Consider the following 72,089-nt stretch of genomic DNA (forward strand, 5'->3'; position numbering starts at 1 on the left):
CACTGTGAGTGTTGCTTTACCACTCTCCATCACACCGTGTGTGTTGCTTTACCACTCTCCATCACACCGTGAGTGTTGCTTTACCACTCTCCATCACACCGTGAGTGTTGCTTTACCACTCTCCATCACACCGTGAGTGTTGCTTTACCACTCTCCATCACACCGTGAGTGTTGCTTTACCAGCAGCTTCTGCCTTTGTTTGTTCACTGTTCTGAGCAGGATAGTCTTCTTTACTTTCTGTTTCAGCTCAGCCGTCTCCCCACCCTGATAAAAGTGTTTTATTGGTATCTTCCACTAGATAGCAGTAAACACCTGCTGTAACTAGACTACGACTATGTGTTCGGTTTCATACATGCAGTTTCCCAGAGGAGGAGTGCTGATCTAGGATCAGGTCCCCCCTGTCCATCTAATCTGTTTCATTATGATCTAAAAGGAAAAACTGATCCCAGATCAGTACTCCTACTCTTTATGAATACTGTCACAGGTGACTCCTCAAGACATTTAAATATTTATCCTTAAACCACTCAAATGTTGTTTTAGCAGTATGCTTAGGGTCATTGTCCTGCTGGAAGGTGAACCTCCATCCCAGTCTCAAATCTCTGGAGGACTGAAACAGGTTTCCCTCAAGAATTTCCCTGTATTTAGCGCCATCCATCATTCCTTCAATTCTGACCAGTTTCCTAGTCCCTGCCGACGAAAAACATCCCCACAGCATGATGCTGCCGCCACCATGCTTCACTGTGGGGATGGTGTTCTCGGGGTGATGAGAGGAGTTGGGTTTTCCCCAGACATAGCATTTTCCTTGATGGCAAAAAAGCTACATTTTAGTCTCATCTGATCAGAGTACCTTCTTCCATATGTTTTGGGAGTCTCCCACATGGCTTTTGGCGAACACCAAACGTGTTTGCTTATTTTTTTTCTTTAAGCAATGGTTATTTTCTGGCCACTCTTCCGTAAAGCCCAGCTATTATTACCCATAGCTGTAGTTACATTCCCAAGACATTTACATTACATTTTCCTCATTTAGCAGACGCTCTTATCCAGAGCGACTTACGGTAGGTATGTACAAGTATCTCCTCCAACAATCGCACACACACCTCCTTGAGCAGCCGTAATAGCATCCAATGCTATGCGATTATCAATAGCATACTGTCTAATGAGAGCCAACTCAGAACCAATAGCTTGAAAACCCATGACAGTAGCATTATCCACTCTAGCAACATCGTGACATGTCAATGCTATGAGATAATGATTAGATTATTGCAATTCTGTATTTCCAAAAATAGTCTTAAAAACTAACTGAGTACGTGTAAATATCTTAAAATCTTGAGGTGTTTCTTTGTATCTAGTAGCCAAATCAATTGGATTTGTATTCTTTAAATGTACATATCCCATAAGTTCCGAAGTGTCCCTCCTAAAACGTCCCGTAAGATTCTTATCAACCAATTCAACAGGCTGAACAACATAGAGAAGGTTGTTTAAAGTACAGACTCCACAGATTCCCCTGAACAATGGAGGAAGAGTAGTCCATATATTATTTCCACAACACCAAAAAAAAAACTGGAATCGGTAATGTTCCCACTTTTGAAATGCGATACTTTTCCCCCATATCCTTAAACATCATGAGACATTGTGAAGCTCTCAGAAAACCAACATCTATTACAGACAACTCTCCTCCCTGTCTTCCCTTTATCTATTACTGATAACTCTCCTCTCTGTCTTCCCTTTATCTATTACTGATAACTCTCCTCTCTCTCTTCCCTTTATCTATTACTGATAACTCTCCTCTCTGTCTTCCCTTTATCTATTACTGATAACTCTCCTCTCTGCCTTCCCTTTATCTATTACTGATAACTCTCCTCTCTGCCTTCCCTTTATCTATTACTGATAACTCTCCTCTCTGTCTTCCCTTTATCTATTACTGATAACTCTCCTCTCTCTTCCCTTTATCTATTACTGATAACTCTCCTCTCTGTCTTCCCTTTATCTATTACTGATAACTCTCCTCTCTGCCTTCCCTTTATCTATTACTGATAACTCTCCTCTCTGTCTTCCCTTTATCTATTACTGATAACTCTCCTCTCTGTCTTCCCTTTATCTATTACTGATAACTCTCCTCTCTGCCTTCCCTTTATCTATTACTGATAACTCTCCTCTCTCTTCCCTTTATCTATTACTGATAACTCTCCTCTCTGTCTTCCCTTTATCTATTACTGATAACTCTCCTCTCTCTTCCCTTTATCTATTACTGATAACTCTCCTCTCTCTCTTCCCTTTATCTATTACTGATAACTCTCCTCTCTGTCTTCCCTTTATCTATTACTGATAACTGTCCTCTCTGTCTTCCCTTTATCTATTACTGATAACTGTCCTCTCTGTCTTCCCTTTATCTATTACTGATAACTCTCCTCTCTGTCTTCCCTTTATCTATTACTGATAACTCTCCTCTCTGTCTTCCCTTTATCTATTACTGATAACTCTCCTCTCTCTCTTCCCTTTATCTATTACTGATAACTCTCCTCTCTGTCTTCCCTTTATCTATTACTGATAACTCTCCTCTCTCTTCCCTTTATCTATTACTGATAACTCTCCTCTCTGTCTTCCCTTTATCTATTACTGATAACTCTCCTCTCTCTTCCCTTTATATATTACTGATAACTCTCCTCTCTGTCTTCCCTTTATCTATTACTGATAACTCTCCTCTCTGTCTTCCCTTTATCTATTACTGATAACTCTCCTCTCTGTCTTCCCTTTATATATTACTGATAACTCTCCTCTCTGCCTTCCCTTTATCTATTACTGATAACTCTCCTCTCTGCCTTCCCTTTATCTATTACTGATAACTCTCCTCTGTCTTCCCTTTATGTATTACTGATAACTCTCCTCTCTGCCTTCCCTTTATCTATTACTGATAACTCTCCTCTCTGTCTTCCCTTTATCTATTACTGATAACTCTCCTCTCTGTCTTCCCTTTATCTATTACTGATAACTCTCCTCTCTGTCTTCCCTTTATCTATTACTGATAACTCTCCTCTCTGTCTTCCCTTTATCTATTACTGATAACTCTCCTATCTGTCTTCCCTTTATCTATTACTGATAACTCTCCTCTCTCTTCCCTTTATCTATTACTGATAACTCTCCTCTCTGTCTTCCCTTTATCTATTACTGATAACTCTCCTCTCTGTCTTCCCTTTATCTATTACTGATAACTCTCCTCTCTCTTCCCTTTATCTATTACTGATAACTCTCCTCTCTGTCTTCCCTTTATCTATTACTGATAACTCTCCTCTCTGCCTTCCCTTTATCTATTACTGATAACTCTCCTCTCTGTCTTCCCTTTATCTATTACTGATAACTCTCCTCTCTGCCTTCCCTATATATATTACTGATAACTCTCCTCTCTGCCTTCCCTTTATCTATTACTGAATACTCTCCTCTCTGCCTTCCCTTTATCTATTACTGATAACTCTCCTCTCTGTCTTCCCTTTATCTATTACTGATAACTCTCCTCTCTGCCTTCCCTATATATATTACTGATAACTCTCCTCTCTGCCTTCCCTTTATCTATTACTGAATACTCTCCTCTCTGCCTTCCCTTTATCTATTACTGATAACTCTCCTCTCTGTCTTCCCTTTACACACACATCAAATACAGAAGACGCATTTACCATAGCTGAGACGTTAGTGGGTACAATTGTCATTAATGCATTCTTTCTAAGCTAGGCATCACATCTAGTTATAAGAAAATAGATCCCCACAGACTTCCTCTCCTTCAACCGATTCATATTCAACGTTAACCCTTGTCAATTCCTCACTTAAAACCACAAAAGTAACATTATTAACATAAAAAGGCTTTTACTCCCTGTAGCTCTGAGAGGATAATACAAACAATGCAAGTCATGCTCAGATACAGGAACGTGTTCCATCGCCTCCATTTCTATGTAGACGTCCGTCTGACTAACCTGTCTCTGTGTACGCTCAGGGTGCTGGTCCGTCTGACTAACCTGTCTCTGTGTACGCTCAGGGTGCTGGTCCGTCTGACTAACCTGTCTCTGTGTACGCTCAGGGTGCTGGTCCGTCTGACTAACCTGTCTCTGTGTACTCTCAGGGTGCTGGTCCGTCTGACTAACCTGTCTCTGTGTCCGCTCAGGGTGCTGGTCCGTCTGACTAACCTGTCTCTGTGTACGCTCAGGGTGCTGGTCCGTCTGACTAACCTGTCTCTGTGTACGCTCAGGGTGCTGGTCCGTCTGACTAACCTGTCTCTGTGTACGCTCAGGGTGCTGGTCCGTCTGACTAACCTGTCTCTGTGTACGCTCAGGGTGCTGGTCCGTCTGACTAACCTGTCTCTGTGTCCGCTCAGGGTGCTGGTCCGTCTGACTAACCTGTCTCTGTGTACGCTCAGGGTGCTGTTCCGTCTGACTAACCTGTCTCTGTGTACGCTCAGGGTGCTGGTCCGTCTGACTAACCTGTCTCTGTGTACGCTCAGGGTGCTGGTCCGTCTGACTAACCTGTCTCTGTGTACGCTCAGGGTGCTGGTCCGTCTGACTAACCTGTCTCTGTGTACGCTCAGGGTGCTGGTCCGTCTGACTAACCTGTCTCTGTGTACGCTCAGGGTGCTGGTCCGTCTGACTAACCTGTCTCTGTGTACGCTCAGGGTGCTGGTCCGTCTGACTAACCTGTCTCTGTGTACGCTCAGGGTGCTGGTCCGTCTGACTAACCTGTCTCTGTGTACGCTCAGGGTGCTGGTCCGTCTGACTAACCTGTCTCTGTGTACGCTCAGGGTGCTGGTCCGTCTGACTAACCTGTCTCTGTGTACGCTCAGGGTGCTGGTCCGTCTGACTAACCTGTCTCTGTGTACGCTCAGGGTGCTGGTCCGTCTGACTAACCTGTCTCTGTGTACGCTCAGGGTGCTGGTCCGTCTGACTAACCTGTCTCTGTGTACGCTCAGGGTGCTGGTCCGTCTGACTAACCTGTCTCTGTGTACGCTCAGGGTGCTGGTCCGTCTGACTAACCTGTCTCTGTGTACGCTCAGGGTGCTGGTCCGTCTGACTAACCTGTCTCTGTGTACGCTCAGGGTGCTGGTCCGTCTGACTAACCTGTCTCTGTGTACGCTCAGGGTGCTGGTCCGTCTGACTAACCTGTCTCTGTGTACGCTCAGGGTGCTGGTCCGTCTGACTAACCTGTCTCTGTGTACGCTCAGGGTGCTGGTCCGTCTGACTAACCTGTCTCTGTGTACGCTCAGGGTGCTGGTCCGTCTGACTAACCTGTCTCTGTGTACGCTCAGGGTGCTGGTCCGTCTGACTAACCTGTCTCTGTGTACGCTCAGGGTGCTGGTCCGTCTGACTAACCTGTCTCTGTGTACGCTCAGGGTGCTGGTCCGTCTGACTAACCTGTTTGTAAACCAATTTGTAGTTGCTCAAATGGACCCTCAGGTTTTGGTAAATGTTCCCTTTTAGGTGGATTGATGCATGGATTACATCTAGCACAAATTAAACATCTTTGTATGAATTGTCTAACTTGTTTCTCCAAACCTATCGTAAAAAACACCTTATTTATATAAGCTGTCACGCCCTTGTACCCTACATGTGTTACTCCATGAACATAGGCAATAACAGAATCATAAGCTAACTTCGGTAACGCAACTCTATCATCGATACATTTCCATAAACCGTTTTCATCCTTCGTACAACCCTTCATGCCCCATCATCTCACTTCATAATCAGTTGCTTGGTTCTGAAAAGACCTTGAAATTATCACATGTGAACGGAGGATTCTCTTGACTGCAATTAGTTCCTTTTCCATCCATGGTGGAAAAGATCCAAACATAGTTGCATCATGAGCACATTTATCTGCTAAATGATTCCCTCTTGCTATCTCTGAATCTTCCTTTGAATGACCTTTACATTTGACAATAGCAATGTTATCAGGTAACATCATAGCCTTAATAAAACTTTTAACTAAATCGGCTGAATATGTTTCCCTGCATTAGTCACAAAACCTCTATTTTCCCATATTTTGCTAAAATCATGTGCTACTGAACACGCTGAGCTGAGGAAACTGGTATTTTATATGCTTCAATGCACTGTCCTTCATTATCCACAACAGAAAATCCTGACAATACCGTTTTATCATCTGGTCTCGTTGCTGAACCATCACAATACAAAACCATATCACTATTATCTAATGTAGTCTGTTTCAAATCAGCCCTCACGATAGATGCCTTTGGATTCAAAGCTGGGTTCGTATGTGTTGCAGTAGAAATAGTCACATTTTGAGTTCCCGTCAAAATATGTTCGTAATTGCTACGCCTTTGGCTAGTCATGTGTTGCGTTGTTATATTTAGCAAAATTATATTCACTTTGTGGGAAGTGTGCAATATCAATGGATGTGCTAACACAATAGTTTGGGATTTTTCTACCATTAATGCAGCAGCAGCCACGGCTCTCAAACAGGGGGCCATACCTTGCACAATCATTGGCAGCATCTTACTATAATAAGCAACAGGTCGCATGTCCTCTCCATGCATTTGAGATAAAACAGCTGACACAACACTGTCATCCTCTGACACATATAGATGGAAGGTCAGATTGTAATCCGGTAACCCCAGTGCTGGAGAATTGCATAAAAGATACTTGATGTGACGAAAAGAGTGTTTCATTTCATCAGTCCACACAATATCCTCAGGAGCATCCTTCTTCGTTGCACAGCGCAGTATCGAATCATACACTGCGTATTCAGCCAACCAAGGTCTGCAATAATTCACAAGTCCCAAAAATGACAACATTCCAGTCTTATTCATTGGCCTTTCAATGTCTTTGATCGCTTGCACCCTCTCTGGTGACAAAAATCTACATCCATTGCGTAGTATATATCCCAGATAATTGACAGCCTCCTTACAAAACTGTAGCTTGGCGAGAGACGCCCTGTGACCCCCATTAGCCAGATGCGTTAGTAGTGCAATTGAATCCTTTGCACACTCTTCCTCACATGAAGAAGCAATTAATATGTCATCAACATACTGTAAAAGCGTCGAATTGCATGGGAGAGACAATTGAGCCAAGTGCCTATTAACCGCTGAACTATATACTGCTGCTGAATCAATAAATCCCATTGGTAGACGGCGCCAAATATATTGTTCCCCTTTAAATGTAAAAGCAAACAAAGGCTGTGTGTTTTCGTGTACAGGAATGGAGAAGTATGCCGAGCATAAATCAACAACAGTATACCACTTAGAATTAGCAGGTAATGCGGTTAATATTGAATTAACATCAGGCACATTCGGAGATACCGGTATTATTGCCTCGTTAATTTTCCTGAAATCCTGCGTAAATCGATATTTCTTACTGCCTGGTTTTAAAATCGGGTTTATAGGTGTATTATTCGGGGACATGCCTTTGTAAAACACCTCTTGTTGTAACAAACTGTCAATTATAGGACTAATACCCTCTTCTTTTGCCTTAGATAAAGGATATTGTTTAATAAAGACTGGATATTTATTTGGATCAATATTTGCCTCATAAGGCGGCACATCAATTAACCCCACATGATTAGCATGCAAAGCCCATAACGAAGATGGTACCCCACTTAACATGCATGGAGGACATAAAGTTATGACATTTTCCTCATCTATACTAATCAATGGTTTAACATCTATCTGTAAATCTTTAACAAAAAAATGCTTTGGCTCCAAACCATAAGACCAAATAATACAACCCTTGTTTCTCTCCTCCCCTGTCGGAGACCAAGTTATATATTTATTAAACGAATTAAACAATGCACTAACATCGCTAAAATCATTTATTACTGCACATACAAAATTTAACAATATCATTAGAAGTATCTTTCCATAATAATAACAGGCCGTGTGGTGATATGAAAAAACGTTGTGGAATTTCCTGCATTGCATCCACTTCAATTACTTGATCCGAAAAAGGCATATTTACAATCTTCATTGAAATTATCTTTGCAGCCGCTGCTGCATGGCCAGAAGCTAATCTTTTTATCCCTTCCATAGTAAATAATTTGAACACAAACTCTGCCTTAATCAATGTGGTTTTCGCGAAGTATGTACATTGAGTGCTGTTAGAGAATAATTGATATGCAGAACATGGCGGAATGTGTACCTCCATGCCCTCTTGTGAGCAAAAAATGGTGGCATTAAGTTTACTAAGAAGGTCTCTTCCCATTAACGCCATAGGAGTTGTAGAGCTGACTATAAATGAATGTTGGAAATTACTATCATCCAAATCAATTTGCAATGATAAAGATATAGGATCAATTTGCAATGGTAAAGATATAAGATTTGTGTAGTTCCACTCATTCCGATAGACTGGACCTTCTGAGTACTTAAAGGACACTTTAAATCTGGTTGCCGTAAACATGACATAGTTGCCCCTGTATTAATTAGAAATGGGATTATTTTACCAGATACACATAAACTTAACTGTGGTATTTGTAATGGGTTGTCCGAAATATGCGATTGTGGTGCATTTATCATGTATTTAACTTCTTTCCTGTCTATCGGAGTTCTATGTCATTGTCCCCACAATTAATTCCCCGGATTTTCAACTCTAGGGTTATTTTGGGAATTAGGTTGCGGTTTATCCGGATTCCAATTCCCCCTCTCTCTATCACCATATTCCCGTCTATTCTCATCCATCAATCGGACGGTACAATCTTTCCGCCAATGTCCCCATTGTTTGTAATAATTACAAGTATCTTTATCTCTATTAAACTTCCTTCTTCCTCCTCTGGAATTACCATTAGACCTGCCTCTACCTTGATTAGTATTATAGGACACGAATCGCTGATATTGTACCTGTTTATCCTGCGGTTTGTATTGGGGAAATTGCATTGCCTGAATTGTAGGTTTATGCTCATTGAATAATCCTACCGCCTCTAATTGCCTAATCTGTTTAAATAGCTGTAAAGGTCTTGCTGTGTATATTTCAGGTGTTGCTAGTTTAAGTGTATATGCAGACCCTTGGTCCAAGCCATTCAAAAACATGCTCACGAAAAAAGTGTCCTCCGCATCATTTATTTCCAATTTAGCGTCCTGTCTCCATGTTTTTTGAAAACCATTAGACCTGCCAGTACCGGGGGGATCCGTGACAGTAACATTAGATTTATGATGGGGATAACTCAGTAAAAACAACAATATATCTAATATAATGATCTGCAAAATGTTGATTGGTTGACACCCCACTACAGATGGGGTGTCAACCAATCAACATTTCGCAGATCATTACAGGCATCAGTAAACACAGAATGTGGCGCATAACTTTATTGACTTTAAGACCAACAAAGTCCCCTGTCCCCGAGGTGAAGAGGACACCTCCAGTCTATGGGTCTGGGCCCCTTGCCAGGGCCAGATATTACCTGGATTGCCATCAATACCTCCATGCTTTGTTTATGAGGTCACACGTGAAGAAGTACAAAGAGGACATCATCAAGAGGGAAGGTAGTAGAAGTATGTGATAAGAGTGATTGTTTTTTTTTTACTTGAGATTATAATTCAGTTGATATGCCATACCATATATCTACAATGTAGGATCATAGGTTTGTGTGATTTCTATGTACTTTCAGAGAAAAGGAGTTAGTGCAGGAAAAAGATGGTCCCTTGTCCCAACCGGTGGAGACAGAGGTCTTTCAGACCTTTTCCTGGAGTGAGACTCTGGCGTGGGCAGAGGAGAAGGCACCTTTGATGACCACCTGTTAGAGGGCAACCCTTCCCCAGGCCAGAAACCTCAAAGTAGACCTCATCAAAGGTAGAGAAATCACCACAATGTGAGGATTAACCCAATATCATCTTAACACTAGATGTCCAATATCAATCATTTCACAATTTTCATGTTGTATATAGTTGTACCGTTTCTACAAGTAAATTAGAAAAGTAAGTACGCCTCTGACATGTAAGCCTTGTCCGAGATAAAAGACAAAACTAAGAGAAGAAACCTTCTAATGTCTCCTCTTTTCAGAGACGACTTTCAACGTAAGAAGCAGGACCTCCTTGACAGAGGGACATGGATGGTGCTGTCAATGGCCTTGTTCACCAGCAGGCAAAATAAAATGAAGTTTGTACCAACATGCCTGGAGATGGAGCTGTGGAGGGGAGGATGCTGTGAGAAGATATTCTTCACTCTGAACTCCATGAAGAAGGTGAGATTGGCTGTTCTGATGCCACTAGAGGACATGTTAACAGGTTGAGGGTCGGCAATGATACCCAGATCATGAAGTGGAAGAAACAGGCTGAGGTAAGTGTGAGTCTTAAACATATGTAAACACAATTTGATTCAGCCTATTTCATAATTATATTATTTCATTGAATTTCTCTTGGCAGTTGTGGCTCCCAGGTCTACAGCCAATCAAGGACTAGCTACCCATCCCCCACTGCTGCTCTCACCCCCCACCCCCCACCCCATCCCCTGACATGCTGGACTCTCAGGTTCTGTTCAATAACGTGCAGCACAGCACAGTACAGTACAACTTTATTAGTCCATGTTACAGGGAACAAAGGGAATTTGTCTTTCTGAAAGGGGTTGGTCACAGATCTGCCAGTTCAGATCCAATCCCACGTTTTGTTGTCTGGCTCAGGGCTCAAACCAGTGACCTTTCAGTTACTGGACTAATTCTCTAACTTCCACCTCCTAACACTTCTAGCATGGGCTTCCTAGGCTAAGTTCCTTTTACACTATCCCATGTGTGGAGAAAACATGAGTCTGTCTCATGATCTGGTAATGAGGTAGTCCTGCCTTCAACTTCAAAATCAGTGTCACCCTCAGGTCAAGAGGGCATTACCTCTTGCTCTAATGGTCAAGACACTGGTTTTTCCCATGGGACACCTGGGTACAGATCCCGCCCATGAAATGTGAACACTTCTCCCAAGGCACCATTCCACTGCTTCCACCAATGTAGTGTTTTTTTTGCAAACAGCAACGGTGTAATGCTCCTTTCGTCTCAAACCCGGGTCTCCCTGCCCGTAGGCAAACAAATATATTGTAGTGAATTCAGGGGGTAGCCCCAAACGGGTTTTGAACCTGGGTCCATCAACTGTCAAGCCAACACCTTAAGCGTGTTAGGTTCTAAATGAACCTAGTAAAACTCAGGGACGTTTAGTAAAGCTCAAACCAAGTTTATTCACCCATTGGATCATACAGCTGCATAAGACAAAGAACATATTTCACACAAGCACTGGTATTTAACCCTTTCTCCTATGCTGAGCCCCTCCTTCCACATCTGAACAGCCAATACACCTCTGTTGCTATCCAGAAGATTAGTGATATATGTTCTTCCTCACTTCATCTAACCTGACCTCTGCCCAAATTGCTCACTCCTCCCCAACTCACGGCTGTCATGTTGACTTGTACCAGACTGTGTCTCTTCTCCTCCAATAGGATCCCTGATGACTAACAATAACATATCCTGACAGAATGGAAACGTTATACATTCCCCTCTCTCCCTCAGTGACATGAATAAGTCTATTTCATGTTTAGAAGTCAGAACCCAACAAGCGCTACGCCAAGAGGTCCGAACCTCTCGATGATGTGGCTAGGTGTTGGATTAAGGTCGCTACATTACCCCCTTCCTTGGGGAGAGCATGCCCCCGCACTTCTTTATAGCAAGTCTCTCACGTGTACACGCCTCTTTGATGGCCTCACAGGCACTATCCCACTTCTGACACCAATGTAACGAATTTGGGGATAGCTCCAACCGGGACTCGAACCCGGGTCTAGCGACTATCAAGCCAACACCTTATCCATTACACCAAGAGATCAGAAGGTGGTAATTGGTAGGTGTTGGGTTAAGCTTGCTACAGTATATACTTATATAGGGCAATGTGTGATCTGGGAGCGGCAGCACTACCACTAGTGCTCCTGACACAGCCTAACACAATCTTTACCTTCTGAACCTTAAAAACTGACCTAAAGTCAGATACATTTAGACAAACCACCATGTGAGCAGCAAGTGTAGGGTTAATGGAGTGAAGTGGGGGATGGGTAGGACCACCAGTATCAACTATATGTCTATGAATGCATTACTATTAATGCAGTACTAAAACGGATGGATGCTCTTCATCAACACCATCTCACCTGTGAAACTAGATATCAGCAATCAATCAACAAGACTAATGAAATGGAGCAAATGAAGACATTAGAACTCCTAAAGGTCAGATATTATATTCTGACACCAATTTCCTACTGGTAGATTTTGTACATGATCTGTCAATCCTGAGAGCAACGCTCTCTCTCCTCCTCTTCCCTCATCTCTCTTTGCTGGGGTGAAGTTTCCCCTAGATACAGATCTAGGATCAGCTTCCCCTCCCCCAAACCTAACAAGGATCATTAGTGGGAGGAATTTAAACCTGATCCAAAGCCAGTGTCTATTTGGGAAACTTGTCCCCTCCCCCACAACTCTACATGTGGATGCGGCTTCCTCCATCTCACCATGTTCACAAAGAAAACGGCAGTGTATTTCAGCTGTAAGTATTTTGAAGTTACTAGCTATATTATTTGAATTGAATCGACCTAGCATCATTATTATTCAACAATAACTGGGCCAATGTAGCCGTAGCAGCAGTGGGGGTTCTAGAACATTCCCAGTGGGAGGGGCCAGGCTGGGGCCAGTTGTACTGTTAGAGGGGCCAGTTACATCACACATTATTGTTGTCATGTCGTTTTCTTCACTGCATTGCAGGCATCAATAGACAAATGACCATGTTTATAATCATTCAACTATTTATTATTTGCATTTACATTTTGACATTTGCATTAAATATTCACTATCAGTCACATCAACTGTATTCTACGGTTTTTGTGGTTTCTTACAAAAAGATCTGCAAATTCATCTGGATTCAAGGCCTTTGCCCTCCTTGACTCAATACTTAATACACCTAAATTGCTTAATCTCTCATCTGACATTGTGGACCAAAGATACGTTTTCACCAGCTTTAGTGCAGAAAAACTCTGTTCACAAGAAGCGGTACTAACAGGGATTGAAACAGCTATTTTGCACAGTTTAAAGAGCTGAAAGAAAACTTATTTATAAGGCTGAATGAATAATGTTATCTCTACTACACTGGAGGGTCTCTGCATGCCACTCTGGATTTTCCTTTGTCAAATTCTTCTGAACTGATGTAGTTCATGCCCCAAGTCCTCAATATTTCATTCATACATTCTAGTAAATGGAAACAGGGACTTCTCTTTGAGAAATGCATCACTTTTGGGGTTTAGAGTTTGGACGCCATTCATTATGTCACAGTTTTTGCTAGAGAATCGTCTGTTGAGATCATTGAGCATCTGATCTAAGACAGGGTAGAAAAAGGTTGTACGAAAACTCTCTTGATCTATTTCTGAATCTGACCTCTGACCTACTGTACTGAGTACACAGTCTCCATTAAATTGAGAGCTTAGCTTTTTTGGTGGTTTTGCAGGGGGCTGTATTGCAGTATCACATTGCTCAGCTGTGTTCAACACTTCATTCCATAGGTCATCAGAAAATGACTCATCCCTGTAGTCATTCAAAGTTTGAACTAAGGCTTCAACTAAATCAACAGCCTTTGACAGGTCAAGTGATGAAGACTGTAGCATCTCTGATAGAAATGTTGCTTCTCCAAAAACGTTATGCAGTGTAACAAGGAACACAATGAATTGTAAATCTATCTGTGCAAGCAGACCTCGTGCCTCAACAGATCTGTCACCGTTGTGTTCTTGTACTATGTCTTGCAGGACTCGCTTAACGGCAGGCAATCTATCCATAATAGTATGTAGAGCCATATATCGACATGCCCAGCGAGTGTCACTTAGTCTCTGAAGCTCTCTAGGTGCACCTGGGTACATCTCTCTTTGTACGCTAAGCCATTTTTGATGCACATATGACCCAGATGTGAAGACATACAGTCTTTCTAGTAAGGAGAAGAACTTTCCTACCTCAGGGACAGCTTTGACTGTATCCACTAAAACTAAGTTTAGACAGTGTGCACTGCAGTGGAGGTAAAAGGCTTTGCTTGTTCTTTAATGCATTGCCTGGACGCCTGAATGCTGCCGCTCATAACTGAAGCACCGTCATATGCTTGGCCTACTAGGTTGGTTTTGTATTCAAGACCATGCCTTTCTAATATGTGTATGATTTAGTCAGTAAACCCTGCTGCATCTAGTGGATCAGCCGATTCAAAGTGGAGACAGCTCTCATGGACAGCTCCACTGAAATAGTACCTGAGTACTGGAGATATCTGATCCTTTTGTTTTTAACATATTTTGTTTTCCGTCTGCCATTATGCTGAAGACCTCACTGTCTTCCACTTCTTCTATCATCTCTGTTGGAACCATGTCTGCCAAACAACTCAGAACCTCATTCTGAATCCCTTTGCTTGTGTATTTTGCATTATGAATGGAAGTCAACCTTTTTTTCCACAGTTGTGTCATGCTTAGCTATTGTTTCTAGGATTGCCATGAAGTTCCCTTTATTATCAGACTCTGCAGACTCATCGTGTCCTCTTTGTGCAATGTTTTGTGTGGCTGTAAGTAGTAGTACTTCTCCTATTGTTTTAATATAGTCCCCATTTTCTTGAACCTGTTTGTTGTGTTCCTTGTTTAGGGTATTTACCAGTGTTGCATTACTTTTTACAGCTTTCTGATTGAGCCCTTGCATTAATTGCAAATCCCCCCTCTTTTTAAGTTGCCTTCTTCCAGTTGTTAAAACCTAATTTTGAATCCAATCCAGTCTCTGAGACAGGCGTATCAAAACACAGAGTCTGATTTTACTATTGTTGTACATCTGACTATTATTTATTACTACTTCTACTACATCAGGAGGAACTGTCTTTTGAACTTGGATACAGTGGATAGTGAACTGTTAGAACATGAGGATACAACCAAATGTCTCATTGGATCGGCTGGCTGGCTGGCTAGATGGCTAGCGCCATAATGACAGGCCAGGTAAAGGTGTATCATAGCTAATGTTGACTGCGCTATTTAGCCAGCTCGCTAAGTTTACCAGGGTGTTACTATAGCTACAGCCACACTATGCCAGGTAGTTACATTTTCTTTCTGGATACTTTTATTTTACCCATAGAGGTCCAGTCGGGTTTGGTTAAATAGTGATGTGGCTTTTGACTGGGTTTCAAGCCTAACTATGTAGTTTATATTACTTCAGGGAATTTTGAGCTACTATTACGTTTGCTGGCTTGTTTCTTGTTAGAGATGTATGCTAGCGTTAGTGATACCGAGGCAGGGAGAAGCTACTCACTGGCTGGACACCTAATTGCCAGCTAGCTGATAGCTGTACAGTTGTGTGTGTGTGTACATGTGTATATAAATATATATAATGGGGGGTTGGGAGGGTGAACTCAGGAGGATGGTGATTGTTTAACTAATTGTCTCTATTTTCAGGTTTCAGGGCGCCTTGGCGCTTTATCTTGGCCAGGTCGCACTTGTAAATGAGAACTTGTTCTCAACTGGCTTACCTGATTAAATAAAGGTGAAATAAAAATAAAATAAATAAAAATGCTGATTGGTTGACATTTGTGTGTGCGGGTAGGCGCTGTTGTTGACTATGAACACATCAGGAATCGTGGTCACAGACAGGCAATGGTCATACACAGGTAGGCAAACAGGCAGGTGAATCAAAACTAGGACTGAAGGCTATAACTGGTTCTCACAAACGAGCTAGGAAAAGTCTTAGTAACTAGTGGTTCTGGTGAAAAATGTCCTTTAAGTATCTCCACAATATCCCCATACGTCTTATTACCTGTTCTGTCTGGCTGTAGCAGGCTGCCAAGTAAATTAAATGTCTTTGGCCCCATTACACTAAAACATGGAGGCACAATGTTGTCCTCATCCATGTCAGTTACAAGAACAAAATATTCAAACCGTTCTGTATATGAGCTCCACTGCTCAATACTTTTATCAAACTGTCCAATGTTTCCAACAATTCCAAAAAATGTTTGTTTCTCAATAAGCTCCTGATTGTCACTCACTTCAGTATTGTCCTCAACCAAAGCAATATTTTCCTCAGTAACGTGATCTTCATTCACTTCACTCACTGACGTTTCCTCCTAAGTTCGCTCATTTAGCAGATTTAATTAAAAGGTTTGTCTTCACAGTTGAATAAATGTCCTTTCCTTTAATCACTGTATATTCCTCCTTTTTAATCAAGTTGTTTTCCCGCTCCGACGTCCGTCTCGAGTCCTTTTCTGCCGTCCATGACGATGTTAACTCTCTCTCTTAGCTAGCTAGACTATGCACTTGCCTCTGCTATCAATACACTGTGCTAACATTAGCCTAGACTGTACCACAGAAAATAACAGTTTTAAACAGTTGTAAAAACCCACTTCTTCCAGACAGAATAGTTCCTGTAGATTCAGACTTACTCATCACCAATCTGTTGTTATGTCTCGTGGGTTTAATAACCAAGTCTGTATAACAATTCAATAATGATGAGACGGGAGACAGGAATCAGTTCAACCATTTATCTGGAACGTGATCATCTCAACACATACAAACCCCCATGATGCTCTGCAGCACAACCCCAATATACAACAAATACATACATAAGTAAATGGACACGAAACAAAACTCATAGAGGAATTTAAATGTTCAGTTGTAGAAAGTAGGGCCATGGGATAGGTTCAGAAAGGTCAGTATGTTTGATAACTGGTTACAGAGGTGACATAACAAGCATAAGGTCCATTATAACACAGTGAAGTAGAGGTGGGAGCTAAAAGCAGACATTGGCAGTGAGACGGTGTGAGGAGGTCAGGGGTGAAACACTAGATCAGGACAGGTAGAAATGGCAGGGCTGGAAATAGACACAGAGACATATTCTGATCATGGCTCAGACCTGACCTGAGACACCCAAACAGAAGATGCCAAAGCAAAGTCCTGTCCAGTAGGCTATATGGGATTTCCTTTCATCAAAATACAACACAAGGAAATGTGTCCAGTGTGTGTGTGTGTGTGTCCAGTATGTGTGTGTGTGTCCAGTGTGTGTGTGTGTGTGTGTGTGTGTCTAGTGTGTGTGTGTGTGTGTGTGTGTTCAGTGTGTGTGTCCAGTGTGTGTGTGTGTGTGTGTGTGTGCAGTGTGTGTGTGTGTGTACAGTGTGTGTGTGTGTGTGTGTACAGTGTGTGTGTGTTTAATGTGTTTGTGTGTGTGTGATCACAGTGTGTGTGTGTGTACAGTGTGTGTGTGTGTGTCTATTGTGTGTGTGTGTGTGTGTGTGTGTGTGTGTGTGTCCAGTGTGTGTATTTGTCCAGTGTGTGTGTGTGTGTGTGTGTGTGTTTGTGTGTGAGTGTATGTGTGTTTGTGTGTGTCCAGTGAGTGTGTGTGTGTGTGTGTGTTACCATGGTTATTATTTACAGGGACACTGAGGAGTCAACATCATAAACCCAAAACCCTGGATAGAGGGGCTCAGTGAATGTGGAGTGGAATGTGTTCAGGTGGGTCAGTGTGTCAGAGGAGACTCTGTAGAAGGACAGAGTGCCGGCTGGCCAGTCCAGATACACTCCTACTCTGTGGGAGCTGGAGGAGGGGACGTCTATGGTAGTGGACTTCTTATTGTGCCTGGCTCTGTAACTGTTGTCAGAGCAGAACAGACTCCAGGACTTGTCATTGGCTCCAAGACAACAGTCATTAGCCCCTCCTCTCCTGCTGATTCCTTTATATGCCACTCCTATAACAGCCCCTCCCCCACTCCACTCTACCTCCCAGTAACAGTGCCCAGTCAGACCCTCTCTACACAGCACCTGACTCCAGACCTCAAATCTCTCTGGGTGATCAGGATACAGCTGCTCCTCTGTCCTACATGTCACCTTTCTGTTCTCCTTAGACAGAGAGAGGAGTATGTTTACTGTGTTTAGGTCCAGTGTGAGATCACAGGCATCTGATGGATGAAACCAGACACAATATTAGAAATCATCATCATTCACATTAGAATGTTAACTCACTTTTCACTAATTAATTTAATGTAGATGTTTCTAGGTATCAAAAGGAGACGTTAAGGTAACTTGAGACTTGTTGAATGATCATATGTTATACTGTATGGTAATATAAAACACACTTATTCCCATTAATTACACACACACACACACACACACATCCTGAACAAACACAAACACACACACACACTGGACACACATACACATCCTGAACACACACACACACACTTACACTGAACACACACACGCACACACACACACACACTGGACACACACACGAACACGCCACACACACACACACAGACACACACATTGTCAAAGCAACTCTTTGTAAACTTTGGTGTCCCTGATTTGTGCTTCTGTAGAACTACAGCTGATATGTAATATGACCAAGTAAGTAATGACGGTGGTCTTTGACTTTGACTTCACTTGAATTAAGACTTATTCTTAGTCATATTCTTCACAGCAGTCAACACTCACATTTTCTAAGTCCAGGTTTCATTCTGTTCTCTCCACCATGTTCCACACTGTAGCGGTAAGCAGAAGAACAGACAGTCATTGAGGGATACACCTGAACTCACACACACACATACAGTCAGCATATAACTTTGTCCAAGTGTGTGTGTGTTTCCAGTGTGTGTGTGTGTGTTTCCTTTTTGTGTGTGTGTGTGGGGCCAGTGTGTGTGTGTGTGTGTGTGTCCAATGTGTGTGTTTGTCCAGTGTGTGTGTTTCCAGTGTGTGTTCCCTTTTTGTGTGTGTGTGTGGGGCCAGTGTGTGTGTGTGTGTGTGTGTCCGGTGTCTGTCCAGTGTGTGTGTGTGTATGTCAAGTGTGTGTGTTTGTGTGTCCAGTATGTGTGTGTGTCCAGTGTGTGTGTGTGTGTGTTCAGTGTGTTTGTCCAGTGTGTGTGTCTGTCCAGTGTGTGTGTCCTGTGTGTGTGTGTGTCTGTGTGTCCAGTGTGAGTAAGTCTGTGTGTTTGTGTCCTTTGTGTGTATGTGTCCAGTGTGTGTGATTACAGTGTGTGTGTGTGTGTGTGTGTGTGTTTGTGTGTGTCCAGTGTGTTTGTGTTTGTGTGTGTCCAGTGTGTTTTTGTGTGTGTGTGTGTGTGTGTCCAGTGTGTGTGTGTGTGTGTGTGTGTGTGTGTGTGTGTGTGTGTGTGTCCAGTGTGTTTTTGTGTGTGTCCGGTGTGTGTCCAGTGTGTTTGTGTGTGTGTGTGTGGGTGGATCCAGTGTGTTAGTGTGTGTTGGTTCAGTTTGTGTGAGTATGTGTGTGTCCAGTGTGTGTGTGTCCATTTGTGAGTGTGTGTGTGTGTGTGTGTCCAGTGTGTGTGTGTGTGTGTCCAGTGTGTGTGTGTGTGTGTGTGTGTGTGTGTCCAGAGTGTGTGTGTGTCTGTGTCCTTTGTGTGTATGTGTCCAGTGTGTGTTTGTCCAGTGTGTGTGTATTTCCAGTCTGTGTGTGTCCAGTGTGTTTGTGTTCATTGTGTGCACTTGCATGTGTGTCCAGTGTATATGTGTGTCCAGTGTGTGTGTGTGTGTGTGTTTGTGTCCAGTGTGTGTGTGTGTGTGTGTGTGTGTGTGTGTGTGTGTGTGTGTGTGTGTGTGTGTGGGTCCAGTGTGTGTGTTTGTCCAGTGTGTGTGTTTGTCCAGTATGTGTACTGTACACACAAACACACACATATTGGACACATACACACACACACACTGGACCCCCACACACACTGGACACACACACACACACACACACACACTGGACACACACACAAAAACACACACACAAACACTGGACACACACACACTGGACACACACACACACACACACACACAGGACCCATGCAGTGGACACACACACACACACACAGTCTTTATATAACTTTGTCCAAGTGGTGGTCAGAATGTTTGTCTTAACTAGCCTGATAACTCCAACATGTCTGATATGAACATTGACATAAACCCTCTACATACTTGAGTTTCTCCAGTCTGCAGTGTGGATCCTCCAGTCCAGCAGAGAGCAGTCTGACTCCTGAGTCTCCTGGGTGATTGTAGCTCAGGTCCAGCTGTCTCAGGTGTGAGGGGTTTGACTTCAGAGCTGAGACCAGAGAAGCACAGCCTTCCTCTGTGACTAGACAGCCTGACAGCCTGCAAAGAGTCAAATCATATTAAAACCACACTGCTATTCTTTGGTGGTGAAAATAGTGGCAGTATATATTTTCTACATATTAAGATACATCAGTGTCCTGAAACCTGACATATCTATTCATAAATTCATGTATCATTATTAGAAATTATCATAATATTGCTTGTAGAGAGAAACATGTATAGTACAAATATTTGAGTAAACTGACCAGAGCAGTTTAAAAAGCAGTTTCAGTCAAAAGACAGACAGTGAGGTATCAGATTTAGATTGTATTGAGTATACAGTCCACACCATATATATTTTGACAGTGAAGCTAACATTTTAAATGTGGCTCTATACTCCAGCATTTTGGATTTCAGATGAAATGTTTCATATGAGGTGACAGTATATAATGTCACCTTTTATTTGAGGGTATTTTAATACATATCCGTTTCACCATTTAGAAATTAAAGCACTTTTTTTCTGTGAGTAGATAACACGTTTCTAAACACTACTAAATTAATCCTGATGATGCCTTGATTAAGAATAATCATGAATGAATCATGAATAATAATGAATGAGAAAGTTGCAGAGGCTACAACAAAACATGCTAACCTCTCACCATTACCAATAACAGAGGGGGTATGATCCTTGTTCCTCTGTAACTTTCTCATTCATCATCATTCACCATTCATTCATGATTATTCATAATCATGGTAGCATCCACATGAATGTAGAAGTGTTCAGAAACATCTTCTATTCTTACTGACAATACAAGTGAAGTGACTCCAAAATGACAGGACATTATTCACCATTCAGTTTCTACTGGGAAAAACATCATCCAAAACACAACCAAGACAAACTGCAAATGCATTCAACAAGTTTGTAGAATCACAAGCTTGATGTAATCACTGCAGGTAAGGAATATGGGACCAAATACTAAACTTATGACTACTTTAATACAATATAAGTGAATATGTCCAAATTATTAACTTTTTCAAATGGGAGAACTAGATACATAAAGTGCTTTCATTTCTAAACAGTAACACAGATATGTATGAAAATATCCTCAAATAAAAGGTGACATTATATACTGTCACCTAATATGAAACATTCTATCTCAAATCCAAAATGCTGGAGCATAGCACCAAATGTAAAACTGTAAGCTTCACTGTCCAAACACATATGGTGTGGACTATGTGTGCCTGGTAAACACATGTGGATCTGGTGAACAGTTATCACTTGTTGACCAACTACAGGAATACTGACCTCAGAGTCTCCAGTTTACAGTGGGGATTCCCCAGTCCAGCAGAGAGCAGCTTCACTCCTGAATCCTTCAGGTCATTGTTACTCAGATCCAGCTCTCTCAGGTGTGAAGGGTTTGACTTCAGAGCTGAGACCAGAGAAGCACAGCCTTTCTCTGTGACTCCACAGCCTGACAGCCTGACAAAGAGATCATCATGATTTCACAAACACACTGTTAATTTAACACCAGTAGTGTAGAAGGACAATGGCAGATGAATTTGGTTTATTCTCTTAAACAACATATAGATTCATCTTCCGTCTCCTAGAATGGTATACAAATGTGAACATCAATGCATTGATTCAATGTTTTTCAGTATATATTATATACATATTATAATACATATATTTATCTAAACTGAAAATTTCTTCCTGATCATTAGTACTTAAATGTCATTTTATATACTCACAGAGCAGCTCTGGAGGCTTTGACCACTGGCAGCAGCCTCAGAAGACCTTCCTCTGATCTAGAGTATTGCTTCAGGTCAAACACATCCAGCTCCTTTTCTGAAGTCAGCAACACAAAGACCAGAGCTGACCACTGTGCAGGTGAAAGTTTGGCTTCTGAGAGACTTCCTGAGCTCAGGTAGCTTTGGATCTCCTTCACTAGAGAATGGTCATTCAGTTCATTCAGACAGTGGAACAGATTGATGCACCTCTCTGGAGAGGGATTCTCCCTGATCTTCTCCTTGATGTACTTGACTGTTTCTTCATGGCTCTGTGAGCTGCTTCTTGTCTTTGTCAGTAGACCTCGTAAGTGCTTCTGATTGGACTCCAGTGAGAGGCCCAGAAGGAAGCGGAGGAACAGGTCCAGGTTTCCTGTCTCACTTTGTAAGGCTTTATCCACAGCACTCTTGTAGACAGTAACTTCAGTAACTTGAGGTTCAGCCATTAGATTCTCATTGTTGTTGATGAATGAGAGGAACACATATACAGCAGCCAGAAACTCCTGAATGCTCAGATGCACGAAGCAGTACACCTTGTCCTGGTACAGCACACATTCCTCTTTAAAGAGCTGTGTGCACAATCCTGAGTACACTGAGGCTTCATTGACATCAATGCCAGCCTCTTTCAGGTCTTCTTCATAGAAAATCAGATTGCCCTTCACAAGCTGTTGAAAAGCCAGTTTTCCCAGTGACAGAATGCTCTCTTTATTCCAGTGTGGACCTGTCTCTTCTTTCCCAAGATACTTTTCATTCTTCTGTTTGGTATGAAACTCCACAAGGTGTGAGTACATCTCAGTCAGAGTCTTGGGCATCTCTTCTCTCTTATGTTTCAACATGTGTTCAAGGACTATTGCAGAAATCCAACAGAAGACTGGAATGTGGCACATGATGTGGAGGCTCCTTGATGTCTTTATGTGTGAGATGATTCTGCTGGCCAGGTCTTCATCACTGAATCTCTTCCTGAAGTACTCCTCCTTCTGTGGGTCATTGAACCCTCGTACCTCTGTCACCTGGTCAACACACCCTGGAGGGATCTTATTGGCTGCTGCAGGTCGGGTAGTTATCCAGAGGAGAGCAGAGGGAAGCAGATTTCCCTTGATGAGATTTGTCAGCAGAACATCCACTGAGGTTGACTCTGTGACGTCCCAACAGATCTTGTTCTTCTGGAAGTCTAGGGGCAGTCGGCACTCATCCAGACCATCAAAGATGAACAGAACGTTGTACTTGTCGTAGTTGGAGATTCTTGATTCTTTGGTTTCCATTGAGAAGTGATTGAGAAGTTCAATCAAAGTTTGTTTTTCACCTTTCATCAAATTCAGCTCCCGAAAAGGGAATGAAAATACAAATTGGACATCCTGATTTGCTTTTCCTTCAGCCCAGTCCAGAATGAACTTCTGCACAGAGACTGTTTTTCCAATGCCAGCGACTCCCTTTGTCAGCACAGTTCTGATAAGTTTGTCTTGTCCAGTTAAAGGTTTGAAGATGTCGTTACATTTGACTGCAGTCTCTGGTCTTGCTTGTTTCCTGGTTGTTGTCTCAATCTGTCTCAGCTCATGTTCATTATTGACCTCTCCTGTTCCACCCTCTGTGATGTAGAGCTCTGTGTAGATCCTATTGAGAAATGTTGGGTTTCCTTGTTTAGCGATCCCCTCAAATACACATTGAAACTTCTTCCTTAGATTAGATTTGAGTTCACGTTGGCAAATCACAGCAAGCTCATCTGAATCTAGAAATAACACAGAGGATATTAATATTACGTCTGTTTTAATGCCTACAGTATTCTAGGACTGTTATAACATTTTAAATTATAATACTTTATTCTCTTAACTGACTGTATTAATGTTTTCATAATGCATTACAGACTGGTGAGACTGATTATAGTATTATTGGTTCTCTCTCTCTCTCTCTCTCTAAATTAATCACCACAACACATCCCTGCTGCTACTTGATGAGGTCACTAGGTGTTGTGTTAAGGCTGCTACAATATCATTGAGTTACACAGCTACTTTAGCTGTACTTTAGCTACAGCTTTTAAATGTTCTAAAACAGCATTCAACATGAGGCAGACAGCTCTTACATTTCTCCAGTGTGTCAGCAAGCTCCTTCTGGTTCATTTTCCTCAGGACGTGCAGTGTGATCTTCAGAGCCCCCTCTCTGGCACTGCTCTCCTGCTTCTCATCTTCAGCATCCACCACTTCCTTATCCTGCTTCTGACTCTCAAAGCCTTCTGGGAGTTCTGGACTAAGAATCCTCTTGAACATCTTCAGCTCGTTCTTCACAAATGTCATAATATTCTCTTCAAGCAACTGAAATAAATCAAGTAAATAAGTTAAGCAAGAGACTAAATGCTTTCTCATTAACACATGAATGAATGATTGACAGATCAACTTTACTTGAGGTAAACTAAAACAAATGTACATAACAGGACCACATACACTGAATATGGAGGTCAGGTCTGTTTGATGACTCTGGGAAGACTGACCACTGAGAATCTCTGACTCTGATATCTCCTGTTGGTTTCTGTGGACAAAACATGAGATTACATCTCCTCATCCAGGGAGTGCACACACACACACACACACACACACACACACACACACACACACACACACACACACACACACACACACACACACACACACACACACACACACACACACACACACACACACACACACAAACACACACACACACACACACACACACACACACTCACACACACACACACACACAGGGAGGGAATGTAGTGTTTGTTTAATATTGTTTCAGGACTATGAAAATGGAAAAAAGGTTTAGCCTATGGATTATGAAAACAACAAAAATAAATGGGAAAATGGGAGAGGAGAAATGACTAGAGACAGTGTTGTTTAACTCACTGACCATGACCCATGAGTTCTTCTTACCTTTGTTCAGTAGAAAAGTCTCCCTCTCTAAAGTTTAAAGGTTGATCCATAGACCAGTCACTCTTCATGGACACACAGCTGGGTACAGGGGAGGCTGGTCTCTCCTGCTTGATTGGACTTCAACACAACAGAGACAAACATTACTCATCTACTCTGAGCTCAGATTTGGAAACATAACAAGAGTTTCAATCACTTAATGGCTTCATTTCAGAGAGACAAATGTTTTTTTTTGCAAAATGCTATATATCTAATTAACTCTCAGAAAATTTAGTAGTAATGCTAGATTTTACACAGTTAAATGTAACAAATACAGTGGGGAAAAAAGTATTTAGTTAGCCACCAATTGTGCAAGTTATCCCACTTAAAAAGATGAGATAGAGGCCTGTAATTTTCATCATAGGTACACGTCAACTATGACAGACAAAATGAGGAAAAAAATCAAGAAAATCACATTGGAATTTATTTGCAAATTATGGTGGAAAATAAGTATTTGGTCAATAACAAACTTTTCTCAATACTTTGTTATATACCCTTTGTTGGCAATGACACAGGTCAAACGTTTTCTGTAAGTCTTCACAAGTTTTCACACACTGTTGCTGGTATTTTGGCCCATTCCTCCATGCAGATCTCCTCTAGAGCAGTGATGTTTTGGGGCTGTCGCTGGGCAACACGGACTTTCAACTCCCTCCAAAGATTTTCTATGGGGTTGAGATCTGGAGACTGGCTAGGCCACTCCAGGACCTTGAAATGCTTCTTACGAAGCCACTCCTTCATTGCCCGGGCGGTGTGGTTGGGATCATTGTCATGCTGAAAGACCCAGCCACGTTTCATCTTCAATGCCCTTGCTGATGGAAGGAGGTTTTCACTCAAAATCTCACGATACATGGCCCCATTCATTCTTTCCTTTACACGGATCAGTCGTCCTGGTCCCTTTGCAGAAAAACAGCCCCAAAGCATGATGTTTCCAACCCCATGCTTCACAGTAGGTATGGTGTTCTTTGGATGCAACTCAGCATTCTTTGTCCTCCAAACACAACGAGTTGAGTTTTTACCAAAAAGTTCTATTTTGGTTTCATCTGACCATATGACATTCTCCCAATCCTCTTCTGGATCATCCAAATGCACTCTAGCAAACTTCAGACGGACCTGGACATGTACTGGCTTAAGCAGGGGGACACGTCTGGCACTGCAGGATTTGAGTCCCTGGCGGCGTAGTGTGTTACTGATGGTAGGCTTTGTTACTTTGGTCCCAGCTCTCTGCAGGTCATTCACTAGGTCCCCCCATGTGGTTCTGGGATTTTTGCTCACCGTTCTTGTGATCATTTTGACCCCATGGGGTGAGATCTTGCGTGGAGCCCCAGATCGAGGGAGATTATCAGTGGTCTTGTATGTCTTCCATTTCCTAATAATTGCTCCCACAGTCGATTTCTTAAAACCAAGCTGCTTACCTATTGCATATTCAGTCTTCCCAGCCTGGTGCAGGTCTACAATTTTGTTTCTGGTGTCCTTTGACAGCTCTTTGGTCTTGGCCATAGTGGAGTTTGGAGTGTGACTGTTTGAGGTTGTGGACAGGTGTCTTTTATACTGATAACAAGTTCAAACAGGTGCCATTAATACAAGTAACGAGTGGAGGACAGAGGAGCCTCTTAAAGAAGAAGTTACAGGTCTGTGAGAGCCAGAAATCTTGCTTGTTTGTAGGTGACCAAATACTTATTTTTCACCATAATTTGCAAATAAATTCATTAAAAATCCTACAATGTGATTTTCTGGATTTTCTTTCTCAATTTGTCTGTCATAGTTGACGTGTACCTATGATGCAAATTACAGGCCTCTCTCATCTTTTTAAGTGGGAGAACTTGCACAATTGGTGGCTGACTAAATACTTTTTTTCCCCACTGTAACTACATTTTTAATAAAGAACTGTACAAATGATACACTTGTGACATCAATATTTAAATATTGTAAAATAATAATTCAATACAGTAATATGAGATCTGTATGTAAAACATTTACATTTGATATTTTAGTCATTTAGCAGATTTTTTTATTCAGGGTCCGGATTCCCAAAAGCATCTTAAGACCAAGTTCATCATTAGAATCTTCGTAGGAGCATTGTTAAATCTCTGAGCTGTTTCCCAAAACCATCGTTATTAACGTTGCACTTGAAAACGCTCATATTCTAACACCTGCCTCAGACCACTTGTAGAACAGCCAAGTGCGTCGTTAGATGCTTTTTTGCCCTCCCGCATCACTTTATACACAGAAGATCTCCGCTAAACATAGAATCACATGGTTTATCCGTCTCTTTTTGACCACAGATAAATTCAGAACAAAGTTGACTACAAATACAAAGTTGCCAATGTCTTTGCAATTGATTCAAACAAGGGAAGTACACAAATTATGCTTCAAATGAAAACCGAAATGACTGCATTAAATATACAGTAGGCTATAGGCCTATTTCAATCATATTGAAATATATTCAATGTTCAATGTATTTAGTTTTATTTTGCTACTTGTAGGCTACTGTCTGTAATTTGTCTCAATATATTTCATGATGTGTAGCCTAACATGTGCCCAATGATGTGCCGAATCTGTGATTTAGTGCATTTTTATTGTGTAAGCATTAGAATAATCTACCTCAATATTTGCAGCCGTAGGTGTAATATCTTTCTAGAAGCTGATCCGTGGTCAGTATTGTGAAATAATTATAATGTTAAGGAAATATTTGAATGGAGAAAGCTGATCCAAGAGCAGCGCTCCCTTTCTTTCGATCCTATCAGTATCGATACATGTTCCACCGGACGTGATACCTTGTCGTGCTGCTGATCCAGTTTCTACTGGTCTGCCTGCGGATCTGGAACTCTGACCTGTTCAACAGACGTGCGACCTTGTCCCGAACCTGCTGTTTCGACCCTCTCTCTCTCCCCCTCTCCTTCTCTCTCTCTACGACACCTGCTGTCTTGACCTCTGAATGCTCGGCTATGAACAGCCAACTGACATTTACTCCTGAGGTGCTGACGTGTTGCACCCTCTATAACCACAGTGATTATTATTTGACCCTGCTGGTCATCTATGAACATTTTAAAATTTTGAAAAACGATCTGAACTTAATGGCCATATCCTCTTATAATCTCCCCCGGCACAGCCAGAAGAGGACTGGTCACCCCTCAGAGCCTGGTTCCTCTCTAGGTTTCTTCCTAGGTTCCTGCCTTTCTAGGGAGTTTTTCCTAGCCACAGTGCTTCTACATCTGCATTGCTTGCTCTTTGGGGTTTTAGACTGGGTTTCTATATAAGCACTTGGTGACAACTGCTGATGTAAAAATTTTATTCTGGGAACGCATATGAAGCAGACCAGGCCAGGGTTTGGGGTTTGGAAGTCAATGAGAGGCACAAGACGACCATTAGACCCAATGACGTATTTCTGTGCATGAGCTTAAAATCAAATCAAATTGTATTTCTAACATGCGCCGAATACAACAGTGGTACACTTTACCGTGAAATGCTTACTTATGAGCCCTTCCCCAACAATGCAGTTAAAAAGTCACAAAAATTTGCTAAATTAAAAAAGGAAATAGTAACATAATAAAATAACAATAATGAGGCTATAAGGAGTACCAGTACTGAGTCAATGTGCAGGGGTACCAGGAAGTTGAGGTAATAACTAGACTATATACAAGGAGTACCAGTACTGAGTCAACGTGCAGGGTACCAGGAAGTTGAGGTAGTAATGAGGCTATAAGGAGTACCGAGTCAATGTGCAGGGGTACCAGGAAGTTGAGGTAATTGAGGTAATATTTTACATGTAGGTAGGGGTAAAAGTGACTAGGCAATCAGGACAGAGATTTCATCTCCTCATACAGGGAGTGCACACACACACACTGACAGACACACACACACACACACACACACACACACACACACACACAGGGAGTGTTGTGTTTATTTAATATTGTTTTAGGACTATGAAAATGGAAAAAAGGATTAGCCTATGGATTATGAAAACAACCAAAATAAATGGGAAAATGGGAGAGGAGAAATGACTAGAGACAGTGTTGTTTAACTCACTGACCATGACCCATGAGTTCTTCTTACCTTTGTTCAGTAGAAAAGTCTCCCTCTCTGAATTTTAAAGGAGGATTCATAGACTGGTCACTCTTCATGGATACAAAGCTGGGTACAGGGGAGGCTGGTCTCTCCTGCTTGATTGGACTTCAACACAACAGAGACAAACATTACATCTCTCATCTACTCTGAGCTCAGATGGGGAATCATGAGAAGAGTTTCATTCCAAAACGCTATATATCCATTTTCAGAAATGTTCGTAAAGTAGCTTTTGTTGTTTAAAGAAATTATGAAAGAGATTGGATACATGTATTTGTTTAAAATCTATCACTTAACGGTTTCATTTCAGAGAGACAAATAATCATGTTTTTTGCCTAATGCTACATATCTGCCTCACTCTCAGAGAAATAAGTAGTACTACTAGGTTTTACACAGTAAATATATATATCTGCCTCACTCTCAGATAAATAAGTAGTACTGATAGGTTTTACACAGTAATAATATATATCTACCTCACTCTCAGAGAAATAAGTAGTACTGCTAGGTTTTACACAGTAATAAAATATATCTGCCTCACTCTCAGAGAAATAAGTAGTACTGCTAGGTTTTACACAGTAATAATATATATCTGCCTCACTCTCAGAGAAATAACTAGTACTGCTAGGTTTTACACAGTAATAATATATATCTGCCTCACTCTCAGAGAAATAACTAGTACTGCTAGGTTTTACACAGTCAAATGTGACCGACCGGCTCGATTCGGTCTTATGTAGCAAAATTTGAAATGGTGTTTTTTTTACATTGGATAAAAGTAGAGACTCGGCTAGAAAAAGGTATATCATACACTACAGTTGAGGAACAATGGGAAAGTAATTCTACTTTGAAAGATGATAAACTTGTAACCTCACTTTTGAGAAAATGGCATTTGAATGTTTTGGTTCACCTACTGGAGAGCTCTTCTTTATCTACAGTGGTGTTACTTTGGCAGATAATGTCACCCATCTAAATAAATAGTATATATATATAGTTAACTAAATGTATGGTGTTTTTGGTTTATGTCAGTTTCATTGTTTGTAAATGCTATAAATGGTTATTATATGGTTGTAAGTGGTAAAATGAACTAGAAAGTCATATTTTGCAATTCTGAGTAATTACTACTTTAGTAAGGATATACTTTATTCAGTACTACTGCAGTTGCTAAATAATTCCAATAGATGGCAGCATAAGACCACGAATGACATTTCAGAAGCTCAGTTTAGTTTTCTCCCTGGATACACCACCACTCCCCCTCACAGGAAAACTCCTGCAAACGCTTTTTACTGTCCCTTTCCACACTGCTAACGCAAGAGGAACGACTGAAAAAGCATTTAACAGATTACTGTGAAGTAATATAATGATGATTCATGTTTATTATTACCTGTTTTTATGCTCATGTTTTGAAATTATACTTCATTACTATAAAGATTATCAATAAGCCTGAACATTAATTTAGTCACCTCTGGTTGAGAAAAACATATTTTCCTAGTACATTCATTGTCAGATTCATCAACCAGCAGTGAGCACTCTGCCTTCTAGCACAAGTGAGGGGCATGTTGAGGTACATTTGCTAACCGGGAGGGTTGCACGATCTAATTTATTGGCGGGCTGGAAGACGCACTCTTGTCTTTTCTATTCCGAGGTTGTTTAATCGTAATATTAGATATTTAAAAATGCATGTATACTAGGGTTGAGGTTGGAGCATCTGACTAGTGATTATTTACCCGGGGTTCAACACATGCTATAGTCACAATTTAATTGCTCTTCCAAAAGCATCACAGGCCTAATACGAGATATATAGCTAACTAAAGTAATGAGTGACCATTTCAGAAAATAATGGGACATATAGTATTTGGTTGCATGCTATTTTATGTTAATCATATTGCTGCTTGTAGCCTATAACTGATGCTTCGTGGTCTTATGCTGCCATCTATTGGAAATATTTAGCTATTAAAAGTTATTAATTCACGTACAGACATTGGTGAGGCAGCTGAGAAATAAAGTGTATTAGATCAGTCTCAATCCTGCCCCACGCCAATTGCTGGACATTCACACAGAGGTTACTAGGTCACCCAATTCAAACCACATTTGAAAAATAAAACAAATGTGTCTTATTTATCAAGTGTTCTGTCTTGCTATTATACATATAATAAAATAACAACAAAATAATCAAAACACTATTTAATACTATAATTGTATTTACTAAGATAATATTATTACTAAAATAGTTTCTAAAAGTGTTCTAGGCAACCCTACCCTAGAATTAGGGGTTAGGGTTACGGCTAAAATAGGTTATAAGTAGGGTAAGAGTTTCTGTATAGCACTTTGTGACATCTGCTGGTGTAAAAAGGGCTTTATAAATACATTTGATTGATTGTTAGGTTTAGGGTTTTTATGGCAAAAAACAGTATGGGTTTATGGCACTATTGCGCCTCCCTTTGGCCATCTGTGGGTACTACATAACTCATTCATTAAATTTTTTACATTTTTACATATTTAGCAGACGCTCTTATCCAGAGCGACTTACAGTTAATGAGTACATACATTTTCATACTGGCCCCCCGTGGGAAACGAACCCACAACCCTGGCATTGCAAGCGCCATGCTGTACCAACTGAGCTATATGACACTTGCTAGGCTCATAATCTGAGGTAGCAACTGTGTCAGATCTACAAATCCATTAGCTAGACCACCCGATTAGACAACAATCACCCCATTATATCCATTTGGTTTGCAACTCAGTGAACCTGCGCAGCATTCGCTCAATTTGATGCCTACGAACGAAGATTTTAATGCATATCAAATTACCCAGCAGCCATTTAGAAACAACAAGTCATCAGAAAAATTGTTATTTCTTAATAAAAAAAATTCTTCTGGCTGTTTAAATCTGCCACATCTTGAAAAAGAGGACAGGGACATGCGTTTTGTTTAGATTGTACACTTTTTTCTTAAAACAAATATGTTTAACCATGACCAGAAAATGTTTAACGTTTGATGACTTTGCGCCAGACAACTCCTATTAGACTGTGGCTCACCACAACATGTACTCAGGTTAACATTGAGCGCACTCACCAAGTAACCGTAACCTTGTTAATAATAAGTTACCTGAGGTAAACCTACAGGGTTGACGCTTGCCAAGTAGCCGTAACCTTGTTAACAATAACTTACCTGAGGTAAACCTACAGGGTTAACGCTCACCAAGTAGCAGTAACCTTGTTAATAATAAGGTTAACGCTCGCCAAGTAGCCGTAACCTTGTTAATAATAAGTTACCTGAGGTAAACCTACAGGGTTAACGCTCGCCAAGTAGCCATAACCTTTATTTTATTTATTATTATTATTATTATTTTTATTTTTTCGGGGGGATGGATCAGCTTAATATTGCAGATAGATTGTATCTTCTATCAATGTAATTGTCTGCATCACTTCCAATCCCCCATGTTTTATTTTTATTTTTTATATATATATTCCCCTTTATTACTTTTCAACCCCACCATCCTTTCCCTACTTGGAGTAAATTAGTGAACAACAATGCCCAGGCCTCTACTTCCAGTCTATACTTACTATCTACACCTTATGGACAGAGTTAATTTTACATTTGCTAACAACACAGTATGCTTACATTATTAGCTATCTTTGTTATTATTTGTTGTTATTTGTTATTAGTCCCATCCTTCAACTCTATTCAATACCTCCCATCTATCTCTTAACACCATCCATATAGGATTTCTATTTGCCATATATATTTCAACCGTACTGTGATGTTTTACAAAAGTTCTGAACCTTTCTATTCTCATTGCTTCTACAGATTGTGAATTAAAAATAAACATTTTTGCTAAAAGTATTATTATATTATTGATTGATTGACTATGACTTTTCAGATCACCCAGTAATGCTATCTGCAAGGTTAGTTCCAGGTAAATATTGCAATCCTTTAGCCATTCCTGGACCTGTGTCCAAAAACAAGCTACAAATGGACAGAACCAAAACAAATGATCTAATGATTCTATCTCTTCACAGCAAAATCTGCAGAGCTGGGAAGATTGTATCCCCCATATAAATAACATTCTATTGGTAGCAAGAATTTTATATAATAATTTAAATTGAAAGATTCTAATTTTTGAATCCGGTGTCGTTTTGCGTGTCAGTTCATAAACACTATGCCATGGGATCGGTACGTCAAAGATCTCTTCCCAACTATTTTGCAATCTATATGGGACTGCTGTCAATCCTTTGGTCCTTAAGTGAAACTGATATACTTTTTTATTTATCACAGTTTTCCTTAACCAATTATGTTCTTTAATGCAAGGCCGACAGACAAGTTCCTTACTTTCTCCCCCTTCAACTTTCCTCTTCCACTTTTGCGGTAAGGCTGCAATTATTTGGTTGTAATTTTGGGTAGAGCAGACATTTCCATATGTTTTTGTTAGCTGCATGTGCGACATAACTCCACCAGTCCTACCGATGATATCATTTACGAAGATTATACCTTTTTTAAACATTCTGTCAAAAAATAAAGGTTTTTTGTCAATTAGTATATTTGAATTTAACCATAATATTTGTTGCATTATTTGTTCTGTCGTTTCTGGAGGATTAAATTGAAATTGCAACCAACTTTCTATGGCTTGTTTTAGAAATAGTGACATTTGGGAGATTATTTCCTTTTCAAATAACTGAAAGTGAGAGGTTGTAATCTGAATAAAGGGAAAAAGGCCTTTCTTGAACAGTGGGTGAGACAATCTTACTAATTTGCTTGAGAACCAGTTCGGATTTAAGTATAACTTTTGGATGACTGAAGATTTTAGTGATAGGTCTAATGCTTTAATATTTAATAATTTCTGTCCTCCGAATTCATATTCATTATATAAATATGCTCTTTTAATTTTGTCTGGCTTGCCGTTCCAAATAAAATTGAATATTTTTTTCTCATATAATTTAAAAAACTGTTTGCTAGGCGTAGGCAAGACCATAAGCAAATAGGTAAACTGGGATAATACTAAAGAGTTAATCAGGGTGATTTTTCCACAAATTGACAGGTATTTTCCTTTCCATGGTAGTAAGATCTTATCTATTTTTGCTAACTTTCTATTAAAATTGATTGAAGTGAGATCATTTATTTCCTTTGGGATATGTATTCCGAGTATATCCACATCACCATCAGACCATTTTATTGGTAAACTACATGGTAATGTAAAATTTTTATTTTTTAGTGATCCAATACGTAATATAGTACATTTGTCATAATTTGGTTTTAATCCAGAGAGGTTAGAAAATGTATCTAGATCCTCTATGAGGCTGTGGAGGGATTCTAGTTGTGGATCTAAAAGAAAACATGAATCATCTGCGTACAATGACACCTTTGTTTTTAAGCCCTGTATTTCTAATCCTCTGATATTATTATTGGATCTGATTTTAATAGCTAACATCTCGATGGCCACAATAAATAGATATGCCGATAGTGGACAACCTTGTTTCACTCCTCTTGACAGTTTGAAACTTTCTGAGAAATAGCCATTATTTACTATTTTACACCTAGGGTTACTATACATGATTTTGACCCATTTTATAAGAGATTCTCCAAAATTGAAATGCTCCAGGCATTTATATATAAATTCCAGTCGAACTTTATCAAATGCCTTTTCGAAGTCTGCTATGAATAGCAGGCCTGGTTTCCCATATTTTCCATAGTGTTCTATTGTTTCCAATACTTGCCTTATATTATCTCCAATGTATCTTCCATGTAAAAAACCTGTCTGATTAGAATGAATAATATCCGACAATACCTTTTTAATTCTATGCGCTATACATTTTGCTAGGATTTTTGCATCACAACACTGAAGTGTAAGGGGCCTCCAATTTTGTAAATGGACTGGATCTTTATATTTTCCACTTGTATCCTGTTTCAGTAATAATGAGATCAGACCTTCTTCTTGAGTGTCAGATAATCTACCATTTACATAGGAGTGGTTAAAACATGCTAATAACGGTCCTCTTAGTATAGGTTTGGTATACCTCGATTGGTATGCCATCCAACCCTGGAGTTTTCCCGGACTTAAAGTCTTTAATTGCATCCAGAAGTTCCTCCTCTGTAATTTCACCTTCACATGAGTCTTTCTGTGTGGCTGTTAATTTGACATTATCAATAGGAAAAAAATCTCTACAATTAGCTTCAGTTAGAGGAGATGGAGGCGACTGAAAAGAAAACATATGCTTAAAATACTTTGTTTCTTCCTTCAAAATATCATTAGGTGAATTATGGGTGACTCCGTCAATTGTAACCAGTTTCATTAAGTTCTTTTTGGTAGCATTCCTATGTTGAAGATTAAAAAAGAATTTTGTGCATTTTTCCCCATATTCCATCCAGTTTGCTTTATTTTTATAATATATTACACTTGATCTTTCTTGAATAAGTTTTTCCATTTCTTTTTGTTTTTCCTCTAATTTATTCTGAGCCTCTATGTTACAGTTTTTATTGCCATCTATCTGTTCTGTTAGACTTTCTATTTCCTTTCTTAGTATAAACTCTTTTGACCTAAATTGCTTTTGTTTTCGAGATGAGTACTGAATTGCATGGCCTCTAAAGGCACATTTAAAGGTGTCCCATACAATAAGGGGATTCGCTGTACCTATGTTATGTTGGAAAAAGTCAGTTATAAATTCCTTTGTTCTAATTATAAATAAATTATCATCTAATAGGCTTTGATTAAATTTCCAATATCCTCGCCCACGTGGAAATTCAGTCAGAGTAATGTATATGCCTATTATATGATGGTCCGACCGCATTCTGTCCCCTATCAACACTTTTTTTACTTTTGGTGCCAACGAGAATGAGATAAGAAAGAAGTCAAGACGACTAGCTTGATTCAGTCTCCGCCATGTATATCTCACTAGATCAGCATATTTAAGCCTCCATATATCTACTAGTTCTAATGTATCCATGACATTCACAATTTCCTTAAGAGCATGTGGGTGATTGTTTGTGGTGTGATTTCCTTTTCGGTCCATTGAGCTATTTAAAACAGTATTATAATCCCCCACCATAATAATATTGTCTTGAGTTGCTTGCAGGCTTGATAATTTATTATATATATTGTCAAAGAATTGTGGATCATCATTATTTGGTCCGTAAAGGTTAATGAGCCATATCTGTTTATGGTCCAATACCATATTTAAAATAATCCATCTACCTTGCGTATCTATTTGGACAATTTGCACATTCGGATCGAAATTACTATTAATTAATATCATCACCCCTTTTGAATTTCTTTGCCCATGGGAGAAGTATATTTCCCCCCCCCCATTCTTTTTTCCACGCTACTTCATCTCGAATTGTTGAATGAGTTTCCTGTATACAATATATATTATATTCCTTCTCTTTGAGCCATGTAAATATTGTTCTTCTTTTGTTATTATCAGCTAAGCCATTACAATTATAACTGGCTATACTTATTTCACCATACACCATAATGAGATACAAGTTTCAAGTCTATTTATCATTATATATGTTTGTAAATTTACCAATAGTAAATAGCGTAATGATTGAGTGTCCATATAGCTGTACCGTGATATTTGCATTGCTACGGAGTAACCCTTCAATTGTTCTCCACTAATTCCCCCGCTAAAGCCCCTCCCCATCCCAATTTGAGCCGTCATCCCAGTGATCAGCATCCCCCCCACATCCCTCCGCATCCCTAAGGCCCCGAGAGGCCAGGACCCATCCATCGAAAACAGCACACAGTGCCACCCACAAAACAGAAGCAGGTTAACCGCCAAAAGCATTTCCAATGCTTTCACCTCTATATATATATATCTATATAACTATTTTTTTATTTTTTATTATGCATATCCTATTTTCCATCATTATCAATTAATATGCGTAATAATGTCGGCAGTTCACGCATAGGATTCTAACATATAACCAGGATTGCCATTGTATTACATTTAATTCATTGACAAGCAATTATTATCCTAGCAAATAATTCCCGCGGTCCATCCCATACCCCCCCCCCCCAACATCCCCACCCCCCCCACAACAGATGCCAGACCAGCACACACGCACATACTCACATACTCCAACACACTCAACCCCCCTCCTCCACAATCCACCATAAAATCCGATACTCAACGGCTGTTATATCCCAGAGCCCAACTCGAGAAATAACTTGATCTACGAGTGCACATACAGTTAAAGCTGATTGAGAAAGCATGCAAATTGAGCAGAAATTGATAACAATGTGAGATTTGATTAATCTACTTAATCTATGTCAAGTCCTAGGTGATGGAGATCAGATCCACCCTCTTCACCTGAGACACAAACACTCTGATCCCCTGTTGTAACCATTTTCCCAAGCATCTCCATGCGGTCAGACCTTTGATTATTTTGTGCCACCTGGGCCACAATGATAAACCCCCTCTCTGATTGTCCGAGTGTGACCCCCTCCCCATGGGTTACTGCAGCCAGTGTTGCCAGCACTGCCACTACCTGGGTGGGCGTACCCCACCGGAATCCCCACCGGCTAGGTAAAAGGTCGTCAAGGTTCTCATTAGCAGCTTTGAGAATTTCCTTGTATATTATGCTCTCCCATCAGGGGGCTCTGGCTTTGTAGGACCAACCCTGCCAGGCAGGCTCAGAATCTTGAGGGGGCGGTGCTGCTCAAGTAGGTCTCTGACCGCATTTATTTCTCTATTTAGGCTGCATATTCACAGCAGGTCCATAAAATAGATGGGAACTTCTCTTTGGTGTATGGGTCGCTCAGGTGGGTGTCCAGGTTATAGGGTTAGGGATCTTCCCATCATGATAGGACAATGAATAATTAGATTAGATGTATACTATATTTAAAAATGTATATCCCTCATCTACACAAAATTGAAAGCTCTCTCTCTCACTACCCCTGTTCATAGACCCCCGGTCGGCTCTGGGATATGCAACCATTTCCCCTCTCACTCACTTAACGCCGTACCTTTTCAAACACAAAAATGCACACCACATGGTTGACTGCGGAAGAAATGGGCCGAGCGTGCAAACGCACCCGCATCCCCATCTGCTGCAAGGGGGAAAAGGACGCCAGAGAGAACACAGGACCAACCACAACAACCATCCGCCAAAACAACAACCTCCCGCCAAAAAATCCATGTTCTAATTATTTGTATATAAAGATGTATTATTCTGCTTGTTATATCGTTTTATCCATTTATAAAATACTATACTTACTATAAATATTATTTAATATTACAATCCCTATCATTGCTAGTATCAGGTGCTCCAATATTTGACTCCTCCATTACAACTTTTAGAATAGCCATGGAGTACTCTTTGTGTCTCTGAACATTTGGTTGTCAATATATAATTTATCCACCACTAGTGCAACACGTTTCCCTTTTAATCTGTTTTCCTTGAAGATTGGATACAGAACTTTGCGCCTTTCTACAATCTCCTTCGGGAACTGATCATTCATGCCTATTTTCGTGCCAGCAAGTCTCATTCCCAGGCTTTTCACCATAGCTTTGTCCTTAAAAAAAGCAAATTTGGCAACGATTGGGCGCTCATATTTCTGTCCTCTTTTTCCGAAACGATGTACACGTTCGAGTTGGATTTTATCGACAGCCTCGAGTGGGATTTGTAGCGCTGTATGCAGGAAGTCCTTCATAATATTCTCTGTTATTTCTCCCTCCTTTTCCTGAATACCCGTAAGTACTAGATTTTCCCTCATCGATCTAGTTTGGATGTCTAGTAAGGCTTCTCTCAGAAGATTGTTCTCCTTTTTTAATTCCCTAACGTCCGTTTCCATTTTAGAGACTGTCACTTTTATTTCTTTGGTTTCTTTCTCCATTACCAAAGCTTTTTCGTCACTCATTTGAAGACTCGCTTTCAACTCTTTTACGTCTTTACTGACCAGTTCTAATATGCCCAATTTGTCATTTATCGACTTCAACAGGTCGCTTTCCACACTTACCATACCTAGTGGTGAAAAGCATATATCATCTGTATCTGTCTCGATGAGTCGCGTTTTCTTTTGGGGATCGGCTCTCCACGCTTGTCTTCAGTCATGTTTGGGTGTTGCTTGTTGTAGTAATATTTGTCGATATATTTCTCTAGCCTTATGATCTTATTTATGTTATTATCCAGATTGAATTATATTAACTGTGAATATATGAAATGCTAATATTTAGTCTAACTTACTGATTTTGAATATTATGTTTTTATCTTGAGGTGTTTTGTACCGATTTCTATTCAATACGCCATCTTGTTTACGCGCCTACTCTGGTCTTGGTAGCCATAACCTTGTTTATAATAAGTTACCTGAGGTAAACCTACAGGGTTAACGCTCACCAAGTAGCCGTAACCTTGTTAATAATAAGTTACCTGAGGTAAACCTACAGTAGAACTAATAGGAGCTGGCAGGGTGAAAAATGCCCAAACATAAGGCCTGTTTTTTCGCGATTACTTCATAAACAGGGACAGAAGGTAATATTATGAAACTGGGCTCCATGGCGGATGCAATGAACTAATTTTATCAGAAATAAACGTTGTAAAAAATGTAACTTGAGGCGCCCCGAAAATAATATTCAAAAGGTTCAGTCCTTGGACACAGAGGGGTTAAAGACTAAAGTTACCGTCCATCTAGTGAAGAGGAGAACCGGACAGAGGGATGGTAGGTAGCCAGCATCCGTCAACCAGAGAGGGAGAAGCCCTGCACGGTATTTAACAGGTGGAAGAAACAACTCGGGAGCTCCATCGGTCCACAAGAAATGCAGGCAGCCGGTGATGATGTAGTGGTAGCTAGGATAACTAGGATGCTGCTGGTAGAGTAGCTAGCTTAGCTAGCTGTACCGACTAGCTTGCCTAGCTAGCAGGTCGTTCGTCTGTGCCTCGAGGATGATGACGAATCCGGTGAACCACAAGATGAAACAAGGATAGCGAGTGAAAAGGATCTGGCTACACTCATACTGTCCCTGACCAAAAATCAAATTGAACAATAAACTTCGGCGTCTCAACACTGTAACAAACTCCGTCGTTGTTCCCCATGATCACCTCAGTCCACTTTGCGCGTAACTGGACAATATGTTTGGCGCCACACCGTACGTGGACGCGGACAGTTCTGTACGGGGACGCGGGCAGTTCCAGAACGCGGACATGAGCAGAGCAACACAATAAACTAAACCCAGTCTTTACAGTGGCTTACATTAGTAATATTATTTTATATATTTTTTATATGTAAAACAAACATTCAACGTTTTTTTTATAACAATATTTTGAGATCTGGGCCCATATCCACAAAGTATCTCAGAGTAGAAAATTGGTCGTATAAGTGCTGGGAATTAAGACATTTTACTCTCATGGGTATAAATCAATGCATAGCATTTTGTCATCGGTTTGGCAGATTAACTCATTCTGTTGGAGCTGTGGCAGGAGTTGGACCTATGGCAGAAAGGTGGCTGGGTCGAATCACCGGCAGGGCGCTTGAAAAAACGGGCGGGCTTGATCTGACCACTGGAGGGCTGCTGGATTCACATCCTCAAAACATTCACCTTTCGTTGATCAGAACTCTAGAGGTTCTTCTTCACTGAACCCAAAAATATATCTAACTTTATTATTTAATTACCTATATCATGTTATTTCAAGTTATCACTTTGGAGAGCAACATCACGTTGTTAAAAATGTAATCATAAATTGGCCATGGCTATAAATTGGGCAATTGAAGGCATCTAGGGCGAAATATGTGTTCGATGAAAATGAACATTGTGTGCAAAGTTGTAGGCAACATTATTGACAAGGGACCCTGATGCCTACGATGCCAAAGCTATTTAGAGTTGTTAAACGGGTGTGAAGAGTGTATTGGTATAATGGTAATATTGTCAAAATTCTGCTTGTAACAACCATCAGAATTGGTAAAAAAAATATGCATTCCATTATATTAGGCAATAATGAAGAGTAGGCAAAGTGTTTGTGTCGTGAAAATTCTATCAAATGTCTTCCATTGCAACGAGTCCAGTCAGGGTGCTGCAGAACCCCTGCAGTACCTCCGCTGACCCCAGATTGAGAACTCCTGATTTATCAGATACTCTTATCCAGAGTGATTTACAGTAAGTGCATTCATCTTAAGATAGCTATTTATTGTGTAAATAAACGTAATAAATTCTTCATAAAATTGACCTCTCACCTCTTAGCTTTGGTGTCATGTTCCCTGGAGAGACTCATTTTAGAGGCAGGGCCCCCCTTCTCTCTCTCCCCAGAGAGACTCATTTTAGAGCACTGACCCCTAAACAGAGATGCAGCATGTTGGTTGTGGTTAACACAGTGACAACTCATTCTAGAATGTCAATTGTTCTCTTTTACTCATGATCTCTTAGAAATAAAACATTTACTAAAAGACATATCCAAACAGTCAGGTGATTTAATTTAATCACATGAACATTGTTACGTTCCTCAACAAGAAATAAAACATTGTCTCTCAAACAGAAGAAGGAACTAACAAAGAGTCACTAACAACAACCAAAACGAAACAGGTGGTTTTAGGAGGGGTTCTGAAAGACACTCATGGGGGTGTCCACTAGTGGTGGGAAACAGAGGCTTTCTGAACGCTTTGGGGCTTTCACCAAATTGTACAGAAAATGCCATTGATATATTTGAGTGCAAATAAACAACATTTAGTTAGAATGTGGGGTTCGCTTTTTGCCTCCAGGTTCACTATGTTTTCAAAAACGATGCATATGTGGTATTATTTAGGATACTAAAGACATAATATTATCATAGGCTACACTAAATAAAACACATTATTTAAACAACAATGGGAAAATAGTGCAGTTTCACAGAAAATAATTGTTCAACTATAGCAGGGATTCAATCTTGTGCCTATGTTGATGTCTGATCCCAATCCCCGTCCCTACCTGCTGAGCTACCCTTAAGGGGCTACAAACTAGAAGACATCAAACTAAATGTGTAAATAAGGTGTCCAGTGGAGGTCAGTGTTTGAAAAATCAAATCAAATCAAATCAAATTTTATTGGTCACATGCGCCGAATACAACAGGTGCAGACATTACAGTGAAATGCTTACTTACAGCCCTTAACCAACAGTGCATTTATTTATTTTTTATAAAAAAAGTACAATAAAACAACAACAAAAAAGTGTTGAGAAAAAAAGAGCAGAAGTAAAATAAAATAACAGTAGGGAGGCTATATATACAGGGGGGTACCGGTGCAGAGTCAATGTGCGGGGTTACCGACTAGTTGAGGTAGTTGAAGTAATATGTACATGTGGGCAGAGTTAAAGTGACTATGCATAATTAATTAACATAGTAGCAGAAGCATAAAAAGATGGGGTGGGGGTGGGAGGGCAGTGCAAATAGTCCGGGTAGCCATGATTATCTGTTCAGGAGTCTTATGGCTTGGGGGTAGAAGCTGTTGAGAAGTCTTTTGGACCTAGAATTGTTACTCCGGTACCGCTTGCCGTGCGGTAGCAAAGAGAACAGTCTATGACTAGGGTGGCAGGAGTCTTTGACAATTTTGAGGGCCTTCCTCTGACACCGCCTGGTATAGAGGTCCTGGATGGCAGGAAGCTTGGTCCCAGTGATGTACTGGGCTGTACGCACTACCCTCTGTAGTGCCTTGCGGGCGGAGGCTGAGCAATTGCCATACCAGGCGTTGATCTAACCAGTCAGGATGCTCTCGATCGTGCAGCTGTATAATTTTTTGAGGATCTGAGTACCCATGCCAAATCTTTTCAGTCTCCTGAGGGGGAATAGGCTTTGTCATGCCCTCTTCATGCCTGTCTTGGTGTGTTTGGACCATGATAGTTCATTGGTGATGTGGACACCAAGGAACTTGAAGCTCTCAACCTGTTCCACTGCAGCTCCGTAGATGAGAATGGGGGCATGCTCAGTCCTCTTTTTTTTCCTGTAGTCCACAATCATCTCCTTTGTCTTGGTCACGTTGAGGGAGAGGTTGTTATCCTGGTAACACACGGCCAGGTCTCTGACCTCCTCCCTATAGGCTGTCTCATTGTTGTCGGTGATCAGGCCTACCACTGTTGTGTCGTCGGCAAACTTAATGATGGTGTTGGAGTCGTGCCTGGCCATGCAGTCATGGGTGAACAGGGAGTACAGGAGGGGACTGAGCACGCACCCATGAGGGGCCCCCGTGTTGAGGATCAGTGTGGCAGATGTGTTGTTACCTACCCTTACCACCTGGGGCGGCCCGTCAGGAAGTCCAGGATCCAGTTGCAGAGGGAGGTGTTTAGTCCCAGGGTCCTTAGCTTAGTGATGAGCTTTGAGGGCACTATGGTGTTGAATGCTGAGCTGTAGTCAATGAATATTATTCTCACGTAGGTGTTCCTCTTGTCCAGGTGGGAAAGGGCTGTGAGGAGTGCAATAGAGATTGCATCATCTGTGGATCTGTTGGGGCGGTATGCAAATTGGAGTGGGTCTAGGGTTTCTTGGATAATGGTGTTGATGTGAGCCATGACCAGCCTTTCAAAGCACTTCATGGCTACAGACGTCAGTGCTACGGGTCGGTAGTCATTTAGGCAGGTTATCTTAGTGTCCTTGGGCACGGGGACTATGGTGGTCTGCTTGAAACATGTTGGTATTACAGACTCAGTCAGGGACATGTTGAAAATGTCAGTGAAGACACTTGCCAGTTGGTCAGCACATGCTTGGAGTACACGTCCTGGTAATCCGTCTGGCCCTGCGGCCTTGTGAATGTTGACCTGCTTAAAAGTCTTACTCACATCGGCTATGGAGAGCGTGATCACATAGTCATCCGGAACAGCTGGTGCTCTCATGCATGCTTCAGTGTTGCTTGCCTCGAAGCGAGCATAGAAGTGGTTTAGCTGGTCTGGAAGTTTTGTGTCGCTGGGCAGCTCGCGGCTGTGCTTCCCTTTGTAGTCTGTAATAGTTTTCAAGCCCTGCCACATCCGACGAGCGTCAGAACCGGTGTAGTACGATTCAATCTTAGTCCTGTATTGACTCTTTGCCTGTTTGATGGTTCGTCGGAGGGCATAGCGGGATTTCTTATAAGCGTCCGGGTTAGAGTCCCCCTCCTTGAAAGCGGCAGCTCTACCCTTTAGCTCAGTGCGGATGTTGCCTGTAATCCATGGCTTCTGGTTGGGGTATGTACGTACGGTCACTGTGGGGACGACATCATCGATGCACTTATTGATGAAGCCAGTGACTGATGTGGTGTACTCCTCAATGCTATCTGAAGAATCCCGGAACATGTTCCAGTCTGTGCTAGCAAAACAGTCCTGTAGCTTAGCATCTGCGTCAACTGACCACTTTTTTATTAACCGAGTCACTGGTGCTTCCAGCTTTAGTTTTTGCTTATAAGCAGGAATCAGGAGGATAGAGTTATGGTCAGATTTGACAAATGGAGGGCGAGGGAGAGTTTTGTATGCGTCTCTGTGTGTGGAGTAAAGGTGGTCTAGAGTTTTTTTTCCTCTGGTTGCACATTTAACATGCTGGTTGAAATTAGGTAGAAAGGATTTAAGTTTCCCTGCATTAAAGTCCCCGGCCACTAGGAGTGCTGCATCTGGATGAGCGTTTTCCTGTTCACTTATGGCCTTATACAGCTCATTCAGTGCAATCTTAATGCCAGCATTGGTTTGTGGTGGTAAATAGACAGCTATGAAAAATATAGATGAAAACTCTCTTGGTAAATAGTGTGGTCTACAGCTTATCATAAGATACTCTACCTAAGGCGAGCAAAGCCTCGAGACTTCCTTAGTATTTGATTTTGTGCACCAGCTGTTGTTTACAAATATACACAGACCGCCACCCCTTGTCTTACCGGAGTCAGCCGTTCTATCCTGCTGATGTAGCGTATAGCCCGCTAGCTGTATGTTGTCCATGTCGTCGTTCAGCCACGACTCGGTGAAACATAAGATATTACAGTTTTTAATGTCCCGTTGGTAGGATAACCGTAATCTTAGGTCATCCAATTTATTCTCAAATGATTGAACATTGGCTACTAGGATTGATGGCAGAGGCAGTTTACTCGCTCGCCGTCGGATCCTTACAAGGCACCCCGACCTACGTCCACGATATCTCTGTCTCTTTCTCATGCGAATGACGGGGATTTGGGCCTTTCGGCTGTCTGTAGGATATCCTTCGCATCAGACTTGTTGAAGAAAAAATATTTGTCCAATACGAGGTGAGTAATCGCTGTCCTGATATCCAGAAGCTCTTTTTGGTTATAAGAGACGATGGCAGAAACATTATGTACAGAATAAATTACAAATAACGCGGAAAAACACACATAATAGTACAATTGGTTAGAGGGCTGTAAAACGGCAGCCATCTTCTCTAGCGCCATTCTAGAAAATAAAATTAAAAAAAAGACTTTGCTTCGAAAAAAGCACCGGCACCAGGGCGAAATCAGTGAGATCTCTCGCATTTTGCAACAAATATTTCGAAAAAGCATGAGATCAAACAAAGTTTCGGACGCCATTGATCATGTGGTAATGTTACTTCGAAACTATCCATGGCAGCGTTTCAAACACTTAAAAGACTCCCTCTCCCCTCAGCCCTCAAGTTAAGTGGACACTTCTGATGACGTATCATGACGTATGATGAGTGGACACTTCTGATGACGTATCATGACGTATGATGAGTGTACACTTGCAGGGCAAAGGGCGAGGGAAGAATGAATTATTTTTAAATGGACCGCCCTTGCCCAGAAATGTGTCACTCGTTTGTCCCACGGTTGTGTTTTCAGTCATCATAGCTACCGTTCTCTCTGCGTGGTGCGTGGGAAATGCATGTTACATCTTCAGCCGTTGTAGGAAAGATACACTTAAAACACTCGTAACCGGGCCCAGAGTGACTTACAATACAGTTGCCGTATTGTAGTGTATTTTAGCTTTTAAAAGACTTGATTTCAAATCAAATCAAATCAAATCAAATGTTATTGTTCACATGCGCCGAATACAGCAGGTGCAGACATTACAGTGAAATGCTTACTTACAGCCCTTAACCAACAGTGCATTTATTTTGAATAAAAAAGTAAAATAAAACAACAACAAAAAAGTGTTGAGAAAAAAAGAGCAGAAGTAAAATAAAATAACAGTAGGGAGGCTATATATACAGGGGGGTACCGGTGCAGAGTCAATGTGCGGGGGCACCGGCTAGTTGAGGTAGTTGAAGTAATATGTACATGTGGGTAGAGTTAAAGTGACTATGCATAAACAAACAATGTTAATGAATTATAATCCACATAATAATTCACATTTCCTGTTGCTGCAGGATTATTTTTCTGCTGTGAGAAACTGGGTCAAATTAAGATATGGCATCTGTAAGTGCATTTATCTTAAGATAGCTAAGTGAGACAACCACATATCACAGTCAAATATACAGGATACTGTAGTGTATTAAGATTATGACTTTGTTAATGGTTTTAAGTGGAACCTGAGAGGATGTTTATTTAGTGTCAGAGGGAATGGGTTTAGTGTGACGCCACATAGGACAGAGAAGTCTGTGTGTTGTAGACAGGGGATTGGACAGTAGAGGGAGCCACCCATATTTTGGGGAAGATTATATATACTGGGTTTAAACTAAGAAGAACAGAGCAGACATTGCGATTTGGGAACCACTGCTCTCCGGGTGGTCATGACATCCGTAAACTTATGCTGAAATCTTGTGATATGAATAAACCTTATGATCAAAGTTCAGTATGAGCGGACTCCTTTGTTTAACAGCAATGACTAGCAACATTGACTCGACACTACAATATGAACATCCCATTCCAGCTAAACATTGGATATATAAATGTAATGTAAATATAGCGTTTTGCAAAAAAAAACACATTTTCATACACATCTCAAATCTAGAACGGAAATATTGAAGGTACCAACCAATAAGCAATCATTTCTGATGATAAAAACACAAATGTGAATTTTCTTTGTATATAGCGTTTTGGAATATAAATTCTTAAACAATATTGTCAGCTCACCTCTTAGTTTTGGTGTCAGGTCTCCCAGAGAGACTCATTTTTGAGCACTGACCCCTAAACAGAGATGCAGCATGTTGGTTGTGGTTAACACAGTGACAACTCATTCTAGAATGTCCATTGTTCTCTTTTACTCATGATCTCTTAGAAATCTAAAATATATTAATTACAATTCTGAGATCAGTAACGCTTTGAACACACTAACTGCGTTATTGCATTTTGGTACCAGAAGTACATTCATTTCCAATTGAACGCTGCTTTTGCCTTGCAGCATTGCGTTGCAGAGGCAGTTGCAGTGCGTTCTGTGTGGTGCATAAATTGGATTAATCAAACGTATGCGTCAAACTGTATGCGTAAACAGGTTGACAGAAATGGTAGCAGAAGGTGAATGTTTAACTTTTGTTGCACATATATTTAGATGATGCTGCATACTATTTTGCGCAATGACGCAGTCGGTGTGTTCAAACCGTAATATTGAAGGTTTGCAATAATTTCTGATGAAAAAACGAATGTGAAGAAATTGTGGACAAATATAGTTTTGGAAATGTAATTAATAATTCTTAAACAAAACTGTAATCTCACCTCTTAGTTTTGGTGTCATGTTCCCCAGAGAGACTCATTTTGGAGGCAGGGCCCCTCTCCTCTCTCTCCCCAGAGAGACTCATTTTAGACCACTGACCCCTAAACAGAGATGCAGCATGTTGGTTGTGGTGAACACAGTGACAACTAATTCTTGATTGACAATTGTTCTCATTTAATAATCATCTCTTAGAAATAAAACATTTACTAACAGACATATCGAAACAGTCAGGATATTTAATGCAATCAGATGAACATCTGGTTGTGACATCTCTTCTCCATGTTAACTGTCAATAATAATAATAAGTCACTGTTTGTTAAGGTAGTTATAGACAGTGCAGCAACACAAGGCCATGTCTCACACTTATTTGTATTCATTAAAAGTAGGCTATTTGTTGTCTTTGAATCTGAGAATGTAGACAGAAGGGCTAAAACGGGCATGATTGATCTGAGGGGAAATCATTGATCCATTCAGAAAGTATTTTTGCAACAAGTAGGAGATTTATATTATGTAAAGTAGGCTAGGTTATAATATATAATAGCGGTTTGTTAGTGATATGCAGATGGAGGTCTATACCTCAGCTATAGCCTACATACACAACACGTTTTAGTTCTCCTGCAACAGGATGATTAAATTAAAAGCGTGTCTTTATCTAAACCAAGGTAGTTTGCTGAACTGTACACTACTGAATTGAATTGCATTTTAATGAGGGAAATAAGTATTTGACCCCCTCTCAATCAGAAATATTTCTGGCTCCCAGCTGTCTTTTATACAGGTAACGAGCTGAGATTAGGAGCACACTCTTAAAAGGGAGTGCTCCTAATCTCAGTTTGTTACCTGTATAAAAGACACCTGTCCACAGAAGCAATCAATCAATCAGATTCCAAACTCTCCACCATGGCCAAGACCAAAGAGCTCTCCAAGGATGTCAGGGACAAGATTGTAGACCTACACAAGGCTGGAATGGGCTACAAGACCATCGCCAAGCAGCTTGTTGAGAAGGTGACAACAGTTGGTGCGATTATTCGCAAATGGAAGAAACACAAAATAACTGTCAATCTCCCTCGGCCTGGGGCTCCATGCAAGATCTCACCTCGTGGAGTTGCAATGATCATGAGAACGGTGAGGAATCAGCGCAGAACTACACAGGACGATCTTGTCAATGATCTCAAGGCAACTGGGACCATAGTCACCAAGAAAACAATTGGTAACACACTACGCCGTGAAGGACTGAAATCCTGCAGCGCCGGCAAGGTCCCCCTGCTAGAAAGCACATATACAGGCCCGTCTGAAGTTTGCCAATGAACATCTGAATAATTCAGAGGAGAACTGGGTGAAAGTGTTGTGGTCAGATGAGACCAAAATCGAGGTCTTTGGCATCAACTCAACTCACCGTGTTTGGAGGAGGAGGAATGCTGCCTATGACCCCAAGAACACCATCCACACCGTCAAACATGGAGGTGGAAACATTATGCTTTGGGGGTGTTTTTCAGCTAAGGGGACAGGACAACTTCACCGCATCAAAGGGACGATGGACGGGGCCATGTACCATCAAATCTTGGGTGAGAACCTCCTTCCCTCAGCCAGGGCATTGAAAATGGGTCGTGGATGGGTATTCCAGCATGACAATGACCCAAAACACACGGCCAAGGCAACAAAGGAGTGGCTCAAGAATAAGCACATTAAGGTCCTGGAGTGGCCTAGCCAGTCTCCAGACCTTAATCCCATAGCAAATCTGTGGAGGGAGCTGAAGGTTCGAGTTGCCAAACGTCAGGTTCGAAACCTTAATGACTTGGAGAAGATCTGCAAAGAGGAGTGGGACAAAATCCCTCCTGAGATGTGTGCAAACCTGGTGGGTTTTGCCACCAAGTACTAAGTCATGTTTTGCAGAGGGGTCAAATACTTATTTCCCTCATTAAAATGCAAATCAATTTATAACTTTTTTGACATGCATTTTTTCTATATTTTTTTGTTGTTATTCTGTCTCTCACTGTTCAAATAAACATATCATTAAAATTATAGACTGATCATTTCTTTGTCAGTGGGCAAACGTACAAAATCAGCAGGGGATCAAATACTTTTTTCCCTCACTGTAGCTAGGATAACTAGGATGCTGCTGGTAGAGTAGCTAGCTTAGCTAGCTGTACCGACTAGCTTGGCTAGCTAGCAGGTCGTTCGTCTGTCCCTCGAGGATGATGACGAATCCGGTGAACCACACAATTAAACAAGAATAGCGAGTGAAAAGGATCTGGCTACACTCATACTGTCACTGACCATTATGCAAAAAAGCAAATTGAACAGTAAACTTCGGTGTCTCAACACTGTAATGAACTCTGTCGTTGTTCCCCAAGATCACCTCAGACCACTCTGCGCGTAACTGGCTTGGCGCCACACCGTACGTGGACGCGGACAGTTCTGTACGGGGACGCGGACAGTTCCAGAACGCGGACATGAGCAGAGCCACATAATAAACTAAAGCCAGTCTTTACAGTGGCTTAAATTAGTAATATTCTTTTTTATTTATTATGTAAAACAAAAATGTGTTGTTTTTTAAAACAATATTTTGAGATCTGGGCCCATATCCACAAAGCGTCTCAGAGTAGAACATTGGTCCTCTCTCTCCCCAGACAGACTCATTTTAGACCACTGACCCCTAAACAGAGATACAGTATGTTGGTTGTGGTTAACACAGTGACAACTAATTCTTGAATGTACATCTGCCTCACTCTCAGAGAAATAAGTAGTACTGCTAGCTTTTACACAGTCAAATGTAACAAATAACTACATTTTTTATAAAGAACTGTAAACATGATACATTTGTAACATCAATATTAAAAATTGTAAAAAAAAAACATGAGAAGAGTTTCATTCCAAAACGCTATATATATTTTTTCAAAAATGTTCGTAAATTAGCTTCTATTGTTTAAAGAAATTGTTGTGTTTTCTCACTAAATTAATCCAGTAATATGAGATCTGTATGTAAAACATTTAACTTTGAATTTAGCAGATGTTTTTGTCCAGGGCCTGGTATCCCAAAAGCATCTTAAGGCTAAGTTAATCGTTAGAACCTTCGTAGGAGCATTGTTAAATCTCTGAGCTGTTTCCCAAAACCATCGTTATTAACGTTGCACTTGAAAACGCTCATATTCTAACACCTGCCTCAGACCACTTGTAGAACAGCCAAGTGCGTCGTTAGATGCTTTTTTTCCCTCCCACGTCACTTTATACTTTATATGTAGTGTATTCAAGCTTTAAAAAGGCTTCTAGAGTTTGTAATTTCCACTTAAAAAATGTCAAACTTGATTTGCCCTAATGAAAAATGTACCGACCACTACAAAAAATGTTCATGAATTACAATGCATATAATAATTTACATTTCCTATTGCTGCAGGATTATTTTCCTGCTGTGAGAAACTGGGTCAAATTAAAGATATGGCATCTGTAAGTGCATTTATCTTAAGATATCTAGGTGAGACAACCACATATCACAGTCAAATATACAGGATACGAACATCCCATTCCAGCTAAACAATGGATATATAGCATTTAGACAAAAAAACATTTATTTTTATACACATCTCAAATGGTTGTGACATCTCTTCTCCATGTTAACTGTCAATAATAATAATAAGTCACTGTTTGTTAAGGTAGTTATAGACAGTGCAGCAACACAAGGCCATGTCTCACACTTATTTTTATTCATTAAAAGTAGCCTATTTATTGTCTTTCAATCTGAGAATGTAGACAGAAGGGCTAAAACGGGCATTATTGATCTGAGGGGAAATCATTGATCCATTCAGAAAGTTATTTTGCAACAAGTAAGAGATTTTATATAATGTCAAGTAGGCTAGGTTATAATATATAATAGCGGTTTGTTAGTGATATGCAGATTGAGGTCTATACCTCAGCTATAGCCTACATACACAACACGTTTTAGTTCTCCTACAACAGGCTGATTAAATTAATATCCTACATCTGTACAGACCTTGTCTTTATCTAAACCAAGGCAGTTTGCATTATTAGCAATGATGTTGCAACTGTCAGCTGCTGTAAACCTATGTGATTGGATGTTATAGACCCCCATCTGAACAGTTTCTTTCCCCATGCTGTAGCCCTCACCAACTGGCCATCTGACCCATAGAGACTAAAGGACTATACACTCTATGCTGCTCACCACATCAAGCCATCTCTGAACTGTACACTACCATCTGGCCCATAGAGACTAAAGGACTATACACTCTATGCTGCACACCACATCAAGCCATCTCTGAACTGTACACTACCATCTGGTCCATAGAGACTAAAGGACTATACACTCTATGCTGCACACCACATCAAGCCATCTCTGAACTGTACACTACCATCTGGCCCATAGAGACTAAAGGACTATACACTCTATGCTGCACACCACATCAAGCCATCTCTGAACTGTACACTACCATCTGGTCCATAGAGACTAAAGGACTATACACTCTATGCTGCACACCACATCAAGCCATCTCTGAACTGTACACTACCATCTGGCCCATAGAGACTAAAGGACTATACACTCTATGCTGCACACCACATCAAGCCATCTCTGAACTGTACACTACCATCTGGCCCATAGAGACTAAAGGACTATACACTCTATGCTGCACACCACATCAAGCCATCTCTGAACTGTACACTACCATCTGGTCCATAGAGACTAAAGGACTATACACTCTATGCTGCACACCACATCAAGCCATCTCTGAACTGTACACTACCATCTGGTCCATAGAGACTAAAGGACTATACACTCTATGCTGCACACCACATCAAGCCATCTCTGAACTGTACACTACCATCTGGCCCATAGAGACTAAATGACTATACACTCTATGCTGCACACCACATCAAGCCATCTCTGAACTGTACACTAACATCTGGCCCATAGAGACTAAAGGACTATACACTCTATGCTGCACACCACATCAAGCCATCTCTGAACTGTACACTACCATCTGGTCCATAGAGACTAAAGGACTATACACTCAATGCTGCACACCACATCAAGCCATCTCTGAACTGTACACTACCATCTGGCCCATAGAGACTAAAGGACTATACACTCTATGCTGCACACCACATCAAGCCATCTCTGAACTGTACACTACCATCTGGTCCATAGAGACTAAAGGACTATACACTCTATGCTGCACACCACATCAAGCCATCTCTGAACTGTACACTACCATCTGGTCCATAGAGACTAAAGGACTATACACTCTATGCTGCACACCACATCAAGCCATCTCTGAACTGTACACTACCATCTGGTCCATAGAGACTAAAGGACTATACACTCTATGCTGCACACCACATCAAGCCATCTCTGAACTGTACACTACCATCTGGTCCATAGAGACTAAAGGACTATACACTCTATGCTGCACACCACATCAAGCCATCTCTGAACTGTACACTACCATCTGGCCCATAGAGACTAAAGGACTATACACTCTATGCTGCACACCACATCAAGCCATCTCTGAACTGTACACTACCATCTGGTCCATAGAGACTAAAGGACTATACACTCTATGCTGCACACCACATCAAGCCATCTCTGAACTGTACACTACCATCTGGCCCATAGAGACTAAAGGACTATACACTCTATGCTGCACACCACATCAAGCCATCTCTGAACTGTACACTACCATCTGGTCCATAGAGACTAAAGGACTATACACTCTATGCTGCACACCACATCAAGCCAACTCTGAACTGTACACTACCATCTGGTCCATAGAGACTAAAGGACTATACACTCTATGCTGCACACCACATCAAGCCATCTCTGAACTGTACACTACCATCTGGTCCATAGAGACTAAAGGACTATACACTCTATGCTGCACACCACATCAAGCCATCTCTGAACTGTACACTACCATCTGGCCCATAGAGACTAAAGGACTATACACTCTATGCTGCACACCACATCAAGCCATCTCTGAACTGTACACTACCATCTGGTCCATAGAGACTAAAGGACTATACACTCTATGCTGCACACCACATCAAGCCATCTCTGAACTGTACACTACCATCTGGCCCATAGAGACTAAAGGACTATACACTCTATGCTGCACACCACATCAAGCCATCTCTGAACTGTACACTACCATCTGGTCCATAGAGACTAAAGGACTATACACTCTATGCTGCACACCACATCAAGCCATCTCTGAACTGTACACTACCATCTGGCCCATAGAGACTAAAGGACTATACACCCTACGCTGCACACCACATCAAGCCATCTCTGAACTGTACACTACCATCTGGCCCATAGAGACTAAAGGACTATACACTCTATGCTGCACACCACATCAAGCCATCTCTGAACTGTACACTACCATCTGGTCCATAGAGACTAAAGGACTATACACTCTATGCTGCACACCACATCAAGCCATCTCTGAACTGTACACTACCATCTGGCCCATAGAGACTAAAGGACTATACACTCTATGCTGCACACCACATCAAGCCATCTCTGAACTGTACACTACCATCTGGTCCATAGAGACTAAAGGACTATACACTCTATGCTGCACACCACATCAAGCCATCTCTGAACTGTACACTACCATCTGGCCCATAGAGACTAAAGGACTATACACTCTATGCTGCACACCACATCAAGCCATCTCTGAACTGTACACTACCATCTGGCCCATAGAGACTAAAGGACTATACACTCTATGCTGCACACCACATCAAGCCATCTCTGAACTGTACACTACCATCTGGTCCATAGAGACTAAAGGACTATACACTCTATGCTGCACACCACATCAAGCCATCTCTGAACTGTACACTACCATCTGGTCCATAGAGACTAAAGGACTATACACTCTATGCTGCACACCACATCAAGCCATCTCTGAACTGTACACTACCATCTGGCCCATAGAGACTAAATGACTATACACTCTATGCTGCACACCACATCAAGCCATCTCTGAACTGTACACTAACATCTGGCCCATAGAGACTAAAGGACTATACACTCTATGCTGCACACCACATCAAGCCATCTCTGAACTGTACACTACCATCTGGTCCATAGAGACTAAAGGACTATACACTCAATGCTGCACACCACATCAAGCCATCTCTGAACTGTACACTACCATCTGGCCCATAGAGACTAAAGGACTATACACTCTATGCTGCACACCACATCAAGCCATCTCTGAACTGTACACTACCATCTGGTCCATAGAGACTAAAGGACTATACACTCTATGCTGCACACCACATCAAGCCATCTCTGAACTGTACACTACCATCTGGTCCATAGAGACTAAAGGACTATACACTCTATGCTGCACACCACATCAAGCCATCTCTGAACTGTACACTACCATCTGGTCCATAGAGACTAAAGGACTATACACTCTATGCTGCACACCACATCAAGCCATCTCTGAACTGTACACTACCATCTGGTCCATAGAGACTAAAGGACTATACACTCTATGCTGCACACCACATCAAGCCATCTCTGAACTGTACACTACCATCTGGCCCATAGAGACTAAAGGACTATACACTCTATGCTGCACACCACATCAAGCCATCTCTGAACTGTACACTACCATCTGGTCCATAGAGACTAAAGGACTATACACTCTATGCTGCACACCACATCAAGCCATCTCTGAACTGTACACTACCATCTGGCCCATAGAGACTAAAGGACTATACACTCTATGCTGCACACCACATCAAGCCATCTCTGAACTGTACACTACCATCTGGTCCATAGAGACTAAAGGACTATACACTCTATGCTGCACACCACATCAAGCCATCTCTGAACTGTACACTACCATCTGGCCCATAGAGACTAAAGGACTATACACTCTATGCTGCACACCACATCAAGCCATCTCTGAACTGTACACTACCATCTGGTCCATAGAGACTAAAGGACTATACACTCTATGCTGCACACCACATCAAGCCATCTCTGAACTGTACACTACCATCTGGTCCATAGAGACTAAAGGACTATACACTCTATGCTGCACACCACATCAAGCCATCTCTGAACTGTACACTACCATCTGGCCCATAGAGACTAAAGGACTATACACTCTATGCTGCACACCACATCAAGCCATCTCTGAACTGTACACTACCATCTGGTCCATAGAGACTAAAGGACTGTGCACTCTATGCTGCACACCACATCAAGCCATCTCTGAACTGTACACTACCATCTGGTCCATAGAGACTAAAGGACTATACACTCTATGCTGCTCACCACATCAAGCCATCTCTGAACTGTACACTAAATAACTGAACTATACTGCATTAGCACTCTGTTCATCTCTCTTAGATATATTTATGTAAATCACCTGTATTCCCACTGTACTGTATTTAAGTGATAATGCCTGAGAAGCCGGTGTTTGTAAGATATATTGGCACGGGTTTTGTTAAGCAAACTGTGCAAATACAGTGCCTTGCAAAAGTATTCATCCCCCTTGGCATTTTTCCTATTTTGTTGCATTACAACCTGTAATTTAAATGGATTTTTATTTGGATTTCATGAAATAATAATAATAATAATAATAATATGTAATGGATATACACAAAATAGTCCAAATTGGTGAAGTGAAATGAAAAAACTGCTAACTAGCTGCACTGTTTAGTTTTACCTGTTTTCTATTGATATTTCTTTGTATTCATGATTTCGACAGGTTGAGAAAAGCTGCCTGCCAGTCTGTCTCATCCCGACTCCTGACACGTTCATTACTATGCGACAGCTGGAGATCGAATTTGAATATTGAAACAATGTTGCAAATGTAAATGCAAACTAAATGTTAGTCTAAAAGAAATGTGAGATAATGTCTAGATACTTTTTATATGGCTGGGCTGATGAGATAGTGGATTGCGCAGTCAGATGGAACAGAATATATAGGCATTTAATGTCATAGATTTAGCCGGTGGTAATTTGTGGAATAGACACCGGCTGGAATGCGGTTTTAACCAATCAGCATTCAGGATTAGACCCACCTGTTGTATACATTTGTATATCCACTGCTCATTCTCTTATAGCGCAATGCTCACTCTAGCTCTGTGTGTATAATGTTGTACGTAAACTTTGTGTAAACTCCTCTGTCTGTATTCTGTCTCTAAATGTTGTCTATCACTAGCAGCACCATATCACCAAGTACAATTCTGAGAAAAGATGTAGGATCTTAATTTTATCACCCCCCACTGCAGAATAACTTCCATGCGATGCAGGACATGTATTTGAGGTTTAAAATGGCTTCTAAAGTTTCAGACTATATTTTTTAATATGAAGAATATATCAACCTTACAAAAAATTACATAAATTGTGATCCACATTTCCTGTTGCTGCAGGAATATTTTCCTGCTGTAGCAAACTGGCTCAAATTAAGATCCTACATACAGTTCAAGTTGGAAGTTTACATACACCTTAGCCAAATACATTTAAACTCAGTTTTTCACAAATGCCTTTCTTAGGTCAGCTAGGATCACCACTTTATCTTAAGAATGTGAAATGTCAGAATAATAGTAGAGAGCATGATTTATTTCTGAGATGTTGCTTCAATATATCCACGTAACTTTCCTTCCTTATGATGCCATCTATTTTGTGAAGTGCACCAGTCCCTCCTGCAGCAAAGCACCCCCACAGCATGATGCTGCCACCCCCGTGCTTCACGGTTGGGATGGTGTTCTTCGGCTTGCAATCCACCCCCCTTTTTCCTCCAAACATAACGATGGTCATTATGGCCAAACAGTTCTATTTTTGTTTGATCAGACCAGAGGACATTTCTCCAAAAAGTACGATCTTTGTCCCCATGTGCATTTGCAAACCGTAGTCTGGCTTTTTTATGGCGGTTTTGGAGCAATGGCTTCTTCCTTGATGAGCGACCTTTCAGGTTATGTCGATATAGGACTAGTTATTACTGTGAATATAGATACTTTTGCACCTGTTTCCTCCAGCATCTTCACAAGGTCCTTTGCTGTTGTTCTGGGATTGATTTGCACTTTTCGCACCAAAGTACGTTCATCTCTAGGAGACAGAACTGTCACGCTCGTTCAAAGACTGGTAGAACCAAGGCGCAGCGTGATATGCATACATGTTTATTAACGAATAAACACAACGACAAAACAATAAACAAACGATACGTGAAGTCCAAGGCAACACAACACAACATACCTTAACACGGAACAAGATCCCACAATCCACTAGTGCCAATAGGCTGCCTAAGTATGGTCCCCAATCAGAGACAACGAGCTACAGCTGCCTCTAATTGGGAACCACACCGGCCAACATAGATCTACACGATCTAGAAATACAACATAGAAATACACAACATAGAAACTACACACCCTCACTCAACATATACGAGTCCCCTGAGTCAGGGCGTGACAAGAACGCGTCTCCTTCCTGAGCGGTATGACGGCTGCGTGGTCCCATTGTGTTTATACTTGCGTACTATTGTTTGTACAGATGAACGTGGTACCTTTAGGTGTTTGGAAATTGCTCCCAAGGATGAACCAGACTTGTGGAGGTCTACAATTTTATGTCTGAGGTCTTGGCTGATTTCTTTTGATTTTCCCATGATGTCAAGCAAAGAGGCACCGAGTTTGAAGGTAGGCCTTGAAATACATCCACAGGGACACCTCCAATTGACTCAAATGATGTCAATTAGCCTATCAGAAGCTTCTAAAGCAAAGATATCATTTTCTGGAATTTTCCAAGCTGTTCAAAGGCACAGTAAACTTAGTGTATGTAAACTTCTGACCCACTGGAATTGTGATACAGTGAATTATAAGTTAAATAATCTGTCTGTAAACAATTGTTGGAAAAATTACTTTTGTCATGCACAAAGTAGATGTCATAACTGACTTGCCAAAACTATAGTTTGTTAACGAGAAATTTGTGGAGTGGTTGAAAAACGAGTTTAATGACTCCAACCTAAGTGTATGTAAACTTCTGACTTCAACTGTAGGTAGGGGTAAAAGTGACTAGGCAATCAGGATAGAGATTACATCTCCTCATCCAGGGAGTGCACACACACTCACTGACACACACACACACACAGACACACACTCACACACACACACACACACACAGACACACACACACACACACCTACACACACACACACACACACAAACAGGGAATGATGTGTTTGTTTAATATTGTTTCAGGACTATGAAAATGGAAAAAAGGATTAGCCTATGGATTATGAAAACAACAAAAATAAATGGGAAAACGGGAGAGGAGAAATGACTAGAGACAGTGTTGTTTAACTCACTGACCATGACCCATGAGTTCTTCTTACCTTTGTTCAGTAGAAAAGTCTCCCTCTCTGAACTCTATAGGAAGATTCATAGACAGGTCACTCTTCATGGACACACAGCTGGGTACAGGGGAGGCTGGTCTCTCCTGCTTGATTGGGCTTCAACACAACAGAGACAAACATTACATCTCTCATTTACTCTGAGCTCAGATGGGGAAACATAAGAAGAGTTTCATTTCAAAACGCTATATATCCATTTTCAGAAATGTTCGTAAATTAGCTTTTATTTTTTGAAGAAATGATGAAAGAGATTGGTGTGTTTTTTCACTATCTAATCATGGTATGGGGTTGTTCAATGACAGACATGTATTTGTTTAAAATCTATCACTTGATGGTTTCATTTCAGAGAGACAAATAATCATGTTTTTTTGCAAAATGCTATATATCTGCCTCAGTCACAGAGAAATAAGTACTACTGCTAGGTTTTACACTGTAATAATATATATCTGCCTCACTCTCAGAGAAATAAGTAGTACTGCTAGGTTTTACACAGTAATAATATATCTGCCTCACTCTCAGAGAAATAAGTAGTACTGCTAGGTTTTACACAGTAATAATATATCTGCCTCACTCTCAGAGAAATAAGTAGTACTGCTAGGTTTTACACAGTAATAATATATATCTACCTCACTCTCAGAGAAATAAGTAGTACTGCTAGGTTTTACACAGTAATAATATATCTGCCTCACTCTCAGAGAAATAAGTAGTACTGCTAGGTTTTACACAGTAATAATAAATTCCATCGCTATCGGGAAACCGGGCCCAGAGTGACTTACAATACAGTTGCCATATTGTAGTGTATTCAAGCTTTAAAAAGGCTTCTAGAGTTTGTAATTTCCACTTAAAAAATGTCAAACTTGATTTGCCCTAATGAAAAATTTACCGACCACTACAAAAAAAAATCATGAATTATAATTCCACATAATAATTTACATTTCCTATTGCTGCAGGATTATTTTCCTGCTGTGAGAAACTGGGTCAAATTAAGATATGGTATCTGTAAGTGCATTCATCTTAAGATATCTAGGTGAGACAACCACGTATCACAGTCAAATATACAGGATACGAACATTACATTCCAGCTAAACAAAGGATATATAGCATTTAGCCAAAAAAACTTTTATTTTTATACACATCTCAAATCCATTAATAAAAAATCTGAGAACAGTAATATTGAAGGTACCCAGTAATATTGAAGGGACCTAAGGCAATCATTTCTGCTGAAAAACAATTGTGGATATAGCGTTTCGGAAATAAACGTACGAATTCTTAAACATAATTGTAATCTCACCTCTTAGCTTTGGTGTCATGTCCCCCAGAGAGACTCATTTTAGAGGCAGGGACCCCCTCCTCTCTCTCCCCAGAGAGACTCATTTTAGAGGCAGGGACCCCCTCCTCTCTCTCCCCAGAGAGACTCATTTTAGACCACTGACCCCTAAACAGAGATGCAGCATGTTGGTTGTGGTTACCACAGTGACAACTAATTCTAGAATGTCCATTGTTCTCATTTACTCATGATCTCTTAGAAATAAAAATGTACTAACAGACATATTGAAACAGTCAGGCTATTTAATGCAATCAGATGAACATCTGGTTGTGACATCTCTTCTCCATGTTAACTGTCAATAATAATAATAGGTCACTGTTTGTTAAGGTAGTTATAGACAGTGCAGCAACACAAGGCCATGTCTCACACTTATTTGTATTAATTAAAAGTCGGCCATTTTTTGTCTTTGAATCTGAGAATGTAGACAGAAGGGCTAAAACAGGCATGATTTATCTGAGGGGAAATCATTGATCCATTCAGAAAGTATTTTTGCAACAAGTAGGAGATTTATATTTTGTAACGTAGGCTAGGTTATAATATATAACAGAGGTTTGTTAGTGATATGCAGATGGAGGTCTATACCTCAGCTATAGCCTACATATCCTAGATGACCAGCCTAAACCTGTTCAGATCAGTTCCCATAACGTTATAACAGTAACAGTAGCAGGAGCCTAGTCCTGATACAGATGGAGGTCTATACCTCAGCTATAGCCTACATATCCTAGATGACCAGCCTAAACCTGTTCAGATCAGTTCCCATAACGTTATAACAGTAACAGTAGCAGGAGCCTAGTCCTTATACAGCAGGAGGTCTATACCTCAGCTATAGCCTACATATCCTAGATGACCAGCCTAAACCTGTTCAGATCAGTTCACATAACGTTATAGACCTAACAGTAGCAGGACAGAGCTTGTAGCCTAGGCATGACATGTTTCACATTTCCAACAGAGACCATCAAGTTGGTCAGCATGATAAGTGATCATATATCAAACCTACTCTGACTATTGAATGTCTGTAAACGACCTAACTTTCTAATATAATAGTTCTATGTAGCCTAGACTTACCAGAGTCTGCCCGTCTTTCCTTCAAATCAACACATTTACCCTAATTTTAATGTTGCCGAGAAATGTGTCCCACAGTTTATACAGCCATTTTGTAAGTGTGTAGGCTACACACTTACTTTTAATTTCATATGAGGAAACTGGTGCGGCCGCCTGTGTTCTTGCAGTTGAAGTAGCCTCTCATAGGGAACTCATTCAACCAGCCTAAACAATAGTAAATAAAATATGTCAAATGGTCAAAAAACAATGGTCTAAAGAGAATCATGTCCTCCTAATATAGCCATGTACATTAAAGACAGGTATATTGCTACAGATGTAGGATCTTAATTTGAGGCCGTTTGCTACAGCAGGAAAATAATCCTGAGGCAACACTTTTTCAAAAGGGAAAGATGGAAAAGTGGAAATTACAAACTTCAGAAGCCTTTTTAACCCTCAAATACACAACAAGTTTTCTTTCTCCTGAAACAGGCTGATTAAATTAAGATCCTACATCTGTACAGAGCTTGTCTTTATCTAAATCAAGGCAGTTTGCATTATTAGCAATGACGTTGCAACTGTCAGCTGCTGTAAACCTATGTGATTGGATGTTATAGACCCCCATCTGAACAGTTGCTGGAGAGGATGAATATGAGGTTGAAAAGTGGAGGAATTGCCTTTTAACACTAGAATCAGACCCTAAAAAAACCTATGTCCTGCTCCCTGACTTTTCCTAAATGTTTGTATTTTACACTGCTCATTTGTCCGAATTTTTACATCACGAACAGAAAAGTATTATATGCCTTGTTACCCGTTGTTTTCACACCTATTCCCAACTTAATCTGCCAAGACAATGTGCCACTAATGAGTCTCTCTTTCCTCACTGAATAAATAACAAATGGATGAATGGGCAATAGTTTTGCACCTTACTTCACAATTGAATTTAAATTAGGCCTAACTGAATGATAAGGAGGGTGCAGATGTTGAATTCGTTTAGAACAATAGTGTAATGATGAGTTTGTGTTATGCCTGTTTATCAGCAGCAAATCATTTGACCACACGCCTTGTGGGTTGATACATTTCTCTTTTATGTTTTACTTTGTAAATGGGACGGATTTATTTTCTATAACTCTGTTACTAATTAAATGTATTGTGGGAAACAAAAACGTGCTATGAGTTGCAAAAGGCCTTTAGAATAATATCCTTGAATCTATCCAAGTTGATGAGCGGGAAACAAACTGATGCCAGTCAGCCTCACAGCCGGCCCATCAAAACTACACCTGAACTATACCTCAACTCATTTCACACATGATAAGAGTTAGCCTATAGACCAGATTACATTGACAATAATCTGATGAGTGACAATATTATCAGTTGTCAAATTGTACATGAAGAGATGGACGCATCTTGTAATTGACAGATGCAGGGAAAGGAGCATCTCTTTATCAAATCCTCCTTCAGAGTCACATGCAGGTAAAACATTGGGATTTCTATATAGTGCTGTATCTGAAAGAGCATATTCTGCAGTTTCTATGACACTTACCTTTATCAAATAACTCTCCAAATTCAAGAGGTGAAGCTCTATTTCCAAATTTCATTTTTTCACCAACATCCCTGCTGTTCATTCATTTAGCACATGACCACTCTAGTGCCAGCATTGCTCTGGTTACTAAGCAACAACGAGTAACATAATATTCTGTCGTCAATGGATGAATGGCCAATAGAAACCAGATAGAAACTGATAATGATGCATGTGACTTCTGTTTTGGTTAGCAGCGGATGTCGAAACCAACTTGCTCAGTGTCTTTCCATATCTGGGGAAAGATTAAACCAGACCAGCTGAGTGAGAGACTGTCTGAGACTGTGGTTTTGAGACACGTGGAGCCCCCCAAAAAAATACACAATGTCAAGACAGCAGGTCCTGCTCTCCCACTTCCCCAAGAACCACAGCTCCCACTGGGGAAAAAGACACAATGCCAAGACAGCAGGTCCTGTTCTCCCTCTTCCCCAAGAACCACAGCTCCCACTGGGGAAAAAGACACAATGTCAAGACAGCAGGTCCTGTTCTCCCTCTTCCCCAAGCACCACAGCTCCCACTGGGGAAAAATACACAATGTCAAGTCGGCAGGTGCACACCAAACAAGGCCCATAAAAACTGTGTGCAGGGAACCGATTTGATTTGTTTGTGGAACCGAACCATAAAGAGAAGACGTGATTGGTTCATGTGTAAAGGCTCGGTACAGTGTCTGATACAATCAACAAATTATTGTTTTTATATCTTGTCATGAATATATTTCCACAAATATTTATTTATGCAATTAAGCCTTTACAATTGTTAATGCACTGGTGCTTTTGTTTAGGAATACAGCAAATCATTTCACCTGAACACCTGGCTAGTTATATTATTATTATTATACTTTTTTTGATTTGTACTTTGTCAAAATAAACTGTAAATGGACTTTATTAAGTACTAAAACTGAATCTACAAATAAAGTTGATCAAATGGATTATGCTGTAATGTTTTTATTGTAAGGGAAACAGAAATAGGATATAGGCCGATTTTTTTTACTTTGTCGAATTAACTATTGTTGTTATTTTTTTATTGATATATTTCCATTCATATTTCTTCATGCAATTAATCCTTTACAATATATGATGCACTATTTATCAAGCGTTTATTTAACAAACCATGTTTGCACACCTTGCACCTTGCTGGTTGATATGCATCTGATGCATATGCTAAAGTGGACGCCTGGTAACTTTCTCTAGCGGGTTCTTATATGCTGAAAGAACAGGCGGTTCTAGTGTTAAGGACTGGTAGATGGGTGTTGCTCATGCATTCACTCATGCTGACCGGCTCCAGTACTTTGTTCTTGACTAAAGCGTCCAAGTCAGCCTTGACGTCTGGTCTGATAGCATAATGTACAGGTCCTGCTTTCAGAAACGTTGGTTTGCTGTCTGGCTTAATGCTAAGCTTCCCTGTAATGTCGTTCATACTACCCAGCTGTCCATTAAAGACTTCTCCATGTTTCTTTAAGATGGCAGGTAGGTCTGTGTCTCCATGTGTCATTGTATGCACTGATGGCCAGTCCAGTGTGATTTTCTCCAACTATGAACATCCCAGTAGTGATGCATAGTCTCCTTTCACAACATAGAGTGGCAGCTTTTCAGTTTGTCTGTTTACCTGAACTGTGACATCAGTGATGCCTCTCACAGCGACAGATTCACCTGTGTAAGTCTTTAACACGAGGTGCGCTGGTTGAAGTGGAAGGTGTTTCAGTGTCTTTTTTCTGACACAAGAGATACAGCTGCCCCTGTGTCAATCTCCATACCCACCGGCTGTCCCTCTAGCAAGGGGGAGACATAGTAGCCGTGCAGCCCGCCAGGAAAAAGTCAGGATTTTCAGTGTGACTTCCTCGTCTGATGAGTCACTCACCTCAGTGTTCTCTTACTCAACAGTGTGAACATGTCTATGTGTCTTTCGTTGGAATGTCTGTTTCTTGTTTCCCGTTTTTGTGATTTCTCTGTTCTCTTTTTGTTTCTGGAGACTTGTCCGATGTGGCCCTTTTTACCACAGGTTGGACAATCCATGTCCTTCCACCAACATGTTGATACCTGATGTCCCACCTTGCCACAGTGGAACCATGTGACTTGATTTCCCTGTCTCTGATTTTCAGTTGAAACTCTGTGCACTTTTCCTTTTTTTATGATTAACTTTTTATTTATTTTCAAAGGAACACAGACAAGAACAAATAGCAGCAGGAATGGTTATACAGCTAGAGACACAATACTGTTAAAATATATATCAGAACAAATAGCAGCAGGAATGGTTATACAGCTAGAGACACAATACTGTTAAAATATATATCAGTATATTATGGAAATTAGTTATTGCAGATACATACAATTATAATAAACCACATATACAATCACCCACCTCAACTGCATCAACCCACCCTCCAACCCCTCCTGGGACCACCCCAACCCACCCTCCAACCCCTCCTGGGACCACCCCAACACACCCTCCAACCCCTCCTGGGACCACCCCAACCCACCCTCCAACTCCTCCTGGGACCACCCCAACACACCCAACCTGATCTCCATTCAATTAAATACTAAATCAAGGTACACATTTGCACGAAAATTATAATTAACGGTCAATCTGTTGGGTAAAACCCACTACAGGAGTTATTTTATGGTTTCAGCTGCAATTGTTGTTTGGCTAGCCCCATGGATCCTAGCAGTGGATAGTTCTAAATAAATGATATCTGTAAAAGTGCTGATCCAATGAGGTATGTTGGTTGCCATCTTAGTTCCAACATCTTTTTAGCTGCTGTCCAACCTGACAACATTATACGTCTTTGCTGTAATGACAGTGGTGAATTATCATTCAGTAATAACAGTTAGGGGGAACAAGGTATGAGGATACCTCTTTCCAAAACATGTCCCCTGGTCACTCCCAGTACATATGATTAAAGGAGTCCAAGGCACCTTGATTACATAGATCACACAGAGGAGCGGTTGTGATTTTTATTAAATGATGTTTTTTAGGTGGAAGGTATACCCTGTGTATGAGATTAAAATGTATCAGCTGATGATTAGGATTGTTAGATGAACCCACTAAGTTCCTGATGAACTCAACTGGTGAGCCTCTTTAGCAGCTAGTTCCATGGACACACTGATTTCAATGTCCTTTGCCAAGGTCAGATGACTTTCAGTCAACAGTCTCTTTTGTGTAGCTTCACTCCGTAGCCCACATACTAGTCTGTCTCTAATGATGTCATTTAGAACAGCATTAAACTCACAGTGTTCTGATAGTTTATTTAATGCAGCAGCAAACATTGTTACTGATTCTCCCTCTTCCTGATGTCTCCTGTGGAACCTGAACCTTTCAGCATTAACTAGTGGTTCTGGTGAAAAATGTCCTTTAAGTATCTCCACAATATCCCCATACGTCTTATTACCTGTTCTGTCTGGCTGTAGCAGGCTGCCTAGTAAATTAAATGTCTTTGGCCCCATTACACTAAAACATGTAGGCACAATGTTGTCCTCATCCATGTCATTTACAAGAACAAAATATTCCAACCGTTCTGTATATGAGCTCCACTGCTCAATACTTTTATCAAACTGTCCAATGTTTCCAACAATTCCAATAATTTTTCATTTCTCAACAAGCTCCTGATTGTCACTCACTTCAATATTGTCCTCAACCACAGCAATATTTTCCTCAGTCACGTGATCTTCGATCACTTCACTCACTGACGTTTCCTCCTAAGTTCACTCATTTAGCAATTTTTTATTCCAAAGTTCATCTTCACAGTTGAATAAATGTCCTTTCCTTTATTCAATGTGGGGGAAAAAAAGTATTTAGTCAGCCACCAATTGTGCAAGTTCTCCCACTTAAAAAGATGAGAGAGGCCTGTAATTTTCATCATAGGTACACGCCACTATGACAGACAAAATTAGACAAAAAAAATCCAGAAAATCATATTGTAGGATTTTTAATGAATTTATTTGCAAATTATGGTGGAAAATAAGTATTTGGTCAATAACAAAAGTTTCTCAATACTTTGTTATATACCCTTTGTTGGCAATGACACAGGTCAAACGTTTTCTGTAAGTCTTCACAAGGTTTTCACACACTGTTGCTGGTATTTTCGCCCATTCCTCCATGCAGATCTCCTCTAGAGCAGTGATGTTTTGGGGCTGTCGCTGGGCAACATGGACTTTCAACACCCTCCAAAGATTTTCTATGGGGTTGAGATCTGGAGACTGGCTAGGCCACTCCAGGACCTTGAAATGCTTCTTACGAAGCCACTCCTTCGTTGCCCGGGCGGTGTGTTTGGGATCATTGTCATGCTGAAAGACCCAGCCACGTTTCATCTTCAATGCCCTTGCTGATGGAAGGAGGTTTTCACTCAAAATCTCACGATACATGGCCCCATTCATTCTTTCCTTTACACGGATCAGTCGTCCTGGTCCCTTTGCAGAAAAACAGCCCCAAAGCATAATGTTTCCACCCCCATGCTTCACAGTAGGTATGGTGTTCTTTGGATGCAACTCAGCATTCTTTGTCCTCCAAACACGACGAGTTGAGTTTTTACCAAAAAGTTATATTTTGGTTTCATCTGACCATATGACATTCTCCCAATCCTCTTCTGGATTATCCAAATGCACTCTAGCAAACTTCAGACGGGCCTGGACATGTACTGGCTTAAGCAGGGGGACACGTCTGGCACTGCAGGATTTGAGTCCCTGGCGGCGTAGTGTGTTACTGATGGTAGGCTTTGTTACTTTGGTCCCAGCTCTCTGCAGGTCATTCACTAGGGCCCCCCCCCCCCCCCACGTGTGGTTCTGGGATTTTTGCTCACCGTTCTTGTGATAATTTTGACCCCACAGGGTGAGATCTTGCGTGGAGCCCCAGATCGAGGGAGATTATCAGTGGTCTTGTATGTCTTCCATTTCCTAATAATTGCTCCCACAGTTGATTTCTTCAAACCAAGCTGCTTACCTATTGCAGATTCAGTTTTCCCAGCCTGGTGCAGGTCTACAATTTTGTTTCTGGTGTCCTTTGACAGCTCTTTGGTCTTGGCCATAGTGGAGTTTGGAGTGTGACTGTTTGAGGTTGTGGACAGGTGTCTTTTATACTGATAACAAGTTCAAACAGGTGCCATTAATACAGGTAACGAGTGGAGGACAGAGGAGCCTCTTAAAGAAGAAGTTACAGGTCTGTGAAAGCCAGAAATCTTTCTTGTTTGTAGGTGACCAAATACTTATTTTCCACCATAATTGTCAGGGTTGAGTGTAGAGGTAACGTGGAATCACACGCAGGACACACAGAGATTCGAAACAGATGTCTTTAGTGAAGTCCGAAAATACAAGCCAAACACGGCAACAGGCCACAGGCAAAACATACGCACACTGGTGTGAACCAAAGTAAATGCGCACAACGTGCAGGACTCTCTCAAACAAAACGAAATACAGAGAGCACAGAACAGCGAACCAACTACTACACGTGACATCGAACAATTACACACAACACCTGACCAAACACAAGAGAACTAAATAGGACGCATAATGAACACTTAACAATGAACAGGTGTAACAATCAGACAAAACTAATCAAACATAGAAACATAGAACGGTGGCAGCTAGTACTCCGGAGACGACGACCGCCGAAGCCTGCCCGAACAAGGAGAAGGAGCAGCCTCGGCCGAAACCGTGACAGTACCCCCCCTTGACGCGCGGCTCCAGCCGTGCGCCGACCCCGGCCTCGGGGACGACCAGGAGGACGCGGAGCAGGGCGCGTAGGATGACCACGATGGAACTCGGTCAGAAGAGACGGGTCTAGGATGTCCCTCCTCGGCACCCAGCACCGCTCCTCCGGGCCATACCCCTCCCACTCCACGAGATATTGGAGACCCCCCATCCGGCTTCTCGAATCTAGGATGGACCGAACAGTGTACGCCGGAGCCCCCTCGATGTCCAACGGGGGCGGAGGAGTCTCTTCTATCTCATAGTCCTGGAGTGGACCAGCTACCACCGGCCTGAGGAGAGACACATGGAATGAGGGGTTAATATTCTTGTAATCAATGGGCAGTTGTAACCTGTAACACACCTCGTTCAATCTCCTCAGGACTTTAAAAGTCCCCACAAACCGCCGACCCAGCTTCCGGCAGGGCAGGCGGAGGGGCAGGTTTCTGGTTGAGAGCCAGACTCGATCTCCAGGTGCGTACACTGGCCCCTCACTGCGGTGGAGATCAGCGCTCGTCTTCTGTCGACGGATGGCTCGCTGCAGATGGATGTGTGCAGCGTTCCACGTCTCCGCCGAGCGCCGCACCCACTCATCCACCGCAGGGGCCTCGATCTGGCTCTCATGCCAAGGTGCCAGAACTGGCTGGTACCCTAACACACACTGGAAAGGGGTTAGTTTAGTGGAGGAGTGGCGGAGAGAGTTCTGTTCCATCTCGGCCCAGGGAACATATCTCGCCCACTCCTCCGGCCGGCCCTGGCAATATGACCTCAGAAACCTACCCACATCCTGGTTGACACGTTCGACCTGCCCATTACTCTCCGGGTGGTAACCCGAGGTAAGGCTCACCGAAACCCCCAACCGTTCCATAAACGCTCTCCAGACTCTGGAGGTAAACTGGGGGCCTCGATCAGACACTATATCCTCGGGTACCCCGTAATGACGGAAGACGTGGGTAAATAGAGCCTCAGCGGTCTGTAGGGCAGTAGGAAGACCCGGCATGGGAAGGAGACGACAGGCCTTCGAGAACCAATCCACAACGACCAGGATGGTGGTATTCCCCTGTGAGGAGGGAAGGTCTGTAACAAAATCCACCGAGAGGTGAGACCAGGGTCGTTGTGGAACGGGCAGGGGTTGTAACTTACCCCTGGGCAAGTGTCTGGGCGCCTTACACTGGGCACACACCGAGCAGGAGGAGACATAAATCCTCACATCCCTGGCTAACGTTGGCCACCAGTACTTTGTGCTAAGGCAGTGCACTGTCCGGCCAATACCTGGATGCCCAGAGGAGGGTGACGTGTGAGCCCAATAAATGAGCCGATCCCGGAACTCGAGCGGGACGTACGTCCGACCCACCGGACACTGTGGAGGGCTAGGGTCGGTGCGTAATGCCCGCTCGATCTCGTATCGACCTCCCATACCACCGATGCAACCAGACAAGACTTAGGTAGTATGGGAGTGGGCTCAACGGACCTCTCCTCCGTGTCATACCGCCGAGACAGGGCATCTGCCTTCCCGTTCTGGGACCCAGGGATGTAAGTGATCTTAAACACGAACCGGGCTAGAAACATAGTCCACCGAGCCTGGCGAGGATTCAGTCTCCTAGCTGCCCGAATGTATTCCAGGTTACGGTGGTCAGTCAGAATGAGAAAAGGGTGTTGAGCCCCCTCAAGCCAATGCCTCCACACCTTTAGGGCTTGTACCACGGCTAACAGCTCCCTGTCCCCTAAGTCATAATTACGCTCCGCCGGACTGAGCTTTTTCGAATAAAAAGCACAGGGGCGGAGTTTAGGTGGTGTGCCGGACCGTTGTGAGAGAACAGCCCCGATACCGGCTTCAGACGCGTCCACTTCCACTTGGAATGGTAAAGTGGGGTCCGGGTGCGCCAGCACTGGAGCCGAGGTAAACAGATCCTTCAGTCTCCCAAAAGCCCTGTCCGCCTCAGCTGACCACCGCAAGCGCACCGGACCTCCTTTCAGAAGGGACGTTATGGGAGCTGCCACCTGTCCAAAACCCCGGATAAACCTCCGGTAGTAATTCGCAAAACCCAAGAACTGCTGCACCTCTTTAACCGTGGTTGGGGTTTGCCAATTACGCACGGCTGACACACGGTCAACCTCCATCCTCACCCCTGACGCAGACAACTGATAACCCAAAAAGGAGACCGACTCCTGGAAGAACAGACATTTCTCGGCTTTGACATACAGGTCATGCTCCAACAGCCTCCTCAATACTCGGCGCACCAGGGCTACATGTTCGGCCCGGGTAGAACTGTACACCAGAATATCGTCTATGTACACGACTACTCCCTGCCCCTGCATGTCCCGGAAAATCTCATCTACAAAGGATTGGAAGACTGATGGAGCATTCATTAACCCGTATGGCATGACGAGATACTCGTAATGACCGGAGGTAGTACTAAATGCTGTCTTCCATTCATCGCCCTCTCTAATGCGGACCAAGTTATATGCGCTCCTTAGGTCCAATTTTGTGAAGAACCGTGCCCCATGTGATGACTCCGTCATAGTCGCAATCAGCGGAGTGGATAACTATATTTCACAGTAATCTGATTGAGACCGCGGTAATCAATACACGGGAGCAAACCTCCATCCTTTTTCTTCACAAAAAATAAGCTTGAGGACGCGGGTGAAGTGGAGGGCCGTATGTATCCCTGTCTCAGAGACTCGGCAATGTATGTCTCCATTGCCCTCTTCTCCTCCTGTGACAAAGGATACACATGGCTCCGCGGGAGCGCAGCTCCTGCCTGGAGGTCTATCACACAATCCCCCTGTCTATGAGGTGGCAACCGCGCCACTCTCGTCTTGCTAAACACGAGTGCCAAATCCTCATACTCGGGGGGAATGTGCAATGCGGGCATTTGGTTCGGACTCTCCACCGAGGTCGCCGCTACGGAAACACCCAGACATAGCCCCTCACACTGAGCAGACCACCCCTTAAGAGCCCTCTCTCGCCACGAAAGAGTAGGATCATGGGTAATCAACCAGGGAAGCCCCAGCACCACCGGATACGCAGGAGAGTCGATCAGATAGAGCTGAATCGTCTCCTCATGACCCCCCTGCGTCTCCATCCTAAGTGGCACTGTGACCTCCCTAATCAACCCTGATCCTAACGGACGACTATCTAGGGCATGTACAGGGAAAGGATTATTTACCGGAAGGAGGGGAATCCCTAACTCTACACAGAATTTGCGATCTACAAAATTCCCAGCTGCGCCTGAATCTACTAGCGCCTTATGCTGGGAACGAGGTGCAACCTGTGGAAAACAAACAGGTATGGTTATGTGTACGACAGAAAGCTCTGGGTAAGTGGGGCGCCTACTCACCTGGGAGGACTCCCCAATGTGTGGCCTGCCTTCTCCTCCACCAGGAGACCCTCCCCAGCACCTAGCCGCGGTGTGCCCTCCACGGCCACAGTTGGTGCAGGGGACGGCCCCCCTCGTTCTCCTTCTTCTCCTTCCTCTAGCGCCAGCACCTCCGAGCTCCATAGGGCTCAGCTCGGAGGTGCTGGAGGGTGGAATGGGCGATTCCCACCTGGGACGCCCGCGGGTAGCGAGCAGGGTGTACAGCCGAATGGCCATGTCAACCAATTGGTCAAATGAAAGCGTAGTATCCCTGCACGCCAACTCTCTGCGGACGTCCTCCCGGAGGCTGCAGCGGAAGTGGTCTATGAGTGCCCGCTCATTCCACCCTGCATCTGCCGCTAGAGTCCGGAACTCCAGTGCAAACTCCTAAGCGCTCCTCATCCCCTGCCGGAGGTAG

At 41.7% G+C, this 72,089-nt stretch overlaps 2 protein-coding genes across 2 annotated transcripts; both read right to left on the reverse strand.

The window, feature by feature from the left end:
• Window positions 1-16,474: 16,474 nt before the first annotated feature.
• Window positions 16,475-17,879, reverse strand: LOC311099115 (stonustoxin subunit beta-like; the record flags this gene model as incomplete). Its single annotated transcript, XM_084139766.1, has 1 exon — window positions 16,475-17,879. A coding segment is annotated over one exon (531 nt), but the record flags the coding sequence as incomplete, so codon positions are not given.
• A 3,307-nt stretch (window positions 17,880-21,186) lies between these two features.
• On the reverse strand, window positions 21,187-24,620 carry LOC311141545 (NLR family CARD domain-containing protein 3-like). The gene is made up of 4 exons (XM_084176905.1): window positions 24,224-24,620; window positions 23,866-24,094; window positions 21,753-23,514; window positions 21,187-21,483 (listed from the first exon to the last, which is right to left on the reverse strand). Exons 2-4 carry the CDS (start codon window positions 24,074-24,076, stop codon window positions 21,294-21,296), a joined length of 2,163 nt encoding a protein of 720 aa, XP_084033031.1. The 5' UTR covers window positions 24,077-24,094; window positions 24,224-24,620; the 3' UTR covers window positions 21,187-21,293.
• Between the last annotated feature and the right edge of the window lie 47,469 nt (window positions 24,621-72,089).

Source organism: Coregonus lavaretus, assembly GCF_964263955.1.
Source record: "Coregonus lavaretus genome assembly, chromosome: 2".
NCBI lineage: Eukaryota > Metazoa > Chordata > Actinopteri > Salmoniformes > Salmonidae > Coregonus > Coregonus lavaretus.

Bases quoted from the DNA above. Each gene is read 5' to 3' on its own strand.
- LOC311141545 (XM_084176905.1), bottom strand. From the start codon at position 24,076: ATGACATTTGTGAAGAACGAGCTGAAGATGTTCAAGAGGATTCTTAGT. The intron at 23,515-23,865 runs GTAAGAGCTGTC...TGTTATTTCTAG, and splicing joins TGCTGACACACTGGAGAAAT to ATTCAGATGAGCTTGCTGTG. The intron at 21,484-21,752 runs GTGAGTATATAA...TCTCTTTGTCAG, and splicing joins AAAGCCTCCAGAGCTGCTCT to GCTGTCAGGCTGTGGAGTCA.